This window comes from Apium graveolens, unplaced genomic scaffold (assembly GCF_009905375.1).
Source record: "Apium graveolens cultivar Ventura unplaced genomic scaffold, ASM990537v1 ctg7942, whole genome shotgun sequence".
Classification (NCBI taxonomy): domain Eukaryota; kingdom Viridiplantae; phylum Streptophyta; class Magnoliopsida; order Apiales; family Apiaceae; genus Apium; species Apium graveolens.
The window spans coordinates 13,875-85,963 of record NW_027420760.1 but is presented as its reverse complement, the minus strand read 5'-3'; the positions used below and the strand labels follow the sequence as shown (position 1 = coordinate 85,963).

The 72,089-nt window shown below is 36.0% G+C and overlaps 2 protein-coding genes and 2 pseudogenes across 2 annotated transcripts; all 4 read left to right on the top strand.

Moving 5' to 3' along the window:
- The first annotated feature begins 11,775 nt into the window (after positions 1–11,775).
- LOC141704533 (aquaporin NIP1-1-like) lies at positions 11,776–15,226 on the top strand. Its single transcript, XM_074507768.1, has 5 exons — positions 11,776–11,801; positions 12,560–12,784; positions 13,099–13,296; positions 14,236–14,297; positions 15,013–15,226. Exons 2-5 carry the CDS (start codon positions 12,572–12,574, stop codon positions 15,224–15,226), a joined length of 687 nt encoding a protein of 228 aa, XP_074363869.1. The 5' UTR covers positions 11,776–11,801; positions 12,560–12,571.
- A 14,778-nt stretch (positions 15,227–30,004) lies between these two features.
- LOC141704532 (aquaporin NIP1-1-like) lies at positions 30,005–33,492 on the top strand (annotated as a pseudogene).
- Positions 33,493–48,315: 14,823 nt separating this feature from the next.
- Positions 48,316–51,875, top strand: LOC141704531 (aquaporin NIP1-1-like; annotated as a pseudogene).
- Positions 51,876–66,303: 14,428 nt separating this feature from the next.
- LOC141704530 (aquaporin NIP1-1-like) lies at positions 66,304–70,208 on the top strand. Its single transcript, XM_074507767.1, has 5 exons — positions 66,304–66,646; positions 67,406–67,630; positions 67,945–68,142; positions 69,082–69,143; positions 69,865–70,208. Exons 1-5 carry the CDS (start codon positions 66,512–66,514, stop codon positions 70,076–70,078), a joined length of 834 nt encoding a protein of 277 aa, XP_074363868.1. The 5' UTR covers positions 66,304–66,511; the 3' UTR covers positions 70,079–70,208.
- Positions 70,209–72,089: the final 1,881 nt, after the last annotated feature.

Genomic DNA, 72,089 nt, shown 5'->3' with positions numbered 1-72,089 from the left:
TTCCTTGCACTTTATCTTCCGCACATATAAACTGCATAACCACTCGGTAAAGTTTTAAAAAGGGATAAAATATTTTTAAAATGCCACAACAATTTTTAAATTGGTAATTAAGCTATTCAACCCCCCCCCCCCTTTAAGCTTAAAATAGCCCTCATACGGGACCTTACATCAGCGATAACAAACATCATCCTTATAGACATTATTCTCATTACTGGAGAATATGTGTCAAAGTAGTCCAGACCTTTATGTTGCTTGTATCCTTTAATTACAAGTCTTGCCTTGTACTTATCGATAGTACCATCAGTTTTTCAACTTCTTCTTGAAAACCCACTTGTTGCCTAACAGTTTACAACCATTTGGAAAATCAACTAATTCCCAAGTATGATTCTGCAGAATTGAATCAACTTTATTTTTAATGGCCTCTTTCACCATGGGGCCATCGGGTGAGGTAACCGCTTCCTCATAGGATTTCGGGTCACCTTCCTCGAGCAAATATGTCATAAAGTCAGACCCATAAGATTTCTCCGTACATTGTCTTTTGCTCTTTCTCACTACCCCCACATTTTCATCCTCACTTTCTTCACTCTCATTATTGTTATCTATAGACTTATGAGCTCATTTAGACGTTGTAGGAGGTTCTTTTCCTGGATTGCAAGGAAATGTCGTCTAAAAAAATGAGGCATTCCTAGATTTTATAATCATATTCTTCTGAATGTCAGGAATCTTAGAATCATATACGAGAAATCGATATGCAGTTCTATGTGGTGGATATCCGATAAAGATACAATCCACAGTCTTTGGACCAATCTTCACCTTCTTAGGTGTAGGGACCAATACCTTTTCCAGGCACCCCCACACTTTCAGGTGTTGGTAACTGGTTTCTTTTTCTTCCACATTTCATAAGGACTTACATCCTTATTCTTGCGCATAGTAATATTTAAAATATTATTCACGCTTAAAATGGCTTCCCCCCACATCGACTGCGGAAGTCCAGGGCTTAGCAACATTGTATTCATCATTTTTTTGAGAGTGCGATTCTTCCTCTCAGCCACTCCATTTGGCTGAGGGGAGTATGGTACAGTGACCTCATGGATTATACCATGTTGTGAACAGAATTCCCCAAAGGGTTCAACATATTCACCTCCACGATCATTTCGTATCGTTTTGATTTTCTCAGTTTGTCGTGTCTTAACTTCTTCCTTATAGATTTTAAATTTATCTAAACTTGGTCTTTGCTTTTCAGCAAATATACATAGCAGTATTTTGTACAGTCATCTATGAATGTAATAAAATACTTGTTTCCTCCTCTAGTTGGAGCGAATTTTAAATCACATATATCGCTATGTATTAGGTCTAGCACTTTGGTGTTTCTTTCCACACGTTTAAATGACGATCTCGTTAATTTTGCCTCAACACAAGTCTGACACTTATATTTTGTATCAATTGTTAATTTTGGTATGTATTATTTTACACTTAACCTTCGTAAAGTGTCATAATTAACATGTTCTAATCTAGCATGCCATAAATTAGGAGACTCAAGCAAGTAAGCAGAAGAATTCTTCATTTCATTATCGTCCTTAATGGACATAACATTGAGCTTAAATAGCCCATCAGTTACATAGCCCTTGCCTACAAACATACCACTCTTAGATAAAACAACTTTATCTGACTCAATTACAAAATGAAAGCCATGATTATTCAACAAAGAACCAGACACAAGGTTTTTGCGAATATCAGGCACATACAGTACATTCTTCAAAGTCAGATTCTTCCCAGAGTTCATCTTTAGAATCATCGTGCCTTCACCTTCAACAGTAGAAGTCGCTGAATTCCCCATGCAAAGCTTCTCACCAGCATCGGAAGCCTTAAGGCTAGAGAAAATCGCCTTGTCTGAGCAAACATGCCTAATAGCACCAGTATTAATCCACCACTCACGCGGATTGGAGCCGACTAGGTTCACTTCAGAGACCGTAGCACAGAGGTCTATATCACCCATCTCCTTGGACATGTGATCGACCATGTTTGCTTCTTTCTTCTTGTTGGCCTTTTTGGGCCTCTTGCAATCAGAAGACCTATGACCCACTGTATCACAGTTGTAGCACTTCCCTTGGAATTTCGATTTCGAAATCCCTCCATTTGGTGCCAGTTTTTCCCTTTTACCAGAAGTGCCCTTCTTTTGCTTGGAGCTTTCAACATGCTCCACCATGTTTGCCTTCTCAGTAGCAACATTCATGCGTTAGGGTTAGTCGCCTGCTGGTGAACCCCATCAGATCCAGTGATCTGTGCGTTGGGATCAGCCGTCATATTTATCGTATTGTTCACAGTGTTATCGTTCATAGATCTGTTACTCTACAAAACAGGTAGAAACAGATGTATTAGTCACATATATTAAATACTAATAGCTTTAAGATTGTGATTCACAATCTGCGATAATACATACAAAACATACGAATAACAGAAAGAACAAAAATGATATAAATGGAGAAGTTCTCAAGTCCAGGGTATAACTGTCTCATTAAAGCTATTACGGCCCTCACTGTATGTGCGAGTCGTTAGCCTCCCAGGATAAAACGAGAAAACGACGTTGCTGCACGAACAGCGCCTTCGGCGAACAAGAACGGAGCAAGAAACTATCACCAGAATAGAGTATGGTTTTTGTTTAGGAGGCGACTGTGTGGTATATTTCGAATTAATGAATAAACCCCTAAACCTGATATGATAATATATGGGCTTGAGGGAAAATGTGTGAGGTACTTCACGTGTAAGTAAATAAACCGCGGTAATTAATAATCAAATCCACAATTGAATCAGATTATTATTATGCCAAATCAATTATAATAATTCGTAATAAAAAACGAATTAAGAATTTAAGAGCCCAATCCCAGTGTAAATTAAATTTAGCAAAACCAGTCCATCCGTAATTATTCGGGCCAATTTTTCAGCTACATTCGTGTCCGCACGCGCACACGCGGGTAACCTCGAGGGCTTCGCAAGCCTCTGATTGGCCCTCGAAAGCCCAAGATTTGCACCCCTGCGGGCAAGTAGGTGTTGGAGCAATACATAAGTAACACATTTGAACACTACATAAGTGTTTTACTATTTAAAGCTATGCATTCTCCTTTGCACATTCAATGTGGGACTTTCATTATTCTACACAAATTTCCACAGCTAAGAGACTAACTTTGAATGATCATATCGCATCCATCTCTTAGTCATTTTGAGTGATTCAAAGTGCCTCATAAAGCTCTCTTAGTCGCCCGCACGCGACATTCGTCCACTCATACTATGTCTCAAATTGACTTGACAATGTGGTACTACTACCCAGATTTCCAACAATAAAATCTTAAGTTCGTAGAGTAAGCTCCAATGATCTTATAATTTCTGCAAAAACAACTTTGGGGAAAAACTGTATATGGAATAGTTATCCTTTACAGCTTATTTTACATGTAAAATTTATGTTACTGCAAGTTGCATTTGCAATATCTGCAGTCACCAGGCGGGCCTGCCCTTGCATTTTCAGTGAATAAACTAGTCCAATTCATGCACTCACCTTGGTGAATAAACTAGCGTCTCTTGGTTACCTCAAAGCCCCCAGCATGTGTGGCTTGTACATTATCTCTAGACCTACGGCCTCAACTTTGTTATGGACAGAAACTTTACATCCAGCTATGTGCCTATTACGGATGCACTCAGATTAGTTGGTCTTTTCGCAAGCAACGAACAGTGGCACGCTCATCCACTGAAGCAGACTACAGAACTGTTTCCGCTGAGCAAAAAATGGTGTACTAATCTGCTTCAAGAGCTCCAGCTACCACTATGCTCAATTCCACGGATATGCTGTGAAAATGTAGGATCTACATATTGTTGGAAAAACTGATTATTATAGCAACGTAGAGGCAGTTATATATCATATTAAACAGCCAAGGCCAAGCAAGTTGAAACAAAACGTGAAGGTAAAATACATGCATGTCAGTGACTGTAAAAACTAGAGGAAGGAAAGAAGTTGTACCAGTAGCCATAGCTTGAGGCAAAAACATGTACAACAAGAAAATTACAAGAACAGCTGAGTCGTCAGGCTTTATACGAAGACCTGACTGCTCTTGAAGAGATAATTGCCCCCACCTGCTGCACTGGGAAATGCTTGCAACACCTCCTCCAGGATAAAACAGCTCAGAGCTTTGAATTACAGGCACCTTCGAAGCTCAACCACGACTAGCTCCTCACTCGCCGGAAAACCAACTGCTGACTGACTTGTGTTTGGGAGAGAGAGCAGAGAGCAGAGAGCAGAGAGGAGAAGAGAATGTAGGGGTGTGGTGTGTGAAACTCAGCAGCTTAGTCCTTTATTTATACTAGAGGCTAAGTGTAACTGACCACCCCAAATTTAATATATGAATTTAAACTGCACATTTAAAATAAATCGTAACAGCTGATTTATTATAATGTAACAGCTGATATATATTAATCCACACATTAAACCATCCGTTTATATATATATACTTTAATTTCTGAATATATATCATCAGTTACAAGTCTAGGTTCATTGTATCTGACTTAGCCCAATTATACAATCCGACCCAGTCCCAATTGAGCCCAACAGACACAACCCAGCCCAACTGATAAATAAATTCTAATTAAAATATTATATTAAATCGATACGAAATAAAATTCCTGCCCAGGTCGCCTCGCGTACGCGAGACGCCGAGACATTCGCCCAAATCGCCCTTCGACCCGTCCCGTGACGTGACGTGCCGAGCCGAGCGTGGCGGGGCGGGGCGGCGGCGGCGGCGCGCGCGTGGGCTCGTGAGAACACCACGCACCATAACACACCTTAGTAGTTATGCACTACCCATGTGTGTTATACTATATAAAGCCAACACCCCTTTTATTTCTTCTATGTGGGACAAACACATTCTCAAAACAAGCTTTTCCAAGCTACTAACTTCAACTTCATTTCTCTTATGGATTCATTAAGAAAATTCTTAAAACCCATACATGAAAGTTTAAGTCCCGATAGTCTAGAACCAACTTCCAATCATTAGATTATGGAATTAACAACAGAACATAATCAAATTATGAACTTAATAACTCCATTTTCTAACAATCCCCCACAAATCCATACAGAAATGCGTTCAGGTTCTCATCATGACTTGTTTTTCAGAGTCGGTACCCTTCCGGGTTTGAACCCTCCTAAGTTCTCCTACTTCAATGGCTACCGGATTCAGATGGAATATTGCACCTTGAATCTTAATCCGTTGGGTGTTACCACTTTCCATAGACAACACAAATCAACGGCTATGGAGCCAATCTAACGGCTTTGAGACATTATGGTCATGTCTCGATCCTGTTCGTCGAATGCTTCAAGGAATAACCTTTCCTCTAATTGCGACCACAACATTACATTCGCTTAGCTGGGCATCTCCAGAGATATACTGCTAATTATCTCGTCTAAACGACTTGATCCCATTCAGAGTTGTAACACTCTTACTTTCTTAGCAGTCACAGTACCTTCTAGGTTTACAGGGGATAGACTCAGATACATGAGTATCTCTATGTAGCAAAGGTACTACCAATTCACCCTTACAGCTTGTTATTACCACATTGAATACACTTCGAGGGATCTCCTCTCATGTGGTATTGGGTTCCCACTGTTGATGAATTATGATGGGTTGACAGTCCCATCCCCAACCTTGACTTAATGACTACTGCAGGTTCCAGTCCTTTAGGTCAACAGGATCACTATATTATTCTGAGTTCCTATGAACTCTATAGCTATAATCCTGTCAGACACTAACCCCCTTATAGACTTAAGTCTAACTTGAATGGTGTCTCTTTGTTTTAGCATTATGCTTTTTACTGCTAATCTTGTCAATAGTTGTTCGACTATCACAATGAATAGCAATCGCAGGAAGCGGTCTGCTTACTACAGGTAACGTGGACATAAGCCCATGTAGCCATTCAGCCTCCGTCCCAGTGGCATCAAGTGCACACAGCTCAGCCTCAAATGTCGACCGAGTCACAATAGTCTGTCTAGTCGACTTCCAGGATACTGCTCCACCCGCAAGGGTAAACACATATCCAGTCACTCCATTGGAACCAGACTTCTTAGCTATCCAACTTGCATCACTGTACCCTTCAAGTACACCAGGAAACCTCCTGTAGTGTAAACTAAGGTACATTGTGCCTTTCAGATATCTAAGTACTCTATCAAGAGCATCCCAATGAGTTCTGTTTGGACAGCTTGTATATCTAGCCAATTTAGACACAGAATATGAAATATCTGGTCTAGTACAGTTAGCAAGATATTGCAAGCTCCCAATAATCTGAGAATACCTTAACTGAGACACAGGCACTCCTGAAGTATTCTTGACAAGGGAAACTTTCGAATCATAAGGTGTACCTAGCGATTCTACACTGTGAATAACCATATTTCTCAAGTATAGATTTCTCTATATAATGAGATTGAGTCAAGGTTATCCTTCAGTGGACTGAATCAATTTGATTCCAAGAATCACACTTGCCTCACCCATATCTTCATTTCAAAATGCCTTTCAAGAATTCTTTAGTCTCGTTAATAATCTCAATATTGGTTCCAAACAATAAAATATCATCCCATATAGGCACAAGATAACACACTCATTACCTTTAACTTTAGTGTAGACACACTTATCACTTTCATTAATCTTATAACTGAAAGGCAATATAGTTTCATCAAACTTTTATGCCAATCTCTGGGAGCTGTTTCAAGCCATAGATGGACTTGATCAACTTACATACTTTCCTTCATTGCCTGATGCAACAAATCCATCAGGCTGATCCATATATATCTCTTCCTCAAGTTCACCATGAAGAAAAGCCGTCTTTACATCCATCTGATGGATGATAAGACCATGGACTGAAGCGCAATGCTATAAGCATTCGGATTGTTTACCATTCTTGGCAACCGAGAGTATGTATCAAAAATAAGTCAATTCCTTCCTTTTGCTTAAAACCCTTACTACCAGTCTAGCTTTGTACTTATCTATTGAGCCGTCAGGGTGCAACTTCCTTTTAAAGACCATTTGCACCCAATAGTAGAACACCCAGGAGGGAGATCAACCAACTCCCATGTTCCATTGGAACAATAGAGTCAATTTCACTCTTGACAGCGCCCTTCCAGTGCCTTGACTCAGAAGAAACCATAGCTTGCCGGAAAGTTAAAGGTTCGTCCTCGATATTGTAAGTGATGAAACACCTCCAAAATCCTTGACTACCTTTGCACGCTTACTTCTCCTTGGTTCTCTAGTTCCTTAGGACTAGAGCTACTACTAGGTTCCGCCCCACTTTGTTATCTTTTCCACATGATCAGGAATAGAACTTGATGTGTGAGTAGGATCTTCCCTCAGAAGTCGTTTCAGGTATTCCGTCTTCATAGGGTAGACATCCTCAAAGAACGTCGCATCTCGAAATTCAACTATCGTGTTTGCCACTATCACATCTATGTCAGATTTTAACACTAAAAATCTCATAGCTGTAGTGGTTTCAAGATAGCCCAGAAAGATACAGTCAACAGTTTTGGACCTAGTTTCTTTCTCTTGTGTTCAGAACAAGCACCTTAGCAAGGCACCCCACACACGAAGATACTTAGACTAGTCATCCTGCCTTTCCATAACTCCAAGGGTGTTTTATCCATGTGTTTCAGAGGGACTCATAGTCAAAATATGGCAAGCCGTATTTAGAGCCTCTCCCCACATGTAATTTAGCAACCCAGAGTGAATAAGCAGACTATTAATCATATCTTTAAATAGTTCTGTCTTTCGCTCAGCAACCCATTAGACTCAGGTGTGTATGGTGGAGTAACTTCATGAACTATACCATTGTTTGCACAAAATTCATTAAAAGCATTACTCGTATACTCACCACCTCTATCAGATCTCAATTTTTTAAGTAGCTTACTAGTTTGTTTTTCTACTTCAGTTTTATATATAATGAATTTACTAAGTGCTTCATCCTTATGTCTAAGTAAATAAACATAACAGTATCTACTACTATCATCTATAAAAGTAATGAAGTATCTAAACTGGTCCTTGGTCAACACACCACCAAAGTCACAAATATCAGTGGTACTAAATCTAACAAGTCTGAATCCCGAACCACGTTATGAAAAGGTTTCCTTCTGTTTGAGCAGACACACAACTTGACATTTAGAATTCTTTCTATGGTATGTTTTGGAATCACTCTAAGTTCATCATATTCTAAGAGCACCAAAGTTAAGTGACCTAGTCTAGCGTGCCATAAACTTGAGATTCAACACAATTCACAGAAGGAAGATAACATTATTTAATGTACCCAAAACGGGTTCAGCATAATTACAAATAAACCATTTGACAAGTAACCCTTGCCAAAATGTACCAGTGTGAATAAGAACTACTTTATTACATTTGAAGGAAATTTCAAAGCCATTGGAAACTAAACAGCTTCCACTTATTATATTTCTACGCATGTCGGGAACATAATGCACTCTAGTTAGGGATAGAATACGTCCAGAAGGGAACTTCAGGTCTACGTTCCTATTCCATGTACTTGAGCAGCACTAGCATTCCCCATCGTCACTGTCAAGCTATGACTCTGTTGAGAAGATACAAATAGACTAATATCAGCACAAATATGCACATTAGCTCCATTATCTATCAACCATTCATTGACAGATAGGTAGAAAATAATACAGGGTTGTAGGAAACATACCGGTCTGCGTTGGTTTCAGAAGCCGTGGCCTCACCAACAACCATGTTCACTACGGGCCCACTTGTAGTTGCAAGCACAGCATTCGCTTGTGCTACCACCTCAGCCTTCTTCGCCTTCTTTGTAGGGCAGTCCTTACTCCAGTGCCCAACCTGCCACAAGACCAACAGGTTTGGTTTGCCTTGGGTTTCTTGGCCTTGTCCTTGTCACTCTTAGGTTATTTAGCGCTAACTTTCTTAGCCACACCCTTCCGTTTCTGTCCTACAGTTGCTACATTTACCTTCGAGCTCCCGGCCTCAGTTGGCATCACATGTCCTTGTTTGGACTTGTGTTGTTCTTGAACCGAGATGTCCAGCATAAGGTTGGTCCAGGTGATCTCTCCTTTCTGTCTTTTCAGGGATAGAGAGAACTCCCTCCCAAGACTTCGGAAGCTTTTCAATCACACTCATAACCTTGAACTTTTCAGGGAGGTCCATTCCGGACTCCTTCAAAGCATGCACTATCATCTCGAATTCATGCACTTGCTCAGTCATGGACTTGTTGTCCACCAGCTTGAATTCAAGGAACTTAGCCACAGAATACTTCTCAAGACCCTGAGAGTCAGTATTATGTGTCTGGTCCAGCTTCTCCCATAAGAGTTTTGCAGAGTAGGCATCAGAAGAATACACATCAAACAATGTGTTAGTGAGAGCAGCCAGAATGGCCGCCCTGGCCACACCATCCTTCTCAGCCCACTTCGCAAAACCCTTAACAGTTTCAGCCTTCTCTTGATCCACCACTGGTTTCTCATACTCCACAACAGGCCATAGACCCTTTACAGTCAACCACAATTTCATTCTTTTCTGCCAGCGAGGAAAAGCCTACACCACCATTGAACTTCTCTGGCAAGCCAGTTAATTCAACGGCTTGTGGAAAACTGTAAGTGGTCCAATCAATGGCCACAACAGATGCACCAGAACCACTACCACCACCAACAACGGGAACCTCAGTTTCGCTCGACATTATGCTAAATATTATATAACAATTTATCTCTTCAAGAATGTTGGAAAACTGATTATTATAGCAACGTAGAGGCAGTTATATATCATATTAAACAAGCCAAGGCCAAGCAAGTTGAAACAAAACGTGAAGGTAAAATACATGCATGTCAGTGACTGTAAAACTAGAGGAAGGAAAGAAGTTGTACCAGTAGCCATAGCTTGAGGCAAAAACATGTACAACAAGAAAATTACAAGAACAGCTGAGTCGTCAGGCTTTATACGAAGACCTGACTGCTCTTGAAGAGATAATTGCCCCCACCTGCTGCACTGGGAATGCTTGCAACACCTCCTCCAGGATAAAACAGCTCAGAGCTTTGAATTACAGCACCTTCGAAGCTCAACCACGACTAGCTCCTCACTCGCCGGAAAACCAACTGCTGACTGACTTGTGTTTGGGAGAGAGAGCAGAGAGCAGAAGAGATGTAGGGTGTGGTGTGTGAAACTCAGCAGCTTAGTCCTTTATTTATACTAGAGGCTAAGTGTAACTGACCACCCCAAATTTAATATATGAATTTAAACTGCACATTTAAAATAAATCGTAACAGCTCCACACATTAAACCATCCGTTTTATATATATATACTTTAATTTCTGAATATATATCATCAGTTACAAGTTTAGGTTCATTGTATCTGACTTAGCCCAATTATACAATCCGACCCAGTCCAATTGAGCCCAACAGACACAACCCAGCCCAATAAATTCTAATTAAAATATTATATTAAATCGATACGAAATAAAATTCCCTGCCCAGGTCGCCTCGCGTACGCGAGACGCCGAGACATTCGCCCAAATCGCCCTTCGACCCGACCCGTGACGTGACGTGGCGGCGGCGGCGGCGCGCGCGGCTCGTGAGAACACCACGCACCATAACACACCTTAGTAGTTATGCACTACCCATGTGTGTTATACTATATAAAGCCAACACCCCTTTTATTTCTTTCTATGTGGGACAAACACATTCTCAAACAAGCTTTTCCAAGCTACTAACTTCAACTTCATTTCTCTTATGGATTTCATTAAGAAAATTCTTAAACCCATACATGAAAGTTTAAGTCCCGATATCTAGAACCAACTTCCAATCATTAGATTATGGAATTAACAACAAGAACATAATCAAATTATGAACTTAATAACTCCATTTTCTAACACATATCTATGAAATATCCAGTATTTCACAGTCGTATGAAGCACAGGAACCATGTATTTTCACTTTGTGTGTGACCAAGTTATAAAAAGGCATGGTAGACGTCACTCATGTTGGTTCTAGCCAAGCAGTTTGCCAATTCTCACACAAACCCATTTTCCAGGTCTTTATTTCAGTCTCAGATAAGCAAGCTCATCCTCATAGACACGACACCGATCTTGACTTCCAGAGTAAGGATGATAATTGATAAACTATAGTTACTTCAGTTACTACAATCAAACTAGAACTTGATGTAATTACAGTTACTTCTTGGATTATATTAGTTTACCATATTAAGTTCGACCAATCAAAGACTGTTTTGAATAATTGTATAAAAGATTGCCTACTTGTTATATTTCAACTGATAAATCTGTTCAAGTGATAAGTTAGAAGAATTTAACAAACCAGAAATAGTACTTCTAACTTATTATAGATTATAAGTAACCGACCGAAGATCTGAAAACATATATAATCCAACTACAAACACATTTTACATGTCATTTGCTTCCGCATATTACACACTTTGCACTAATACATACTCCATCTGCTATAAATATAACAATGACTTGATAATATTATTATGTGAAAAGTCTGCTTTGTCTTTTGCAGCAAGTCATTATTTGGTGGCTTGGTATTCAGTAATATTCCTGTGTAGTTGGTGCTTGGAACAAGATCTGTCTCTATAAATCTATAATTTCAAAGACAGTTACATATATTGCAGATATGGCTCAGGAGATGACAGACAGGAACGGGAACGATGGAGATATTGCTCTCTCTGTACTGAGGATAATATGCATGAACCCTCCGGTGACCACTTCCAGTGACGGCTGTTTTGTAACTCTTCCTTTTATACAAAAGGTAAGTAGGTAACAAATAATAACAAATACTACAATCTATAAGTGTTTGGCTAGATTGATAATTAAAGTTAAGTTTCTTTCCGGTTCTCTGTTTTGTTAAGTAGCTAGAGACTTAGGTTTTTAATTTCCCTTAACCTGGAAATAAAATCAAAAGAGTTTTTTTTTATATATAGATAGCAGGCACATGCCAGGAGTCCAATCCTTGACATCTTTATGAGAAACCAAGATCTCGACCACAGCACCACCCTCTCCAATCCTTGACATCTTTAAGAAAAACTAAGACCTCGATCACTGTATGAACCCTATGTTGGCAAAGAAGTTTCCTTGTCTTTTTTCTCGGAACGTTATAGTTTCAGAGAGTTGCTCAGATTTGTATCAATGAGCATGCTTATATAGAAGTCTTGAATTCGAAAATGGAACTCTTCTTTACAATCCCAAAAATGAAGTTTTAAGTGAAGGACAGTTTTGGTAGCATGAAATTTATTTAGTAACTATCAATCGGCACCATTCGGAATATTGTCCCATAAACAAGATCTTAAACTCATTGTATCATCTTTAATTTTGTAAACTAATAATGAGAACTATAAACAGGGAAACCACAACACAGAGCTATTTGCAGAAATATTAAGCAACTCTAACACAGCAACACTGTATCGAGTTTATGAATTACATTACATACTTCGATAAGTATGATTGAATCTATTATTAACCTTGTCATGAATATACTAGTCAATGAATTACTGAAATATTTACATGCAGCTAATTGCAGAGATGTTGGGCACATATTTTCTAATATTTGCGGGAGATTGCGCGGTGACGGTTAATTTGTCAAAGGACAAAGTGGTTACATTGCCGGGAGTTGCTATGGTATGGGGACTGGCTGTAATGGTGATGATTTACTCAATTGGACACATTTCTGGTGCTCATATTAACCCTGCTGTCACCATTGCATTCGCCTCTGTCAAGAGATTTCCGTGGAAACATGTAACTAACTATCTCCTGTGTTAACCCGTTAATGACCTAAATTTTGGTTTCTATTAACTTTATATATTCATTTTTATGATGATTTTAGCAAGTTTAAATATTTTTTATGACTAAATTTTGATACATTTACGAACACAACCTAGACTCATCTAAGAGCACGCCTTAAGATAGCCTCTCACATTTAAAAACAGACATCACGCCACAAACGATGAAATATAATAGCCTAACAGTACCTACACTCATCTAAGAGCATGCTTTGAGCTAAATTTTGTACAACATTTGCTAGCACGATCTTAAATTTTTTATAATGTTAGGTACCAGCTTATGTTGCAGCACAAATTATAGGGGCAACGTTAGCCAGCGAAACGATCAGGTTAATTTTTCAGGGTACTAAAGACATATCTCCGGGAACATTTCCGACAGGGACAAACCTGCAGTCTTTGGTGTTGGAGTTTATAATCACATTCTTCCTGATGTTTGTTATATCTGGTGTGGCCACCGATAACAGAGCTGTAAGTCTTCTTTCTTCACCTTGTTAATTAACCTGGTTAAAATGATATCCGAATTCCTAATACTCATTCGAGTTGAACAGATTTTTTAAATCCGCCTTCTATATACTTTGTCACGTTTAGGGAATTGTTTTTTCATGATGATTGGCTTCATTCAGTTTTAAATCGCTGTCGTCTATGTCAATGGCGTGTATTATTGAAGGAAATTTGCAACTTGAATAGATTAATAGTATAACAAAAAAAAATTCTCAACTATGCCTTGATAATTTTATTTTAAGCAATAAGCATCGAACAAATGCATGGGACCCTAATTTCTATCAACACTCTAGCCGAAAAAATCTAGTAGTTGAATTCTTTTTTCCTTGCGGAGATCAAGAGTTCGAGTAAATAAAGTGTTAGTAGAGTGATTGAGGAATAATGGACCAAAATGTCGCTTTTGAGTGCTAAATGGTCCAAAATGTCACTTTTGAAAATAATGGCCCAAAATGTTATTTCATAACGATACTTCGTCTTCCGTTTTGTATTTTTAATGTAAAACGGTACTTAGTGTGCCGTTTTGGTACTTTAATATTTTTTTTTAATTTTTTTATAATGTGCAAAACGGTGGTTGAAGTAGCGTTTTGGCTCAAAACGGTACATCATATAGCGTTTTGTACCAAAACAGAACTTTATCTACCGTTTTACGCATAAAAAAAATTCAAAATGCCAAAACGTCACACGAAGTTCCGTTTTAGGTGTTTTGCATAAACGGTACACAGTGTACCGTTTTGAAGTGACATTTATGGTTATTTTTAACCCCCAAAGTGATATTTAGAACCAACACCCGTGATTGACCTCTCAGATATACGGAAAATTAACCGAGTCCTAGATTTTTTGGAGACGTACGGAATAGATCCGATATCTGAATTTTAAGGCCTTGATTTTTGTTAAACGTTAATGCAGATTGGCGAACTTGCAGGGCTTGCAATTGGAGCTATTGTGTTACTTAATGTGATTATTGCAGGGTACGTATAATGTACAACATTATTTTTCTCTCCCCAATTTTTATTTCAAATATAATCAATACTCGCTCTATCTTATTGTTTCTTATATTTTTTGATTTATTATTCAACTTTTTACATTTCTATAAACAATAAAAACTTCAATGGATCATTATAGGACTTCAAGAAATAGGTGAAAAAGTAGTATCATCGTAATATACTGTTTGACAAATATGATAAGTCGACTGAATAACTTATAAGTCCGCAACAACTTATCGACGAACGTTTGTCGACTCAATTTATAAGTTGAATTTATAATTTATAAGATATTAAGTTGAATGTTAGTAACGACGTACTTTTCTCAACTTATTTTTAATTTTTCGTTTTTTTATTAATTTTAGTTTTAAAAATATTTTTTAATATTAATCTAACTTTAAATATAAGAATTAAGATATTATATTTAAAATATTATTTATTTTAGTCGATTTAAGTAAAAAATTGAATTATAAGTAAAATTATCTAAACACTTATATAAATAAGCATTCATCAATTTATCACTTATAAATCATTTATTTAGTTTAAGTTTAAATCATAATTTATTTATTTTAAGATTTATGAAAGGGGTACCCTATGGTTGAAGTATCTATCCTAAACCTTTTTTTTCTGTTATTCTGATTCTCTGAACTTTTCTTGGAGTCGTTTTTATGATGGCTCATTTGTGAAATGGGTTGTTTGACAGACCAATAACAGGGGCATCAATGAATCCAGCAAGAAGTTTGGGCCCAGTTTTGGTGACGAGCCGCTACGACGGGATTTGGATATATCTGTTGGGTCCAATAGCTGGGGCAATATCTGGTGCCTGGATTTACAATATTATGAGATTCACAAACAAGCCACTTCGTGAAATTACCAAAAATGCCTCCTTTCTTACTAGAATTTCGCCCAGGAAATAATTCATATATTTTTGTGCTCAATATTAACAGTGATGTAAAAACTAGCTAAATAGTGTTATATCGAACCTCTGTAAAATTAAATAGAGCAGAAAGATAGATAAAGAGAGTGATTAGGGAGAAAAAAGAAGCTGCTTGGTACATTTTCATTTTTAACAAATGAGGTTATTTATAGCCAATACAAGCAACATGTTCATTAAATGCAATGTGAAATATCTACTCCTATGAATCTAGCATTACTATTTAACTTTTGACTACATGACAATCAACTTATAACACTCCCCTCTGATTGTCATGATAGTATGGATCATAAATTGCCTCGTTAAAATCTTGTCAAAGAAAAACCCAGTGGGATAAAAACTTTGGCGAAAAAAAAGTACAATCTCCCCTTGGAAAAACTAATCATTCTCCGAAGTTTTGTTTTAAAAAATTTTTGAATCGTCGCATTCCAATGTTATGTCGTAACTTCCCAAATGTTGAATTCGGTAATGATTTCGTGAATAAATCCGCAAGGTTGTCACATGATCGAATTTGTTGTATATCAATTTCTCCATTCTTTTGAAGTTCGTGAGTGTAAAAGAATTTTGGTGAAATGTGTTTCGTCCTGTCTCCTTTGATATATCCTTCCTTAAGTTGATCAATGCACGCAGTGTTGTCCTCAAACATGACAGTAGGACTTCTTGTGATGTCCGGTAATCCACATGATTCTTGAATATTCTTGATGATAGACCGCAATCAAACACATTCTCTACTGCCTTTAGGAATTGCAATAAGTTCCGAGTGATTTGTTGAGGTTGCCATTGTAGTTTGTTTCGTGGATTTTCAGGAAATGGCTGCACCGCAACATGTAAATACATATCCAGTTTGTGATTTGCCAAAATGAGGATCTGATAAATATTCAACGTCTGCATATCCGATCAACTGAGATGTTGAGTTTTTCAAGAAATATAACCCAACATCAATTGTTCCACGAAGATAATGAAAATATGTTTGATCCCATTCCAATATCTGTCCATCGAAGCAGAGCTAAATCTAGCCAATAAGTTCACAGCAAAAGCAATATCTGGCCTTGCATTATTTGCAAGATACATAAGTGCACCAATTACACATAGATATGGAATTTCAGGACCAAAAACCTCTTCATCATCTTCTCGTGGTCGAAATGGATCTTTATCAGGCTCTAAAGATCTAACCACCATTGGAGTAGTCAATGGATAAGATTTATCCATGTAAAATCTGTTCAAAACCTTTTCTGTATATGTGGATTGGTGGAGGAAAATTCCTGTTGACAAGTGCTCGACTTGTATCCCAAGACAATATTTTGTCCTTCCAAAATCTTTCATTTCAAACTCTGTCTTTAGGTATATGACAGCATCATTAACCTCCGTAGCTATTCCTATAAGATTTAAATCATCCACATATACAGCAATAATTACAAAACCAGATTGTGATTTTTTGATAAAAACACATGGAGAAATTTGGTTATTAATATACCCATCTTTTTTAAATAACGACGTAGTCTGTTATACCACATACGACTAGATTGTTTCAGTCCATACAATGATCGTTGAAGTTTAATGGAGTATATATGACGAGGTTTCTTGAACTCATCCATTTTTAACCCTTCTGGGATTTTCATAAAAATTTCACTATCAAGTGAACCATACAGGTATGCAGTAACGACGTCCATAAGACGTGTTTCCAATTTTTCTTTAGATGCCATACCTAGTATAAAACGAAAAGTAATTCCATCCATCACCAACGAGTATGTCTCTTGATAATCAATGTCAGGCCTTTGAGAAAATCCCTGTGCTACAAGTCAGGCTTTATATCTCATAATTTCATTGTTTTCATTTCATTTTCTTATTAATACCCATTTATTCCCAACAGGGTTCACACCAATTGGTGTTTGGACAACAGGTCGAAATACTTCTCTTTTACGCAATAAATTTAATTCTGTTTGGATTGCGTCTTTCCATTTTGGCCAGTCTTTTCTTCGACGACATTCATCCACACTTTGTGGTTTAGGATCAGAATTTATGTCTACATTCAATGCTGTAGAATACACAAATACATCATCGATTATGGCTTACTTCGATCCCATAATTTCATATCATGCACATAATTTATTGAAATTTCATGATTGTTTAATCCCGTATCTTCAGGGACTGGAATCTCTTCAGGATATAATACCACTTCAGGGGTATTTGCTTCTTCTGGAGCATGTGCCACTTCCGGGGCAATTTTCTTTATTTTCTTTTTCGTGGTGCAACATCTTTTACACTGACCGTCTACCACGCTTCAGGCGTGGCTTTGATTCTATAACCAATTCTTTTGTATCTGATTTTTGAATTGGTATATCTATTCTAGCTGGAGTATTTACTGCAGGTATATGAGATTTAGTTATATTTCTAGAATCGTTAAATGCGTCAGACATTTGGATTACGATATTTTGCATATAAATAATTGTTTTAACTTCAAGTTCGCATTGACCGGTACGTGATCTAGAAAATATAATCCTGAAGCATTCCATGTTATGTCAGGATTAACTTTATTTAATTGTTTATCTCCCAATAAGGGAGGAAACATAGACTTGTCAAAATGACAATCTGCATATCTTGCGGTATATAAGTCTCCGGTTAGAGGCTCCAGATATTTAATTATTGATGTGGAATCAAAACCAATGTAGATACCTACTCTCTTTGAGCTCCCATCTTCGATCTTTGTGGTGGAGCAATCGATACATATACAGCACTTCCGAAAATTTTGAAGTGAGAAATATTAGGAACTTGACCAAGTACCAGTTGTAGCGGAGAATGTTGGTTGTAGGAAGTTGGTCTAATCCTAATAATATTAGGAAAAAAAAGAAAAAAAAACCAAGTACCATCAAAAAAAAATAAAAACATGAAGTATTGCGTGACCCCAAATAGATGTAGGTAATTTTGTTTCAACAACAATGGTCTTGCAGTAAGTTGGAGTCTTTGATAATGGACTCGGCTAACCCATTTTGTGTATGTACATGAGGAAGTGGGTGTTCAACTGAGATTCCTATAGACATGCAATAGTCGAAAAAAGTTACAAATGTGAATTCTCCGACATTATCTAAATGAATTGACTTAATGCAATGATCTAGGAATTGAGCTCGTAATTTGATTATTTGGGCAAGTAATTTTGCAAAAGTATCATTATGAGTTGAGAGAAGACAAACATGAGACCATCTAGTTGAGGCATCGATTCATGTATCTTGTATATCCTACACCTATAAATAACCATATAAGTGGAACTTGTAAACTTACTTGGAAATAATATATTCTCTCATCTTCTCTTTCTCTTCTTCTCTTGGTTTATCTATTACTATATTTATAATAAAAAAATAATTCTACACTTATTTTTTTATTTAATTAAAATATTACATTTTTATTGAGAAAACCGTTAAGTAACGAGTGGTTCTAAATGTGATCCACAATCTGCGATTAATACATACAAAATATACGAATAACAGAAAGAACAAAAAGGATATAAAAGGAGAAGTTCTCAAGTCCAACGTATAACTGTCTCCTTATAACTATTACGGCCCTCACCGTATGTGCGAGTCGTTAGCCTCCCAGGATAAAATGAGAAAACAGCGTTGCTGCACGAACAGCGCCTTCGGCGAACAAGAACGGAGCAAGAAACTATCACCAGAAGAGAGTATGATTTTTGTTTAGGAGGCGGCTGTGTGGTATATTTCGAATAAATGAATAAACCCTAAACCTGATATGATAATATATAGGCTCGAGGGAAAACGTGTGAGCTACTTCACGCGTAATTAAATAAACCGCGTTAATTAATAATCAAATCCGTAATTGAATTAGATTATTATTATTATGCCAAATCAATTATAATAATTCTTATTAAAAACGAATTAAGAATTTAAGAGCCCAAACCCAGTGGAAATTAAATTTAGCAAAACTAGTCCGTCCGTAATTATTCGGGCCAATTTTCTGCTACATTCGTGTCCGCACGTCGCACACGCGGGCAACCTTGAAGGCTTCGCAAGCCTCGGATTGCCCCTCGAAAGCCCAAGATTTGCACCCCCCGCGCGCACGTAGGTGTTGAAACAATACATAAGTAACACATTTGAACACTACATAAGTGTTTTATATACAGTTATGCATTCTCCTTAGCAAAATCAATGTGGGACTTTCATTATTCTACACAAATTTCCACAACTAAGAGACTAAGTGCATGTTTGGCGTTCCGTTTTTGTAACTTATATGCTGAAAATCTCATTCTGTATTTCATGCGACAGTTTGGGAACTTCGTTTATCGTGACATTTTAACACTTATATGACCATTATTCGAAAGTAGGGAAGTGCTAAAATTCCACTTCTCATTTTCCCGTTAGCGTCGATTTCCTCCTTTATTTTCTTCTTCACCCTACTATTGCATTGATTAAACTATTTTTCTTTATTCCAAAATTTATGATTAAAAGTTCCATTTTATTTAAATTGAATTTGAAGAAGTTTTAGTATTATTCTAATTTATGCCCCTTATCAATGTTATGTTATGCAAAACGGAATGATATTGCCGCACATATTAAGTTAATATTTTATAATTTTTTTATTTTGGGAAATACTAAAACCCCCAAATATTGTTACATTTTTTCCCAAATACTTTATAAATGGTAATTTTCATCGTAATATTATGTGACTCCGCGTGCATTCATACGCGCCCAATTGTTAAATCTTGACACATGTCATGCGACGTAATTTTACAATTTAAATTTTGGGTTACATAGCATTACTCTATCATTTTTAGTAATTTGAATTTCAATATTTATAGTTTATTTTTTTTCATTAATTATATATTCTTATATTAAATTATTATATTAAATTTATTTATTTTTAAAAAATTATGACTTATAAGTTATGATTTACCAAACACATTAGTAACTTATAAGTAACTTATACATAAAATTATCCAAACACTTAACTAACTTATAATTTACTATGTTCATATCACTTATATTGCACTTTTTAACTTTAAGTTATAAGTTACATTTTTTAAGGAACCCCAAACGGGCCCTAACTTTGGATGATCATATCTCATCCATCTCTCAGTCATTTTGAGTGATTCAAAGTGCCTCAGAAAGCTCTCCTGGGGGAGAACACATTCCAAATGTCACTTGTCGTGCGTACGTGACATTCGTCCACTCAAACTATGGATCAAATTGACTTGACAATGTGGGACTACAACCCACATTTTCCAACAATCCCCCACATGGATGAGATTGACATTCAGTAGCACCACCCAAATAGACAGACGAGTTTGACTTGGTGATAGTTTCTGATCGATATAGTATAACTACGATAGGTAGTAATGCTCCTTGAACCTTCGCTCGAATAAGCATACCGACTTTACTGGTAGACAGTAGAAGTGCTTGTCCTTGAACTGTTCGACCGTTTGTGTAAATGATGATATACTTATCACTATCTCCTTTCTGACTCGTTCAGTTCTCCTTTGAAGCGGCCCCACTTCTCTCCCATATAAGTGATCTTTATCTTATAAAGTAACCCGCATTTACTCAGCGTTCACTCCTGAACTCCATGTATTCGCCAAAAGATCATTAAAAGCTCAAAGGACTAACCTCGTACCATACGGGTCTCACTGTTTCCTCATCATAGGAACAGGCCATGGGTTTCCCCCAAAATGATTTGGGCATCATGATTTAGTTGGCCCATTGAACCAAGTTATTGGAATCTCCAGTCAGCATTGGTTGGGTGTCCACCATGACGCCGTTAAGCAACAGGCTTAAGGTTTATCCCTCTCGATGATTTCTCAACCACTTCTCTTGATAACCCTTTGGTTAGCGGATCCGCGATATTATCCTTTGACGATATATACTCAATAGTGATAATTCCGGTTGAGATCAATTATCTAATGGAACTATGTCGTCATCGTATATGATGAGACTTTCCATTATACATCGTGCTCTGTGCTCTACCAATAGCGGATTGACTGTCACAGTGTATCCCTATTGTAGTCACAAGCTTTGGCCATCTTGGAATATCCTTTAAAAATTGGCGTAGATATTCACCCACTTAGGCACATTTATCTAGTGCCACGAACTCAGCTTCCATCGTGGAATGACTTATCACAGTTTTCTTTGAGGATTTCCATGAGATTGTCGTGCCAGCTAGTGTAAACACATAGTCACTCGTAGACTTTAGAGCCTTCTTACTAGATATCCAATTCGCGTCAGTATATCCCTCTAATACTGCTGGATATCTGCCATATTGCAGTCCATAGTCTCGAGTTTCTCTCAAGTACCTCAGTATCCTTATGATCGCTTTCCAGTGATCAGTTCCCAGATAACTCGTAAACCTACTCAACTTGCTGATTGAGTATGGAATGTCTGATCTTGTACAACTGATTAAGTACATCAGACTTCCAATTATCCTCGAGTATTCCAACTGGGAAACCGCAACACCTTTGTTCTTGGATAAATGTAAAGTCATATCCACATGTGTCCTAGCTTTCTCAAAGTCAACTTTAAGAAACTTCTCAAGGATTTTGTCAACATAATGAGGTTGACTCAATGCGAGTCCTTCTGATGTTCTAGAAATTTGGATTTTTAGAATCACATTTGCTAGTCCCATGTCTTTCATGTCAAATTTTGCCTTTAGCATGTCTTTTGTAGATTTGATCACTTTATCATTGCTTCCGATAATAAGTAGATCGTCTACATACAATATCATCATGACATAACTATTGTCATTGTCCTTGATATAACTACTTTCATTATCTTTGTAATATGCACAACTATCACATTCATTGATCTTGAAGCTGTTGGCCAGCACGACCTCATCAAATTTCTCATGCCATTTCATAGGCGCTTGTTTTAAGCCATACAGTGACTTCACTAATCTATAGACTTTCCTTTCTTGACCAGGGACAACGAATCCTTCAGGTTGTTTCATATAGATTTCCTCATCTATATCTCCATTTAGGAAAGCTGTTTTCACATCCATTTGATTGTTCTACTAAATTTCGCATGACAGCTGAAAGGATTATTTATCGATATTATATTATTTTGGTGTATTGTACGATTAGACATAAATTAAGAACACCGTAGATCCTCTCCATTAGGACATGAATTTAATTGATCCAAATCAGAGTCAAAAAGTCAAACTAGCAAAATCATGTCTTTTAAACAGATAAAAGAGATATTCCATTATTGCAAAATATCAAAACTGTATCTTTATGGAATATATATCTAAGGCAATATGATCAAAAAAGAAACATCAAGATATGATATTTCTTAGATCTGTGTTGCAACAGGAATATAGCAACAAGCTCGAATAAGGAATATTGCAGAAATATTCTTTAGAGGTCCCGTGCTATATCAAAAATATTTAACTCTTCACTCCAAAATATCTCTACATAAATTCAAAGATTATTAATATTCAAGGTTGGAATATTAATATCCAGTTCTGCAACTCATTTATAAATACTTACAGTAATTTTTTCTCGTTTCGTAAAATCAGCATTTCACGGAGAAAATTATTCAAAAATACTCAAACACATTTCCTATCATCCAAATATATTTTATAGTATTAAAAATATATTTTAAGTATTTATACAAGTCAAAATTTTGGTCAAAAGATCCATCTCCTTTATTTCAAGACCAACGATATGTTTTATTCGGAAAGAAAGGCTGACAGAACGAGTTTCATTTTTAGATAAATACTTCCACATGCTAGAATTACTTGAAATTTAGTATGGATCATTTAAATGGTATTTTATAAGTATGGTAAAAATTTTGTAGCATTCATAGAAATGTTGTCTGGGCACAAAAAATCGAGGCAGTTGGTCCCACAGTTGACCACGTGTTGACCTAGTTACCATTGACGAAAATTTATCAAAATTTGCAGGACATCATTTTATAATATTTAGGTAATTATCATATTTTTTATGATATTTATTTAAGATTTTTGGGATGTCTAGTAATTAATGGTGCTTAATCCTTAATTAAAGTATTAAAGAATGATTAAAGAAAAGGAAAATATATATTTAATATATATATATATATATATATATATCATATCAGCTGATATTTAAATGAATACTAGCTTGTTCTTCCTTCCCACTTGCAAAGAATCACAACCTACTTGCCATGTCATCAATCCATGTGATACACTCCATCCACCATTCATTCCTTCTCAAATCTCAACCATTCAATCCACCCAACTTCTCCTATAAATAAACCCCCACCCTAACCCATTTTCTTCAAGCTAAAGAGCCACAAAGTTGCTGGAATTTTTTCAAGAAGTGCTTCTCTTCATCCACTACCACTTTCCGACCTCCCGAAGGGCTGCCCAAGTTCGACCAAAGTGCCAAAATCTGGCGGAACCTCCGGCGAATTTTTCCGGCGAACTTTTCCGACCATTTTTCAAAAGTGGTTAGTTTTAGCTTCTTATATGAGTTCTTTGTATTTAAGCTTTGTACTTAACTTCTCCACTTCATCTTAAGCTCTAATACAATTCTCTTATAAAAGAAGTTCTCGGGGAGAACTTAGATTCGAACTCGGAATTCGAATAAGTACTTGAACTTCATAAAAATCATTCCAACGAGAAGATCTAAAAAGAAAAGTACTTTATCTCCAAGGGGAGATTATATTTGACACATGTACGAGTTAGCCAATTATTTCTTGCACTTTAATTGGATCTTGGCTAACACTCATTCGTGCTCATAAAATAATTACGAAGTTTAAGTGTAATCCCTTCTAGCATCTTTAGTGCTCTCCGGGGATTATTACTTGTCTCATATAAACATTTCGTAATTTGTCAAATCTTAAAACGGAACGTACGAGTTAGACAATTACTTAACGCTCTTTAATTGGATCTTGTCTAACTAATAATGTACATATAAAATATTACGAAGTAAAAGTGTAATCCCTTCTAACATCTTTAGTGTTCCGGGGGATTATAGCTTGTCTCATATAAACTACTTCGTAATCATCCGTTATTTAAAGACGAATCAAATCCACGAGTTAGCCAATTATTTTCACGCTCTTTAATTGGATCTTGGCTAACACATATCGTGTATATAAACAATTACGAGACATATCGTATAATCCCCTTCTAACATCTTTCAGTGTTTTGTGGGGTTATTATTCGATATATATAAACTACTCGTAATTATTCGTCTAAACTTCAAAAGCACGATCTTACACCAATTACTTGCACTTCTATTATTTGGATCTTGGCTAAAAATCATAAAACTTATACAAGTACTTGAAGTTAAAAGTATACTTTGACCACATAAGTGTCAAAATATAAGTATACTAAAATCCTTAAGCCTACGAGCGTAGATGATAAGTTACAATTCCGAGATTGTAACTAAAGTATTCTTCGATTTATAAATACATAATCGAAAGAAGAAGAATACTAAAGAAGTCATAAGCCATAAGTGCTTAACATAAAAAGGGACTTCTCATATTATTCCACAACTTTATCAAACTATAAAGGAGTAATTGTAAATATACTTGACCATCTTGTATTATTCTTAAGTCAAGTATTGTTATTTAGTTTTAATATTCTTATTGGAATATTATACTACTTGTGGGGTAGTACAGTAAAATACTAGTTCAAACCATCTTTTCAATACTTGGTTTGTTTTATGAATTGTCTTATTAGTTTTGTAGTGAGGTGAAGTGACGTGAGGTGATTCTCGTTCTAAGACCCAAGTCCTAGACGTACTCACGGGGAGTTAGTAGTCTTCGCACCGTGAAGAAGAGGAAAGACCCAAGACCGGATCACTAAGATCCAAGACCGACAAAAGCTACGGAAGCCAAGTCCACACAAATGCTCTACAACAACTTTGAAGAAATAGCGGGGAGTTATTGTCTAAGATAAGTTGTGTAGGTATTACATTTATTTTGAGGTGGTGACCCTGTGTTACGCACCAAGATAAATACTTGTAAAGGGTGTAAAGGCTTCTCCGCCTACTAAAGGAGCGAGTTTATTATAAGGGAAAATCCCGAGTCCGGGAGAGGAGCTCGGGGACTGGAGTAGGGGTGAGCGAATCTATTATAGGTTGCGCCATCGCGAACCAGGATAAATCACCGTGTGGTATTTTATTTCCTTGCACTTTATCTTCCGCACATATAAACTGCATAAACACTCGTAAAGTTTTAAAAAGGGATAAAATATTTTTAAAAAGCCACAACAATTTTTAAATTGGTAATTAAGCTATTCAACCCCCCCCTTTAAGCTTAAAATAGCCCTCATACGGGACCTTACATCAGCGAAACATCATCCTTATAGACATTATTCTCATTACTGGAGAATATGTGTCAAAGTAGTCCAGACCTTTATGTTGCTTGTATCCTTTAATTACAAGTCTTGCCTTGTACTTGTCGATAGTACCATCAGTTTTTAACTTCTTCTTGAAAACCCACTTGTTGCCTAACAGTTTACAACCGTTTGGAAAATCAACTAATTCCCAAGTATGATTCTGCAGAATTGAATCAACTTTATTTTTAATGGCCTCTTTCACATGGGGCCATCGGGAGGTAACCGCTTCCTCATAGGATTTCGGGTCACCTTCCTCGAGCAAATATGTCATAAAGTCAGACCCATAAGATTTCTCCGTACGTTGTCTTTTGCTCTTTCTCACTACCCCCACATTTTCATCCTCACTTTCTTCACTCTCATTATTGTTATCTATAGACTTATGAGCTCATTTAGACGTTGTAGGAGGTTCTTTTCCTGGATTGCAAGGAAATGTCGTCTAAAAAATGAGGCATTCCTAGATTTTAATCATATTCTTCTGAGTCAGGAATCTTAGAATCATATACGAGAAATCGATATGCAGTTCTATGTGGTGGATATCCGATAAAGATACAATCCACAGTCTTTGGACCAATCTTCACCTTCTTAGGTGTAGGGACCAATACCTTTTCCAGGCACCCCCACACTTTCAGGTGTTGGTAACTTGGTTTCTTTTTCTTCCACATTTCATAAGGACTTACATCCTTATTCTTGCGCATAGTAATATTTAAAATATTATTCACGCTTAAAATGGCTTCCCCACACGACTGCGGAAGTCCAGGGCTTAGCAACATTGCATTCATCATTTTTTTGAGAGTGCGATTCTTCCTCTCAGCCACTCCATTTGGCTGAGGGGAGTATGGTACAGTGACCTCATGGATTATACCATGTTGTGAACAGAATTCCCCAAAGGGTTCAACATATTCACCTCCACGATCATTTCGTATCGTTTTGATTTTCTCAGTTTGTCGTGTCTTAACTTCTTCCTTATAGATTTTAAATTTATCTATAGCTTGTCTTTGCTTTTCAGCAAATATACATAGCAGTATTTTGTACAGTCATCTATGAATGTAATAAAATACTTGTTTCCTCCTCTAGTTGGAGCGAATTTTAAATCACATATATCGCTATGTATTAGGTCTAGCACTTTGGTGTTTCTTTCCACACGTTTAAATGACGATCTCGTTAATTTTGCCTCAACACAAGTCTGACACTTATATTTTGTATCAATTGTTAATTTTGGTATGTATTATTTTACACTTAACCTTCGTAAAGTGTCATAATTAACATGTTCTAATCTAGCATGCCATAAATTAGGAGACTCAAGCAAGTAAGCAGAAGAATTCTTCATTTCATTATCGTCCTTAATGGACATAACATTGAGCTTAAATAGCCCATCAGTTACATAGCCCTTGCCTACAAACATACCACTCTTAGATAAAACAACTTTATCTGACTCAATTACAAAATGAAAGCCATGATTATTCAACAAAGAACCAGACACAAGGTTTTTGCGAATATCAGGCACATACAGTACATTCTTCAAAGTCAGATTCTTCCCAGAGTTCATCTTTAGAATCATCGTGCCTTCACCTTCAACAGTAGAAGTCGCTGAATTCCCCATGCAAAGCTTCTCACCAGCATCGGAAGCCTTAAGGCTAGAGAAAATCGCCTTGTCTGAGCAAACATGCCTAATAGCACCAGTATTAATCCACCACTCACGCGGATTGGAGCCGACTAGGTTCACTTCAGAGACCGTAGCACAGAGGTCTATATCACCCATCTCCTTGGACATGTGATCGACCATGTTTGCTTCTTTCTTCTTGTTGGCCTTTTTGGGCCTCTTGCAATCAGAAGACCTATGACCCACTGTATCACAGTTGTAGCACTTCCCTTGGAATTTCGATTTCGAAATCCCTCCATTGGGTGCCAGTTTTTCCCTTTTACCAGAAGTGGCCTTCTTTTGCTTGGAGCTTTCAACATGCTCCACCATGTTTGCCTTCTCAGTAGCAACATTCATGCGTTAGGGTTAGTCGCCTGCTGGTGAACCCCATCAGATCCAGTGATCTGTGCGTTGGGATCAGCCGTCATATTCATCGTATTGTTCACAGTGTTATCGTTCATAGATCTGTTACTCTACAAAACAGGTAGAAACAGATGTATTAGTCACATATATTAAATACTAATAGCTTTAAGATTGTGATTCACAATCTGCGATTAATACATACAAAACATACGAATAACAGAAAGAACAAAAATGATATAAATGGAGAAGTTCTCGAGTCCAGGGTATAACTGTCTCATTAAAGCTATTACGGCCCTCACTGTATGTGCGAGTCGTTAGCCTCCCAGGATAAAACGAGAAAACGACGTTGCTGCACGAACAGCGCCTTCGGCGAACAAGAACGGAGCAAGAAACTATCACCAGAATAGAGTATGGTTTTTGTTTAGGAGGCGACTGTGTGGTATATTTCGAATTAATGAATAAACCCTAAACCTGATATGATAATATATGGGCTTGAGGGAAAATGTGTGAGGTACTTCACGTGTAAGTAAATAAACCGCGGTAATTAATAATCAAATCCACAATTGAATCAGATTATTATTATGCCAAATCAATTATAATAATTCGTAATAAAAACGAATTAAGAATTTAAGAGCCCAATCCCAGTGTAAATTAAATTTAGCAAAACCAGTCCATCCGTAATTATTCGGGCCAATTTTTCAGCTACATTCGTGTCCGCACGCGCACACGCGGTAACCTCGAGGGCTTCGCAAGCCTCTGATTGGCCCTCGAAGCCCAAGATTTGCACCCCTGCGGGCAAGTAGGTGTTGGAGCAATACATAAGTAACACATTTGAACACTACATAAGTGTTTTACTATTTAAAGCTATGCATTCTCCTTTGCACATTCAATGTGGGACTTTCATTATTCTACACAAATTTCCACAGCTAAGAGACTAACTTTGAATGATCATATCGCATCCATCTCTTAGTCATTTTGAGTGATTCAAAGTGCCTCATAAAGCTCTCTTAGTCGCCCGCACGCGACATTCGTCCACTCATACTATGTCTCAAATTGACTTGACAATGTGGTACTACTACCCAGATTTTCCAACAATAAAATCTTAAGTTCGTAGAGTAAGCTCCAATGATCTTATAATTTCTGCAAAAACAACTTTGGGGAAAAACTGTATATGGAATAGTTATCCTTTACAGCTTATTTTACATGTAAAATTTATGTTACTGCAAGTTGCATTTGCAATATCTGCAGTCACCAGGCGGGCCTGCCCTTGCATTTTCAGTGAATAAACTAGTCCAATTCATGCACTCACCTTGGTGAATAAACTAGCGTCTCTTGGTTACCTCAAAGCCCCCAGCATGTGTGGCTTGTACATTATCTCTAGACCTACGGCCTCAACTTTGTTATGGACAGAAACTTTACATCCAGCTATGTTGCCTATTACGGATGCACTCAGATTAGTTGGTCTTTTCGCAAGCAACGAACAGTGGCACGCTCATCCACTGAAGCAGACTACAGAACTGTTTCCGCTGAGCAAAAAATGGTGTACTAATCTGCTTCAAGAGCTCCAGCTACCACTATGCTCAATTCCACGGATATGCTGTGAAAATGTAGGATCTACATATCTATGTAAATATCCAGTATTTCACAGTCGTATGAAGCACAGAACCATGTATTTTCACTTTGTGTGTGACCAAGTTTATAAAAAGGCATGGTAGACGTCACTCATGTTGGTTCTAGCCAGCAGTTTGCCAATTCTCACACAAACCCATTTTCCAGGTCTTTATTTCAGTCTCAGATAAGCAAGCTCATCCTCATAGACACGACACCGATCTTGACTTCCAGAGTAAGGATGATAATTGATAAACTATAGTTACTTCAGTTACTACAATCAAACTAGAACTTGATGTAATTACAGTTACTTCTTGGATTAATATTAGTTTACCATATTAAGTTCGACCAATCAAAGACTGTTTTGAATAATTGTATAAAAGATTGCCTACTTGTTATATTTCAACTGATAAATCTGTTCAAGTGATAAGTTAGAAGAATTTAACAAACCAGAAATAGTACTTCTAACTTATTATAGATTATAAGTAACCGACCGAAGATCTGAAAACATATATAATCCAACTACAAACACATTTTACATGTCATTTGCTTCCGCATATTACACACTTTGCACTAATACATACTCCATCTGCTATAAATATAACAATGACTTGATAATATTATTATGTGAAAAGTCTGCTTTGTCTTTTGCAGCAAGTCATTATTTGGTGGCTTGGTATTCAGTAATATTCCCTGTGTAGTTGGTGCTGGAACAAGATCTGTCTCTATAAATCTATAATTTCAAAGACAGTTACATATATTGCAGATATGGCTCAGGAGATGACAGACAGGAACGGGAACGATGGAGATATTGCTCTCTGTACTTGAGGATAATATGCATGAACCCTCCGGTGACCACTCCAGTGACGGCTGTTTTGTAACTCTTCCTTTTATACAAAAGGTAAGTAGGTAACAAATAATAACAAATACTACAATCTATAAGTGTTTGGCTAGATTGATAATTAAAGTTAAGTTTCTTTCCGGTTCTCTGTTTTGTTAAGTAGCTAGAGACTTAGGTTTTTAATTTCCCTTAACCTGGAAATAAAATCAAAAGAGTTTTTTTTATATATAGATAGCAGGCACATGCCAGGAGTCCAATCCTTGACATCTTTATGAGAAACCAAGATCTCGACCACAGCACCAACCCTCTCCAATCCTTGACATCTTAAGAAAAACTAAGACCTCGATCACTGTATGAACCCTATGTTGGCAAAGAAGTTTCCTTGTCTTTTTTCTCGGAACGTTATAGTTTCAGAGAGTTGCTCAGATTTGTATCAATGAGCATGCTTATATAGAAGTCTTGAATTCGAAAATGGAACTCTTCTTTACAATCCCAAAAATGAAGTTTTAAGTGAAGGACAGTTTTGGTAGCATGAAATTTATTTAGTAACTATCAATCGGCACCATTCGGAATATTGTCCCATAAACAAGATCTTAAACTCATTGTATCATCTTTAATTTTGTAAACTAATAATGAGAACTATAAACAGGGAAACCACAACACAGAGCTATTTGCAGAAATATTAAGCAACTCTAACACAGCAACACTGTATCGAGTTTATGAATTACATTACATACTTCGATAAGTATGATTGAATCTATTATTAACCTTGTCATGAATATACTAGTCAATGAATTACTGAAATATTTACATGCAGCTAATTGCAGAGATGTTGGGCACATATTTTCTAATATTTGCGGGAGATTGCGCGGTGACGGTTAATTTGTCAAAGGACAAAGTGGTTACATTGCCGGGAGTTGCTATGGTATGGGGACTGGCTGTAATGGTGATGATTTACTCAATTGGACACATTTCTGGTGCTCATATTAACCCTGCTGTCACCATTGCATTCGCCTCTGTCAAGAGATTTCCGTGGAAACATGTAACTAACTATCTCCTGTGTTAACCCGTTAATGACCTAAATTTTGGTTTCTATTAACTTTATATATTCATTTTTATGATGATTTTAGCAAGTTTAAATATTTTTTATGACTAAATTTTGATACATTTACGAACACAACCTAGACTCATCTAAGAGCACGCCTTAAGATAGCCTCTCACATTTAAAAACAGACATCACGCCACAAACGATGAAATATAATAGCCTAACAGTACCTACACTCATCTAAGAGCATGCTTTGAGCTAAATTTTGTACAACATTTGCTAGCACGATCTTAAATTTTTTATAATGTTAGGTACCAGCTTATGTTGCAGCACAAATTATAGGGGCAACGTTAGCCAGCGAAACGATCAGGTTAATTTTTCAGGGTACTAAAGACATATCTCCGGGAACATTTCCGACAGGGACAAACCTGCAGTCTTTGGTGTTGGAGTTTATAATCACATTCTTCCTGATGTTTGTTATATCTGGTGTGGCCACCGATAACAGAGCTGTAAGTCTTCTTTCTTCACCTTGTTAATTAACCTGGTTAAAATGATATCCGAATTCCTAATACTCATTCGAGTTGAACAGATTTTTTAAATCCGCCTTCTATATACTTTGTCACGTTTAGGGAATTGTTTTTTCATGATGATTGGCTTCATTCAGTTTTAAATCGCTGTCGTCTATGTCAATGGCGTGTATTATTGAAGGAAATTTGCAACTTGAATAGATTAATAGTATAACAAAAAAAAATTCTCAACTATGCCTTGATAATTTTATTTTAAGCAATAAGCATCGAACAAATGCATGGGACCCTAATTTCTATCAACACTCTAGCCGAAAAAATCTAGTAGTTGAATTCTTTTTTCCTTGCGGAGATCAAGAGTTCGAGTAAATAAAGTGTTAGTAGAGTGATTGAGGAATAATGGACCAAAATGTCGCTTTTGAGTGCTAAATGGTCCAAAATGTCACTTTTGAAAATAATGGCCCAAAATGTTATTTCATAACGATACTTCGTCTTCCGTTTTGTATTTTTAATGTAAAACGGTACTTAGTGTGCCGTTTTGGTACTTTAATATTTTTTTTTAATTTTTTATAATGTGCAAAACGGTGGTTGAAGTAGCGTTTTGGCTCAAAACGGTACATCATATAGCGTTTTGTACCAAAACAGAACTTTATCTACCGTTTTACGCATAAAAAAAATTCAAAATGCCAAAACGTCACACGAAGTTCCGTTTTAGGTGTTTTGCATAAACGGTACACAGTGTACCGTTTTGAAGTGACATTTATGGTTATTTTTAACCCCCAAAGTGATATTTAGAACCAACACCCGTGATTGACCTCTCAGATATACGGAAAATTAACCGAGTCCTAGATTTTTTGGAGACGTACGGAATAGATCCGATATCTGAATTTTAAGGCCTTGATTTTTGTTAAACGTTAATGCAGATTGGCGAACTTGCAGGGCTTGCAATTGGAGCTATTGTGTTACTTAATGTGATTATTGCAGGGTACGTATAATGTACAACATTATTTTTCTCTCCCCAATTTTTATTTCAAATATAATCAATACTCGCTCTATCTTATTGTTTCTTATATTTTTTTGATTTATTATTCAACTTTTTACATTTCTATAAACAATAAAAACTTCAATGGATCATTATAGGACTTCAAGAAATAGGTGAAAAAGTAGTATCATCGTAATATACTGTTTGACAAATATGATAAGCTCGACTGAATAACTTATAAGTCCGCAACAACTTATGCGACGAACGTTTGTCGACTCAATTTATAAGTTGAATGTATAATTTATAAGATATTAAGTTGAATGTTAGTAACGACCGTACTTTCTCAACTTATTTTTAATTTTTCGTTTTTTATTAATTTTAGTTTTAAAAATATTTTTTAATATTAATCTAACTTTAAAATATAAGAATTAAGATATTATATTTAAAATATTATTTATTTAGTCGATTAAGTAAAAAAATTGAATTATAAGTAAAATGTATCTAAACACTTATATAACTTATAAGCATTCATCAATTTATCACTTATAAATCATTTATTTAGTTATAAGTTTAAATCATAATTTATTTATTTTAAGATTTATGAAAGGGGTACCCCTATGGTTGAAGATTCTATCCTAAACCTTTTTTTTCTGTTATGCTGATTCTCTGAACTTTTCTTGGAGTCATTTTTATGATGGCTCATTTGTGAAATGGGTTGTTTGACAGACCAATAACAGGGGCATCAATGGATCCAGCAAGAAGTTTTGGGCCCAGTTTTGTGACGGAGCCGCTACGACGGATTTGGATATATCTGTTGGGTTCCAAATAGCTGGGGGGCAATATCTGGTGCCATGGATTTACAATATTATGAGATTCAGCAACAAGCCACTTCGTGAAATTACCAAGAAATGCCTCCTTTCTTACTGAGAATTTCGCCCAGGAAAATAATTCATCTAATATTTTTGTGCTCAAATATTAACAGTGATGTAAAAACTAGCTATATAGTGTATATCGAACCTCTGTAAAATTAAATAGAGCAGAAAGATAGATAAAAGAGAGTGATTAGGGAGAAAAAAAGAAGCTGCGTGGGTACATTTTCATTTTTACAAAATGAGGTTTATTTATAGCCAATACAACAACATGTTCATTAAATGCAATGTGGAAAAATACTACTCCTATGAATCTAGCATTACTATTTACTTTTGACTACATGACAAATCACTTTAACACATCCGCCTCTGATTGTCATGATAGTATGGATCATCAATTGCCTCGTTAAAATCTTGTCAAAGAAAAACCCAGTGGGATAAAACTTTGGCGAAGGAAAAAAAGTTACAAATCTCCCCTTGGAAAAACTAATCATTCTCCGAAGTTTTGTTTTAAAAATTTTTGAATCGTCGCATTCCAATGTTTATGTCGTAAACTTCCCAAATGTTGAAATTCGGTAATGATTTCGTGAATAAATCGCAAGGTTGTCACATGATCGAATTTGTTGTATATCAATTTCTCCATTCTTTTGAAGTTCTGGAGTGTAAAAGAATTTTGGTGAAATGTGTTTCGTCCTGTCTCCTTTGATATATCCTTCCTTAAGTTGATCAATGCACGCAGTGTGTCCTCAACATGACAGTAGGACTTCTTGTGATGTCCGTAATCCACATGATTCTTGAATATTCTTGATGATAGACCGCAATCAAACACATTCTCTACTGCCTTAGCGAATTACAATAGAGTTCCGAGTGATGTGTTGAGGTTGCCATTGTAGTTTGTTTCGTGGATTTTCAGGAAATGGCTGCACCGCAAACATGTAAATACATATCCAGTTTGTGATTTGCCAAAATGAGGATCTGATAAATATTCAACGTCTGCATATCCGATCAACTGAGATGTTGAGTTTTTCAAGAAATATAAACCCAACATCAATTGTTCCACGAAGATAATGAATATATGTTTGATCCCATTTCCAATATCTGTCCATCGAAGCAGAGCTAATTAGCCAATAAGTTCACAAGCAAAGCAATATCTGGCCTTGTATTATTTGCAAGATACATAAGTGCACCAATTACACATAGATATGGAATTTCAGGACCAAAAACCTCTTCATCATCTTCTCGTGGTCGAAATGGATCTTTATCAGGCTCTAAAGATCTAAACCCCATTGGAGTAGTCAATGGATAAGATTTATCCATGTAAAATCTGTTCAAAACCTTTTCTGTATATGTGGATTGGTGGAGGAAAATTCCTGTTGACAAGTGCTCGACTTGTATCCCAAGACAATATTTTGTCCTTCCAAAATCTTTCATTTCAAACTCTGTCTTTAGGTATATGACAACATCATTAACCTCCGTAGCTATTCCTATAAGATTTTAATCATCCACATATACAGCAATAATTACAAAACCAGATTGTGATTTTTTTGATAAAAACACATGGAGAAATTTGGTTATTAATATACCCATCTTTTTTAAATAACGACGTAGTCTGTTATACCACATACGACTAGATTGTTTCAGTCCATACAATGATCGTTGAAGTTTAATGGAGTATATATGACGAGGTTTCTTGAACTCATCCATTTTTAACCCTTCTGGGATTTTCATAAAAATTTCACTATCAAGTGGAACCATACAGGTATGCAGTAACGACGTCCCTAAGACGTGTTTCCAATTTTTTCTTTAGATGCCATACCTAGTATAAAACGAAAAGTAATTCCATCCATCACCAACGAGTATGTCTCTTGATAATCAATGTCAGGCCTTTGAGAAAATCCCTGTGCTACAAGTCAGGCTTTATCTCTCATAATTTCATTGTTTTCATTTCATTTTCTTATTAATACCCATTTATTCCCAACAGGGTTCACACCAATTGGTGTTTGGACAACAGGTCGAAATACTTCTCTTTTACGCAATAAATTTAATTCTGTTTGGATTGCGTCTTTCCATTTTGGCCAGTCTTTTCTTCGACGACATTCATCCACACTTTGTGGTTTAGGATCAGAATTTATGTCTACATTCATGCTGTAGAATACACAAATACATCATCGATTATGGCTTACTTCGATCCCATAATTTCATATCATGCACATAATTTATTGAAATTTCATGATTGTTTAATCCCGTATCTTCAGGGACTGGAATCTCTTCAGGATATAATACCACTTCAGGGTATTTGCTTCTTCTGGGAGCATGGCCACTTCCGGGGCAATTTTCTTTATTTTTCTTTTTCGTGGTGCAAACATCTTTTACACTGACCGGTCTACCACGCTTCAGGCGTGGCTTTGATTCTATAACCAATTCTTTTGTATCTGATTTTTGAATTGGTATATCTATTCTAGCTGGAGTATTTACTGCAGGTATATGAGATTTAGTTATATTTCTAGAATCGTTAAATGCGTCAGACATTTGGATTGCGATATTTTGCATATAAATAATTGTTTTAACTTCAAGTTCGCATTGACCGGTACGTGATCTAGAAAATATAATCCTGAAGCATTCCATGTTATGTCAGGATTAACTTTATTTAATTGTTTATCTCCCAATAAGGGAGGAAAACATAGACTTGTCAAAATGACAATCTGCATATCTTGCGGTATATAAGTCTCCGGTTAGAGGCTCCAGATATTTAATTATTGATGTGGAATCAAAACCAATGTAGATACCTACTCTTCTTTGAGCTCCCATCTTCGATCTTTGTGGTGGAGCAATCGATACATATACAGCACTTCCGAAAATTTTGAAGTGAGAAATATTAGGAACTTGACCAAGTACCAGTTGTAGCGGAGAATGTTGGTTGTAGGAAGTTGGTCTAATCCTAATAATATTTAGCAGCATGAAGTATTGCGTGACCCCAAATAGATGTAGGTAATTTTGTTTCAACAACAATGGTCTTGCAGTAAGTTGGAGTCTTTGATAATGGACTCGGCTAACCCATTTTGTGTATGTACATGAGGAAGTGGGTGTTCAACTGAGATTCCTATAGACATGCACTAGTCGAAAAAAGTTACAAATGTGAATTCTCCGACATTATCTAATGAATTGACTTAATGCAATGATCTAGGAATTGAGCTCGTAATTGATTATTTGGGCAAGTAATTTTGCAAAAGTATCATTATGAGGTTGAGAGAAGACAAACATGAGACCATCTAGTTGAGGCATCGATTCATGTATCTTGTATATCCTACCACCTATAAATAACCATATAAGTGGAACTTGTAAACTTACTTGGAAATAATATATTCTCTCATCTTCTCTCTTTCTCTTCTTCTCTTGGTTTATCTATTACTATATTTATAAATAAAAAATATTCTACACTTATTTTTTTATTTAATTAAAATATTACATTTTTTATTGAGAAAACCGTTAAGTAACGAGTGGTTCTAAATGTGATCCACAATCTGCGATTAATACATACAAAATATACGAATAACAGAAAGAACAAAAAGGATATAAAAGGAGAAGTTCTCAAGTCCAACGTATAACTGTCTCCTTATAACTATTACCGGCCCTCACCGTATGTGCGAGTCGTTAGCCTCCCAGGATAAAATGAGAAACAGCGTTGCTGCACGAACAGCGCCTTCGGCGAACAAGACGGAGCAAGAAACTATCACCAGAAGAGAGTATGATTTTTGTTTAGGAGGCGGCTGTGTGGTATATTTCGAATAAATGAATAAACCCTAAACCTGATATGATAATCTATAGGCTCGAGGGAAAACGTGTGAGCTACTTCACGCGTAATTAAATAAACCGCGTTAATTAATAATCAAATCCGTAATTGAATTAGATTATTATTATTATGCCAAACTCAATTATAATAATTCTTATTAAAAACGAATTAAGAATTTAGAGCCCAAACCCAGGGAAATTAAATTTAGCAAAACTAGTCCGTCCGTAATTATTCGGGCCAATTTCTGCTACATTCGTGTCCGCACCGTCGCACACGCGGGCAACCTTGAAGGCTTCGCAAGCCTCGGATTGCCCCTCGAAAGCCCAAGATTTGCACCCCCCGCGCGCACGTAGGTGTTGAAACAATACATAAGTACACCATTTGAACACTACATAAGTGTTTTTATATACAGTTATGCATTCCCTTAGCAAAATCAATGTGGGACTTTCATTATTCTACACAAATTTCCACAACTAAGAGACTAAGTGCATGTTGGCGTTCGTTTTGTAACTTATATGCTGAAAATCTCATTCTGTATTTCATGCGACAGTTTGGGAACTTCGTTTATCGTGACATTTTAACACTTATATGACCATTATTCGAAAGTAGGGAAGTGCTAAAATTCCACTTCTCATTTTCCCGTTAGCGTCGATTTCCTCCTTTATTTTCTTCTTCACCCTACTATTGCATTGATTAAACTATTTTTCTTTATTCCAAAATTTATGATTAAAAGTTCCATTTTATTTAAATTGAATTTGAAGAAGTTTTAGTATTATTCTAATTTATGCCCCTTATCAATGTTATGTTATGCAAAACGGAATGATATTGCCGCACATATTAAGTTAATATTTTATAATTTTTTTTATTTTGGGAAATACTAAAACCCCCAAATATTGTTACATTTTTTCCCAAATACTTTATAAATGGTAATTTTCATCGTAATATTATGTGACTCCGCGTGCATTCATACGCGCCCAATTGTTAAATCTTGACACATGTCATGCGACGTAATTTTACAATTTAAATTTTGGGTTACATAGCATTACTCTATCATTTTTAGTAATTTGAATTTCAATATTTATAGTTTATTTTTTTTCATTAATTATATATTCTTATATTAAATTATTATATTAAATTTATTTATTTTTAAAAAATTATGACTTATAAGTTATGATTTACCAAACACATTAGTAACTTATAAGTAACTTATACATAAAATTATCCAAACACTTAACTAACTTATAATTTACTATGTTCATATCACTTATATTGCACTTTTTAACTTTAAGTTATAAGTTACATTTTTTAAGGAACCCCAAACGGGCCCTAACTTTGGATGATCATATCTCATCCATCTCTCAGTCATTTTGAGTGATTCAAAGTGCCTCAGAAAGCTCTCCTGGGGGAGAACACATTCCAAATGTCACTTGTCGTGCGTACGTGACATTCGTCCACTCAAACTATGGATCAAATTGACTTGACAATGTGGGACTACAACCCACATTTTCCAACAATCCCCCACATGGATGAGATTGACATTTCAGTAGCACACACCAAATAGACAGACGCGGAGTTTGACTTGGTGATAGTTTCTTGATCAGATATAACATACGATAGGTAGATAATGCTCCTTGAACCTTCGCTCGAATAAGCATACCGACTTTACTGGTAGACAGTAGAAGTGCTTGTCCTTGAACTGTTCGACGTTTGTGTAAACGATGATATACTTATCACTATATCCTTTCTGACTCGTTCAGTTCTCCTTTGAAGCGGCCCCACTTCTCTCCCATATAAGTGATCTTTATCTTATAAAGTAACCCGCATTTACTCAGCGTTCACTCCTGAACTCCATGTATTCGCCAAAAGATCATTAAAAGCTCAAAGGACTAACCTCGTACCATACGGGTCTCACTGTTTCCTCATCATAGGAACAGGCCATGGGTTTCCCCCAAAATGATTTGGGCATCATGATTTAGTTGGCCCATTGAACCAAGTTATTGGAATCTCCAGTCAGCATTGGTTGGGTGTCCACCATGACGCCGTTAAGCAACAGGCTTAAGGTTTATCCCTCTCGATGATTTCTCAACCACTTCTCTTGATAACCCTTTGGTTAGCGGATCCGCGATATTATCCTTTGACGATATATACTCAATAGTGATAATTCCGGTTGAGATCAATTATCTAATGAACTATGTCGTCATCGTATATGATGAGACTTTCCATTATACATCGTGCTCTGTGCTCTACCAATAGCGGATTGACTGTCACAGTGTATCCCTATTGTAGTCACAAGCTTTGGCCATCTTGGAATATCCTTTAAAAATTGGCGTAGATATTCACCCACTTAGGCACATTTATCTAGTGCCACGAACTCAGCTTCCATCGTGGAATGACTTATCACAGTTTTCTTTGAGGATTTCCATGAGATTGTCGCCAGCTAGTGTAAACACATAGCACTCGTAGACTTTAGAGCCTTCTTACTAGATATCCAATTCGCGTCAGTATATCCCTCTAATACTGCTGGATATCTGCCATATGCAGTCCATAGTCTCGAGTTTCTCTCAAGTACCTCAGTATCCTTATGATCGCTTTCCAGTGATCAGTTCCCAGATAACTCGTAAACCTACTCAACTTGCTGATTGAGTATGGAATGTCTGATCTTGTACAACTGATTAAGTACATCAGACTTCCAATTATCCTCGAGTATTCCAACTGGGAAACCGCAACACCTTTGTTCTTGGATAAATGTAAAGTCATATCCACATGTGTCCTAGCTTTCTCAAAGTCAACTTTAAGAAACTTCTCAAGGATTTTGTCAACATAATGAGGTTGACTCAATGCGAGTCCTTCTGATGTTCTAGAAATTTGGATTTTTAGAATCACATTTGCTAGTCCCATGTCTTTCATGTCAAATTTGCCTTTAGCATGTCTTTTGTAGATTTGATCACTTTATCATTGCTTCCGATAATAAGTAGATCGTCTACATACAATATCATCATGACATAACTATTGTCATTGTCCTTGATATAACTACTTTCATTATCTTTGTAATATGCACAACTATCACATTCATTGATCTTGAAGCTGTTGGCCAGCACGACCTCATCAAATTTCTCATGCCATTTCATAGGCGCTTGTTTTAAGCCATACAGTGACTTCACTAATCTATAGACTTTCCTTTCTTGACCAGGGACAACGAATCCTTCAGGTTGTTTCATATAGATTTCCTCATCTATATCTCCATTTAGGAAAGCTGTTTTCACATCCATTTGATGTTCTACTAATTTCGCATTGCAGCTGAAAGGATATTTTCGATATATTATTTATTTTGGTGTATTTGTACGATTAGACATAAAATTAAGAACACGTAGATCCTCTCCATTAGGACATGAATTTAATTGATCCAAATCAGAGTCAAAAAGTCAAACTAGCAAAATCATGTCTTTTAAACAGATAAAAGAGATATTCCATTATTGCAAAATATCAAAACTGTATCTTTATGGAATATATATCTAAGGCAATATGATCAAAAAAGAAACATCAAGATATGATATTTCTTAGATCTGTGTTGCAACAGGAATATAGCAACAAGCTCGAATAAGGAATATTGCAGAAATATCTTTAGAGGTCCCGTGCTATATCAAAAATATTTAACTCTTCACTCCAAATATATCTCTACATAATTCAAAGATTATTAATATTCAAGGTTGGAATATTATCCAGTTCTGCAACTCATTTATAATACTTACAGTAATTTTTCTCGTTTCGTAAAATCAGCATTTCACGGAGAAAATTATTCAAAAATACTCAAACACATTTCCTATCATCCAAATATATTTTATATATTAGAAAATATATTTTAAGTATTTATACAAGTCAAAATTTTGGTCAAAAGATCCATCTCCTTTATTTCAAGACCAACGATATTTTTATTCGGAAGAAAGGCTGACAGAACAGTTTCATTTTTAGATAAAATACTTCCACATGCTAGAATTACTTGAAATTTAGTATGGATCATTTAAATGGTATTTTATAAGTATGGTAAAAATTTTGTAGCATTCAGAGAATTTTTGTCTGGGCACAAAATCGAGGCAGTTGGTCCCACAGTTGACCACGTTTGACCTAGTTACCATTGACTAAAATTTATCAAAATTTGCAGGACATCATTTTATAATATTTAGGTAATTATCATATTTTTTATGATATTTATTTAAGATTTTTGGTGGTCATAATTAATGGTGCTTAATCCTTAATTAAAGTAATTAAAGAATGATTAAAAGAAAAGGAAAATATATATTTATATATATATATTATATATATATATATATCAGCTGATATTTAAATGAATACTAGCTTGTTCTTCCTTCCCACTTGCAAAAGAATCACAACCTACTTGCCATGTCATCAATCCATGTGATACCCTCCATCCACCATCATTCCTTCAAATCTCAACCATTCAATCCCCCAACTTCTCCTATAAATAAACCCCCACCCTAACCCATTTCTTCAAGCTAAAGAGCCAAAGTTGCTGGAATTTTTTCAAAGAAGTGCTTCTCTTCATCCACTACCTCTACCACTTTCCGACCTCCCGAAGGGCTGCCCAAGTTCGACCAAAGTGCCAAAATCTGGCGGAACCTCCGGCGAATTTTTTCCCGGCGAACTTTTCCGACCGTTTTTCAAAAGTGGTTAGTTTTAGCTTCTTATTAGTTCTTTGTATTTAAGCTTTGTACTTAACTTCTCCACTTCATCTTAAGCTCTAATACAAGTTCTCTTTAAAAGTTCGGGGAGACTTAGATTCGACTCGGAATTCGAATAAGTACTTGAACTTCATAAAAATCATTCCAACGAGAAGATCTAAAAAGAAAATACTTTATCTCCAAGGGGAGATTATATTTGACACATGTACGAGTTAGCCCTTATTTCTTGCACTTTGGATTGGATCTTGGCTAACACTCATTCGTGCTCATAAAATAATTACGAAGTTTAAGTGTAATCCCTTCTAGAATCTTTAGTGCTCTCCGGGGGATTATTACTTGTCTCATATAAACATTTCGTAATTTGTCAAATCTTAAAACGGAACGTACGAGTTAGACAATTACTTAACGCTCTTTAATTGGATCTTGTCTAACTATAATGTACATATAAAATATTACGAAGTAAAAGTGTAATCCCTTTTAACATCTTTAGTGTTCCGGGGGATTATAGCTTGTCTAATATAAACTACTTCGTATCATCCGTTATTTAAAGACGAATCAAATCCACGAGTTAGCCAATTATTTTCACGCTCTTTAATTGGATCTTGGCTAACACATATCGTGTATATAAACAATTACGAGACATATCGTATAATCCCCTTCTAACATCTTTCAGTGTTTGTGGGGTTATTATTCGTATATAATAAACTACTCGTAATTATTCGTCTAAACTTCAAAAGCACGATCTTACACCAATTACTTGCACTTCTATTATTTGGATCTTGGCTAAAAATCATAAAACTTATACAAGTACTTGAAGTTAAAAGTATACTTTGACCACATAAGTGTCAAAATATAAGTATACTAAAATCCTTAAGCCTACGAGCGTAGATGATAAGTTACAATTCCGAGATTGTAACTAAAGTATTCTTCATTTATAAATACATAATCGAAAGAAGAAGAATACTAAAGAAGTCATAAGCCATAAGTGCTTAACATAAAAAGGGACTTCTCATATTATTCCACAACTTTATCAAAACTATAAAGGAGTAATTGTAAATATACTTGACCATCTTGTATTATTCTTAAGTCAAGTATTGTTATTTAGTTTTAATATTCTTATTGGAATATTATACTACTTGTGGGGTAGTACAGTAAAATACTAGTTCAAACCATCTTTTCAATACTTGGTTTGTTTTATGAATTGTCTTATTAGTTTTGTAGTGAGGTGAAGTGACGTGAGGTGATTCTCGTTCTAAGACCCAAGTCCTAGACGTACTCACGGGGAGTTAGTAGTCTTCGCACCGTGAAGAAGAGGAAAGACCCAAGACCGGATCACTAAGATCCAAGACCGACAAAAGCTAAGGAAGCCAAGTCCACACAAATGCTCTACAACAATTTTGAAGAAATAGCGGGGAGTTATTGTCTAAGATAAGTTGTGTAGGTATTACATTTATTTTGAGGTGGTGACCCTTGTGTTACGCACCAAGATAAATACTTGTAAAGGGTGTAAGGCTTCTCCGCCTACTAAAGGAGCGAGTTTATTATAAGGGAAAATCCCGAGTCCGGGAGGAGCTCGGGGACTGGAGTAGGGGTGAGCGAATCTATTAGAGGTTGCGCCATCGCGAACCAGGATAAAATCACCGTGTGGTATTTTATTTCCTTGCACTTTATCTTCCGCACATATAAACTGCATAACACTCGGTAAAGTTTTAAAAAGGGATAAAATATTTTTAAAAAGCCACAACAATTTTTAAATTGGTAATTAAGCTATTCAACCCCCCCCTTTAAGCTTAAAATAGCCCTCATACGGGACCTTACATCAGCGATAACAACATCATCCTTATAGACATTATTCTCATTACTGGAGAATAGTGTCAAAGTAGTCCAGACCTTTATGTTGCTTGTATCCTTTAATTACAAGTCTTGCCTTGTACTTATCGATAGTACCATCAGTTTTTAACTTCTTCTTGAAAACCCACTTGTTGCCTAACAGTTTACAACCGTTTGGAAAATCAACTAATTCCCAAGTATGATTCTGCAGAATTGAATCAACTTTATTTTTAATGGCCTCTTTCACCATGGGGCCATCGGGTGAGGTAACCGCTTCCTCATAGGATTTCGGGTCACCTTCCTCGAGCAATATGTCATAAAGTCAGACCCATAAGATTTCTCCGTACGTTGTCTTTTGCTCTTTCTCACTACCCCCACATTTTCATCCTCACTTTCTTCACTCTCATTATTGTTATCTATAGACTTATGAGCTCATTTAGACGTTGTAGGAGGTTCTTTTCCTGGATTGCAAGGAAATGTCGTCTAAAAAATGAGGCATTCCTAGATTTTATAATCATATTCTTCTGAATGTCAGGAATCTTAGAATCATATACGAGAAATCGATATGCAGTTCTATGTGGTGGATATCCGATAAAGATACAATCCACAGTCTTTGGACCAATCTTCACCTTCTTAGGTGTAGGGACCAATACCTTTTCCAGGCACCCCCACACTTTCAGGTGTTGGTAACTTGGTTTCTTTTTCTTCCACATTTCATAAGGACTTACATCCTTATTCTTGCGCATAGTATATTTAAAATATTATTCACGCTTAAAATGGCTTCCCCCACACATCGACTGCGGAAGTCCAGGGCTTAGCAACATTGCATTCATCATTTTTTTGAGAGTGCGATTCTTCCTCTCAGCCACTCCATTTGGCTGAGGGGAGTATGGTACAGTGACCTCATGGATTATACCATGTTGTGAACAGAATTCCCCAAAGGGTTCAACATATTCACCTCCACGATCATTTCGTATCGTTTTGATTTTCTCAGTTTGTCGTGTCTTAACTTCTTCCTTATAGATTTTAAATTTATCTATAGCTTCGTCTTTGCTTTTCAGCAAATATACATAGCAGTATTTTGTACAGTCATCTATGAATGTAATAAAATACTTGTTTCCTCCTCTAGTTGGAGCGAATTTTAAATCACATATATCGCTATGTATTAGGTCTAGCACTTTGGTGTTTCTTTCCACACGTTTAAATGACGATCTCGTTAATTTTGCCTCAACACAAGTCTGACACTTATATTTTGTATCAATTGTTAATTTTGGTATGTATTATTTTACACTTAACCTTCGTAAAGTGTCATAATTAACATGTTCTAATCTAGCATGCCATAAATTAGGAGACTCAAGCAAGTAAGCAGAAGAATTCTTCATTTCATTATCGTCCTTAATGGACATAACATTGAGCTTAAATAGCCCATCAGTTACATAGCCCTTGCCTACAAACATACCACTCTTAGATAAAACAACTTTATCTGACTCAATTACAAAATGAAAGCCATGATTATTCAACAAAGAACCAGACACAAGGTTTTTGCGAATATCAGGCACATACAGTACATTCTTCAAAGTCAGATTCTTCCCAGAGTTCATCTTTAGAATCATCGTGCCTTCACCTTCAACAGTAGAAGTCGCTGAATTCCCCATGCAAAGCTTCTCACCAGCATCGGAAGCCTTAAGGCTAGAGAAAATCGCCTTGTCTGAGCAAACATGCCTAATAGCACCAGTATTAATCCACCACTCACGCGGATTGGAGCCGACTAGGTTCACTTCAGAGACCGTAGCACAGAGGTCTATATCACCCATCTCCTTGGACATGTGATCGACCATGTTTGCTTCTTTCTTCTTGTTGGCCTTTTTGGGCCTCTTGCAATCAGAAGACCTATGACCCACTGTATCACAGTTGTAGCACTTCCCTTGGAATTTCGATTTCGAAATCCCTCCATTGGGTGCCAGTTTTTCCCTTTTACCAGAAGTGGCCTTCTTTTGCTTGGAGCTTTCAACATGCTCCACCATGTTTGCCTTCTCAGTAGCAACATTCATGCGTTAGGGTTAGTCGCCTGCTGGTGAACCCCATCAGATCCAGTGATCTGTGCGTTGGGATCAGCCGTCATATTCATCGTATTGTTCACAGTGTTATCGTTCATAGATCTGTTACTCTACAAAACAGGTAGAAACAGATGTATTAGTCACATATATTAAATACTAATAGCTTTAAGATTGTGATTCACAATCTGCGATTAATACATACAAAACATACGAATAACAGAAAGAACAAAAATGATATAAATGGAGAAGTTCTCGAGTCCAGGGTATAACTGTCTCATTAAAGCTATTACGGCCCTCACTGTATGTGCGAGTCGTTAGCCTCCCAGGATAAAACGAGAAAACGACGTTGCTGCACGAACAGCGCCTTCGGCGAACAAGAACGGAGCAAGAAACTATCACCAGAATAGAGTATGGTTTTTGTTTAGGAGGCGACTGTGTGGTATATTTCGAATTAATGAATAAACCCTAAACCTGATATGATAATATATGGGCTTGAGGGAAAATGTGTGAGGTACTTCACGTGTAAGTAAATAAACCGCGGTAATTAATAATCAAATCCACAATTGAATCAGATTATTATTATGCCAAATCAATTATAATAATTCGTAATAAAAAACGAATTAAGAATTTAAGAGCCCAATCCCAGTGTAAATTAAATTTAGCAAAACCAGTCCATCCGTAATTATTCGGGCCAATTTTTCAGCTACATTCGTGTCCGCACGCGCACACGCGGGTAACCTCGAGGGCTTCGCAAGCCTCTGATTGGCCCTCGAAAGCCCAAGATTTGCACCCCTGCGGGCAAGTAGGTGTTGGAGCAATACATAAGTAACACATTTGAACACTACATAAGTGTTTTACTATTTAAAGCTATGCATTCTCCTTTGCACATTCAATGTGGACTTTCATTATTCTACACAAATTTCCACAGCTAAGAGACTAACTTTGAATGATCATATCGCATCCATCTCTTAGTCATTTTGAGTGATTCAAAGTGCCTCATAAAGCTCTCTTAGTCGCCCGCACGCGACATTCGTCCACCTCATACTATGTCTCAAATTGACTTGACAATGTGGTACTACTACCAGCAGATTTTCCAACAATAAAATCTTAAGTTCGTAGAGTAAGCTCCACATGATCTTATAATTTCTGCAAAAACAACTTTGGGGAAAAACTGTATATGGAATAGTTATCCGTTACAGCTTATTTTACATGTAAAATTTATGTACTGCAAGTTGCATTTGCAATATCTGCAGTCACCAGGCGGGCCTGCCCTTGCATTTTCAGTGAATAAACTAGTCCAATTCATGCACTCACCTTGGTGAATAAACTAGCGTCTCTTGGTTACCTCAAAGCCCCCAGCATGTGTGGCTTGTACATTATCTCTAGACCTACGGCCTCAACTTTGTTATGGACAGAAACTTTACATCCAGCTATGTTGCCTATTATCGGATGGCACTCAGATTAGTTGGTCTTTTCGCAAGCAACGAACAGTGGCACGCTCATCCACTGAAGCAGACTACAGAACTGTTTCCGCTGAGCAAAAAAATGGTGTACTAATCTGCTTCAAGAGCTCCAGCTACCACTATGCTCAATTCCACGGAATATGCTGTAGAAAATGTAGGATCTAACATATCTATGTAAAATATCCAGTATTTCACAGTCGTATGAAGCACAGAACCATGTATTTTCACTTTGATGTGTGACCAAGTTTATAAAAAGGGCATTGGTAGAACGTCACTCATGTTGGTTCTAGCCAGCAGTTTGCCAATTCTCACACAAACCCATTTTCCAGGTCTTTATTTCAGTCTCAGATAAGCAAGCTCATCCTCATAGACACGACACCGATCTTGACTTCCAGAGTAAGGATGATAATTGATAAACTATAGTTACTTCAGTTACTACAATCAAACTAGAAACTTGATGTAATTACAAGTTACTTCTTGGATTAATATTAGTTTACCATATTAAGTTCGACCAATCAAAGACTGTTTGAATAATTGTATAAAAGATGCCTACTTGTTATAATTTCAACTGATAAATCTGTTCAAGTGATAAGTTAGAAGAATTTAACAAACCAGAAATAGTACTTCTAACTTATTAGAGATTATCAGTAACCGACCGAAGATCTGAAAAACATATATAATCCAACTACAACACATTTTACATGTCATTTGCTTCCGCATATTACCACTTTGCACTAATACCATACGCCATCTGCTATAAATAAACAGATGACTTGATAATATTATTATGTGAAAAGTCTGCTTGTCTTTTGCAGCAAGTCTTATTTGGTGGCTTGGTATTCAGTAATATTCCCTGTGGAGTTGGTGCTGGAACAAGATCTGTCTCTATAAATCTATAATTTCAAAGACAGTTACATATAGTGCAGATATGCTCGGAGATGACAGACAGGAACGGGAACGATGGAGATATTGCCTCTCCATCTGTACTTGAGGATATATGCATGAACCCATCCGTGACCACTCAGTGACGGCTGTTTGTAAACTCTTTCTTTTATACAAAAGGTAAGTAGGGTAACAAATAATAACAAATACTACAATCTATAAGTGTTTGGCTACGATTGCAATAATTAAGTTAAGTTTCTTTCCGGTTTCTCTGTTTTGTTAAGTAGCTAGAGACTTAGGTTTTTAATTTCCCTTACCTGGAAATAAAATCAAAAGAGTTTTTTTTTATATATAGATAGCAGGCACATGCCAGGCAGTCCAATCCTGACATCTTTATGAGAAACCCAGATCTCGACCACAGCACCAACCCCTCTCCAATCCTTGACATCTTTAAGAAAAACTAAGACACGACGATCACTGTATGAAACCCTATGTTGGCAAAGAAGTTTCCTTGTCTTTTTTCTCGGAACGTTATAGTTCAGAGAGTTGCTCAGATTTGTATCATGAGCTGCTTATATAGAAGTCTTGAATGCGAAAATGGAACTCTTCTTTACAATCCCAAAAATGAAGTTTTAAGTGAAGGGACAGTTTTGGTAGCATGAAATTTATTAGTAACTATCAATCGGCACCATTCGGAATATTGTCCCATAAACAAGATCTTAAACTCATTGTATCATCTTTAATTTTGTAAACTAATAATGAGAACTATAAACAGGGAAACCACAACACAGAGCTATTTGCAGAAATATTAAGCAACTCTAACACAGCAACACTGTATCGAGTTTATGAATTACATTACATACTTCGATAAGTATGATTGAATCTATTATTAACCTTGTCATGAATATACTAGTCAATGAATTACTGAAATATTTACATGCAGCTAATTGCAGAGATGTTGGGCACATATTTTCTAATATTTGCGGGAGATTGCGCGGTGACGGTTAATTTGTCAAGGACAAAGTGGTTACATTGCCGGGAGTTGCTATGGTATGGGGACTGGCTGTAATGGTGATGATTTACTCAATTGGACACATTTCTGGTGCTCATATTAACCCTGCTGTCACCATTGCATTCGCCTCTGTCAAGAGATTTCCGTGGAAACATGTAACTAACTATCTCCTGTGTTAACCCGTTAATGACCTAAATTTTGGTTTCTATTAACTTTATATATTCATTTTTATGATGATTTTAGCAAGTTTAAATATTTTTTATGACTAAATTTTGATACATTTACGAACACAACCTAGACTCATCTAAGAGCACGCCTTAAGATAGCCTCTCACATTTAAAAACAGACATCACGCCACAAACGATGAAATATAATAGCCTAACAGTACCTACACTCATCTAAGAGCATGCTTTGAGCTAAATTTTGTACAACATTTGCTAGCACGATCTTAAATTTTTTATAATGTTAGGTACCAGCTTATGTTGCAGCACAAATTATAGGGGCAACGTTAGCCAGCGAAACGATCAGGTTAATTTTTCAGGGTACTAAAGACATATCTCCGGGAACATTTCCGACAGGGACAAACCTGCAGTCTTTGGTGTTGGAGTTTATAATCACATTCTTCCTGATGTTTGTTATATCTGGTGTGGCCACCGATAACAGAGCTGTAAGTCTTCTTTCTTCACCTTGTTAATTAACCTGGTTAAAATGATATCCGAATTCCTAATACTCATTCGAGTTGAACAGATTTTTTAAATCCGCCTTCTATATACTTTGTCACGTTTAGGGAATTGTTTTTTCATGATGATTGGCTTCATTCAGTTTTAAATCGCTGTCGTCTATGTCAATGGCGTGTATTATTGAAGGAAATTTGCAACTTGAATAGATTAATAGTATAACAAAAAAAAATTCTCAACTATGCCTTGATAATTTTATTTTAAGCAATAAGCATCGAACAAATGCATGGGACCCTAATTTCTATCAACACTCTAGCCGAAAAAAATCTAGTAGTTGAATTCTTTTTTCCTTGCGGAGATCAAGAGTTCGAGTAAATAAAGTGTTAGTAGAGTGATTGAGGAATAATGGACCAAAATGTCGCTTTTGAGTGCTAAATGGTCCAAAATGTCACTTTTGAAAATAATGGCCCAAAATGTTATTTCATAACGATACTTCGTCTTCCGTTTTGTATTTTTAATGTAAAACGGTACTTAGTGTGCCGTTTGGTACTTTAATATTTTTTTTTAATTTTTTTATAATGTGCAAAACGGTGGTTGAAGTAGCGTTTTGGCTCAAAACGGTACATCATATAGCGTTTTGGTACCAAAAACAGAACATGTATCTACCGTTTTACACGCATAAAAAAAATTCAAAATGCCAAACGTCACACGAAGTTCCGTTTTAGGTGTTTGGCATAAACGGTACACAGTGTACCGTTTTGAAGTGACATTTATGGTTATTTTTAACCCCCAAAGTGATATTTAGAACCAACACCCGTGATGGACCTCTCAGATATACGGAAAATTAACCGAGTCCTAGATTTTTTGGAGACGTACGGAATAGATCCGATATCTGAATTTTAAGGCCTTGATTTTTGTTAAACGTTAATGCAAGATTGGCGAACTTGCAGGGCTTGCAATTGGAGCTATTGTGGTTACTTAATGTGATTATTGCAGGGTACGTATAATGTACAACATTATTTTTCTCCTCCCCAATTTTTATTTCAAATATAATCAATACCTCGCTCTAATCTTATTGTTTCTTATATTTTTTTGATTTATTATTCAACTTTTTACATTTCTAATAAACAATAAAAACTTCAATGGATCATTATAGGACTTCAAGAAATAGGTGAAAAAGTAGTATCATCGTAATATACTGTTTGACAAATATGATAAGTCGACTGAATAACTTATAAGTCCGCAACAACTTATCGACCGAACGTTTGTCGACTCAATTTATAAGTTGAATTTATAATTTATAAGATATTAAGTTGAATGTTAGTAACGACGTACTTTTCTCAACTATTTTTAATTTTTCGTTTTTTTTATTAATTTTAGTTTTAAAAATATTTTTTAATATTAATCTAACTTTAAATATAAGAATTAAGATATTATATTTAAAATATTATTTTTTTAGTCGATTTAAGTAAAAAAATTGAATTATAAGTAAAATTATCTAAACACTTATATAACTTATAAAGCATTCATCAATTTATCACTTATAATCATTTAATTTAGTTTAAGTTTTAAATGCATAATTTATTTATTTTAAGATTTATGAAAGGGGTACCCTATGGTTGAAGTATCTATCCTAAACCTTTTTTTTTTCTGTTTCTGATTCTCTGAAACTTTTCTTGGAGTCGTTTTTATGATGGCTCATTTGTGAAATGGGTTGTTTGACAGACCAATAACAGGGGCATCTAATGAATCCAGCAAGAAGTTTGGGCCCAGTTTTGGTGACGAGGCCGATACGACGGGATTTGGATATATCTGTTGGGTCCCAATAGCTGGGGCAATATCTGGTGCCTGGATTTACAATATTATGAGATTCACACAACAAGCCACTTCGTGAAATTACCAAAAATGCCTCCTTTCTTACTAGAATTTCGCCCAGGAAAATAATTCATCTACTATTTTTGTGCTCAATATTAACAGTGATGCAAAAACTAGCTATAATATTGTTCATATCGAACCTCTGTAAAATTAAATAGAGCAGAAAGATAGATAAAGAGAGTGATTAGGGAGAAAAAAGAAGCTGCTTGGTACATTTTCATTTTTAACAAATGAGGTTATTTATAGCCAATACAAGCAACCATGTTCATTAAATGCCAATGTGAAATATCTACTCCTATGAATCTAGCATTACTATTTAACTTTTGACTACATGACAATCAACTTATAACACTCCCCTCTGATTGTCATGATAGTAGGATCATAAATTTGCCTCGTTAAAAATCTTGTCAAAGAAAAACCCCAGTGGGATAAAAACTTTGGCCGAAGGAAAAAAAGTACAATCTCCCCTTGGAAAAAACTAATCATTCTCCGAAGTTTTGTTTTAAAAAATTTTTGAATCGTCGCATTCCAATGTTATGTCGTAACTTCCCAAATGTTGAATTCGGTAATGATTTCGTGAATAAATCCGCAAGGTTGTCACATGATCGCAATTTGTTGTATATCAATTTCTCCATTCTTTTGAAGTTCGTGAGTGTAAAAGAATTTTGGTGAAATGTGTTTCGTCCTGTCTCCTTTGATATATCCTTCCTTAAGTTGATCAATGCACGCAGTGTTGTCCTCAAACTGACAGTAGGACTTCTGTGTGATGTCCGGTAATCCACATGATTCTTGAATATGCTTGATGATAGACCGCAATCAACACATTCCTACTTGCCTTTAGGAATTGCAATAAGTGTCCGAGTGCATTTTGTTGAGGTTGCCATGTAGTTTGTTGTCGTGGATTTTCAGGAAATGGCTGCACCGCAACATGTAAAATACAATATCCAGTTTGTGATTTGCCAAAATGAGGATCTGATAAATATTCAACGTCTGCATATCCAGATCAACTGAGATGTTGAGTTTTTCAAGAATATAACCCAACATCAATTGTTCCACGAAGATAATGAATATATGTTGTGATCCCATTCCAATATCTGTCCATCGAAGCAGAGCTAATCTAGCCAATAAGTTCACAGCAAAAGCAATATCTGGCCTTGCTATGTTGCAAGATACATAAGTGCACCAATTACACATAGATATGGAATTTCAGGACCAAAAACCTCTTCATCATCTTCTCGTGGTCGAAATGGATCTTTATCAGGCTCTAAAGATCTAACCACCATTGGAGTAGTCAATGGATAAGATTTATCCATGTCAAAATCTGTTCAAAAAAACCTTTTCTGTATAATGTGGATTGGTGGAGGAAAATTCCTCGTTGACAGTGCTCGACTTGTATCCCAAGACAATATTTGTCCTTCCAAAATCTTTCATTTCAAACTCTGTCTTTAGGTATATGACAGCATCATTAACCTCCGTAGCTATTCCTATAAGATTTAAATCATCCACATATACAGCAATAATTACAAAACCAGATTGTGATTTTTTGATAAAAACACATGGAGAAATTTGGTTATTAATATACCCATCTTTTTTAAATAACGACGTAGTCTGTTATACCACATACGACTAGATTGTTTCAGTCCATACAATGATCGTTGAAGTTTAATGGAGTATATATGACGAGGTTTCTTGAACTCATCCATTTTTAACCCTTCTGGGATTTCATAAAAATTTCACTATCAAGTGAACCATACAGGTATGCAGTAACGACGTCCATAAGACGTGTTTCCAATTTTTCTTTAGATGCCATACCTAGTATAAAACGAAAAGTAATTCCATCCATCACCAACGAGTATGTCTCTTGATAATCAATGTCAGGCCTTTGAGAAAATCCCTGTGCTACAAGTCAGGCTTTATATCTCATAATTTCATTGTTTTCATTTCATTTTCTTATTAATACCCATTTATTCCCAACAGGGTTCACACCAATTGGTGTTTGGACAACAGGTCGAAATACTTCTCTTTTACGCAATAAATTTAATTCTGTTTGGATTGCGTCTTTCCATTTTGGCCAGTCTTTTCTTCGACGACATTCATCCACACTTTGTGGTTAGGATCAGAATTTATGTCTACATTCAATGCTGTAGAATACACAAATACATCATCGATTATGGCTTACTTCGATCCCATAATTTCATATCATGCACATAATTTATTGAAATTTCATGATTGTTTAATCCCGTATCTTCAGGGACTGGAAATCTCTTCAGGATATATACCACTTCAGGGGTATTTGCTTCTTCTGGAGCATGTGCCACTTCCGGGGCAATTTTCTTTATTTTTCTTTTTCGTGGTGCAACATCTTTTACACTGACCGGTCTACCACGCTTCAGGCGTGGCTTTGATTCTATAACCATTCTTTTGTATCTGATTTTTGAATTGGTATATCTATTCTAGCTGGAGTATTTACTGCAGGTATATGAGATTTAGTTATATTTCTAGAATCGTTAAATGCGTCAGACATTTGGATTACGATATTTTGCATATAAATAATTGTTTAACTTCAAGTTCGCATTGACCGGTACGTGATCTAGAAAATATAATCCTGAAGCATTCCATGTTATGTCAGGATTAACTTTATTTAATTGTTTATCTCCCAATAAGGGAGGAAACATAGACTTGTCAAAATGACAATCTGCATATCTTGCGGTATATAAGTCTCCGGTTAGAGGCTCCAGATATTTAATTATTGATGTGGAATCAAAACCAATGTAGATACCTACTCTTCTTTGAGCTCCCATCTTCGATCTTTGTGGTGGAGCAATCGATACATATACAGCACTTCCGAAAATTTTGAAGTGAGAAATATTAGGAACTTGACCAAGTACCAGTTGTAGCGGAGAATGTTGGTTGTAGGAAGTTGGTCTAATCCTAATAATATTAGCAGCATGAAGTATTGCGTGACCCCAAATAGATGTAGGTAATTTTGTTTCAACAACAATGGTCTTGCAGTAAGTTGGAGTCTTTGATAATGGACTCGGCTAACCCATTTTGTGTATGTACATGAGGAAGTGGGTGTTCAACTGAGATTCCTATAGACATGCAATAGTCGAAAAAAGTTACAAATGTGAATTCTCCGACATTATCTAAATGAATTGACTTAATGCAATGATCTAGGAATTGAGCTCGTAATTTGATTATTTGGGCAAGTAATTTGCAAAAGTATCATTATGAGTTGAGAGAAGACAAACATGAGACCATCTAGTTGAGGCATCGATTCATGTATCTTGTATATCCTACACCTATAAATAACCATATAAGTGGAACTTGTAAACTTACTTGGAAATAATATATTCTCTCATCTTCTCTCTTTCTCTTCTTCTCTTGGTTTATCTATTACTATATTTATAATAAAAAAATAATTCTACACTTATTTTTTTATTTAATTAAAATATTACATTTTTATTGAGAAAACCGTTAAGTAACGAGTGGTTCTAAATGTGATCCACAATCTGCGATTAATACATACAAAATATACGAATAACAGAAAGAACAAAAAGGATATAAAAGGAGAAGTTCTCAAGTCCAACGTATAACTGTCTCCTTATAACTATTACGGCCCTCACCGTATGTGCGAGTCGTTAGCCTCCCAGGATAAAATGAGAAAACAGCGTTGCTGCACGAACAGCGCCTTCGGCGAACAAGAACGAGCAAGAACTATCACCAGAAGAGAGTATGATTTTTGTTTAGGAGGCGGCTGTGTGGTATATTTCGAATAAATGAATAAACCCTAAACCTGATATGATAATATATAGGCTCGAGGGAAACGTGTGAGCTACTTCACACGTAATTAAATAAACCGCGTTAATTAATATCAAATCCGTAATTGAATTAGATTATTATTATTATGCCAAATCAATTATAATATTCTTATTAAAACGAATTAAGAATTTAAGAGCCCAAAACCCAGTGGAAATTAAATTAGCAAAACTAGTCCGTCCGTAATTATTCGGGCCAATTTTCTGCTACATTCGTGTCCGCACGTCGCACACGCGGGCAACCTTGAAGGCTTCGCAAGCCTCGGATTGCCCCTCGAAAGCCCAAGATTTGCACCCCCCGCGCGCACGTAGGTGTTGAAACAATACATAAGTAACACATTTGAACACTACATAAGTGTTTTTATATACAGTTAGGCATTCTCCTTAGCAAAATCAATGTGGGACTTTCATTATTCCTACACAAATTTCCACAACTAAGAGACTAAGTGCATGTTTGGCGTTCCGTTTTTGTAACTTATATGCTGAAAATCTCATTCTGTATTTCATGCGACAGTTTGGGAACTTCGTTTATCGTGACATTTTAACACTTATATGACCATTATTCGAAAGTAGGGAAGTGCTAAAATTCCACTTCTCATTTTCCCGTTAGCGTCGATTTCCTCCTTTATTTTCTTCTTCACCCTACTATTGCATTGATTAAACTATTTTTCTTTATTCCAAAATTTATGATTAAAAGTTCCATTTTATTTAAATTGAATTTGAAGAAGTTTTAGTATTATTCTAATTTATGCCCCTTATCAATGTTATGTTATGCAAAACGGAATGATATTGCCGCACATATAAGTTAATATTTTATAATTTTTTTTATTTTGGGAAATACTAAAAACCCCAAATATTGTTACATTTTTTCCCAAATACTTTATAAATGGTAATTTTCATCGTAATATTATGTGACTCCGCGTGCATTCATACGCGCCCAATTGTTAAATCTTGACACATGTCATGCGACGTAATTTTACAATTTAAATTTTGGGTTACATAGCATTACTCTATCATTTTTAGTAATTTGAATTTCAATATTTATAGTTTATTTTTTTCATTAATTATATATCTTATATTAAATTATTATATTAATTTATTTATTTTTAAAAAATTATGACTTATAAGTTATGATTACCAAACACATTAGTAACTTATAAGTAACTTATACATAAAATTATCCAAACACTTAACTAACTTATAATTTACTATGTTCATATCACTTATATTGCACTTTTTAACTTTAAGTTATAAGTTACATTTTTTTAAGGAACCCCAAACGGGCCCTAACTTTGGATGATCATATCTCATCCATCTCTCAGTCATTTTGAGTGATTCAAAGTGCCTCAGAAAGCTCTCCTGGGGGAGAACACATTCCAAATGTCACTTGTCGTGCGTACGTGACATTCGTCCACTCAAACTATGGATCAAATTGACTTGACAATGTGGGACTACAACCCACATTTTCCAACAATCCCCCACATGGATGAGATTGACATTTCAGTAGCACACACCAAATAGACAGACGCGGAGTTTGACTTGGTGATAGTTTCTTGATCAGATATAACATACGATAGGTAGATATGCTCCTTGAACCTTCGCTCGAATAAGCATACCGACTTTACTGGTAGACAGTAGAAGTGCTTGTCCTTGAACTGTTCGACCGTTTGTGTAAATGATGATATACTTATCACTATATCCTTTCTGACTCGTTCAGTTCTCCTTTGAAGCGGCCCCACTTCTCTCCCATATAAGTGATCTTTATCTTAGTAAAGTAACCCGCATTTACTCAGCGTTCACTCCTGAACTCCATGTATTCGCCAAAAGATCATTAAAAGCTCAAAGGACTAACCTCGTACCATACGGGTCTCACTGTTTCCTCATCATAGGAACAGGCCATGGGTTTCCCCCAAAATGATTTGGGCATCATGATTTAGTTGGCCCATTGAACCAAGTTATTGGAATCTCCAGTCAGCATTGGTTGGGTGTCCACCATGACGCCGTTAAGCAACAGGCTTAAGGTTTATCCCTCTCGATGATTTCTCAACCACTTCTCTTGATAACCCTTTGGTTAGCGGATCCGCGATATTATCCTTTGACGATATATACTCAATAGTGATAATTCCGGTTGAGATCAATTATCTAATGGAAACTATGTCGTCATCGTATATGATGAGACTTTCCATTATACATCGTGCTCTGTGCTCTACCAATAGCGGATTGACTGTCACAGTGTATCCCTATTGTAGTCACAAGCTTTGGCCATCTTGGAATATCCTTTAAAATTGGCGTAGATATTCACCCACTTAGGCACATTTATCTAGTGCCACGAACTCAGCTTCCATCGTGGAATGACTTATCACAGTTTTCTTTGAGGATTTCCATGAGATTGTCGTGCCAGCTAGTGTAAACACATAGTCACTCGTAGACTTTAGAGCCTTCTTACTAGATATCCAATTCGCGTCAGTATATCCCTCTAATACTGCTGGATATCTGCCATATTGCAGTCCATAGTCTCGAGTTTCTCTCAAGTACCTCAGTATCCTTATGATCGCTTTCCAGTGATCAGTTCCCAGATAACTCGTAAACCTACTCAACTTGCTGATTGAGTATGGAATGTCTGATCTTGTACAACTGATTAAGTACATCAGACTTCCAATTATCCTCGAGTATTCCAACTGGGAAACCGCAACACCTTTGTTCTTGGATAATGTAAAGTCATATCCACATGTGTCCTAGCTTTCTCAAAGTCAACTTTAAGAAACTTCTCAAGGATTTTGTCAACATAATGAGGTTGACTCAATGCGAGTCCTTCTGATGTTCTAGAAATTTGGATTTTTAGAATCACATTTGCTAGTCCCATGTCTTTCATGTCAAATTTTGCCTTTAGCATGTCTTTTGTAGATTTGATCACTTTATCATTGCTTCCGATAATAAGTAGATCGTCTACATACAATATCATCATGACATAACTATTGTCATTGTCCTTGATATAACTACTTTCATTATCTTTGTAATATGCACAACTATCACATTCATTGATCTTGAAGCTGTTGGCCAGCACGACCTCATCAAATTTCTCATGCCATTTCATAGGCGCTTGTTTTAAGCCATACAGTGACTTCACTAATCTATAGACTTTCCTTTCTTGACCAGGGACAACGAATCCTTCAGGTTGTTTCATATAGATTTCCTCATCTATATCTCCATTTAGGAAAGCTGTTTTCACATCCATTTGATGTTCTACTAAATTTCGCATTGCAGCTGAAAGGATATTTTCGATATATTATTTATTTTGGTGTATTTGTACGATTAGACATAAAATTAAGAACACGTAGATCCTCTCCATTAGGACATGAATTTAATTGATCCAAATCAGAGTCAAAAAGTCAAACTAGCAAAATCATGTCTTTTAAACAGATAAAAGAGATATTCCATTATTGCAAAATATCAAAACTGTATCTTTATGGAATATATATCTAAGGCAATATGATCAAAAAAGAAACATCAAGATATGATATTTCTTAGATCTGTGTTGCAACAGGAATATAGCAACAAGCTCGAATAAGGAATATTGCAGAAATATTCTTTAGAGGTCCCGTGCTATATCAAAAATATTTAACTCTTCACTCCAAAATATATCTCTACATAAATTCAAAGATTATTAATATTCAAGGTTGGAATATTAATATCCAGTTCTGCAACTCATTTATAAATACTTACAGTAATTTTTTCTCGTTTCGTAAAATCAGCATTTCACGGAGAAAATTATTCAAAAATACTCAAACACATTTCCTATCATCCAAATATATTTTATATATTAGAAAATATATTTTAAGTATTTATACAAGTCAAAATTTTGGTCAAAAGATCCATCTCCTTTATTTCAAGACCAACGATATTTTTATTCGGAAGAAAGGCTGGCAGAACAGTTTCATTTTTAGATAAAATACTTCCACATGCTAGAATTACTTGAAATTTAGTATGGATCATTTAAATGGTATTTTATAAGTATGGTAAAAATTTTGTAGCATTCAGAGAATTTTTGTCTGGGCACAAAAATCGAGGCAGTTGGTCCCACAGTTGACCACGTTTGACCTAGTTACCATTGACTAAAATTTATCAAAATTTGCAGGACATCATTTTATAATATTTAGGTAATTATCATATTTTTTATGATATTTATTTAAGATTTTTTGGTATGGTCATAATTAATGGTGCTTAATCCTTAATTAAAGTAATTAAAGAATGATTAAAAGAAAAGGAAAATATATATTTAATATATATATATATATATATATATATATATATCAGCTGATATTTAAATGAATACTAGCTTGTTCTTCCTTCCCACTTGCAAAGAATCACAACCTACTTGCCATGTCATCAATCCATGTGATACACTCCATCCACCATTCATTCCTTCTCAAATCTCAACCATTCAATCCACCCAACTTCTCCTATAAATAAACCCCCACCCTAACCCATTTTCTTCAAGCTAAAGAGCCACAAAGTTGCTGGAATTTTTTCAAGAAGTGCTTCTCTTCATCCACTACCACTTTCCGACCTCCCGAAGGGCTGCCCAAGTTCGACCAAAGTGCCAAAATCTGGCGGAACCTCCGGCGAATTTTTCCGGCGAACTTTTCCGACCATTTTTCAAAAGTGGTTAGTTTTAGCTTCTTATATGAGTTCTTTGTATTAAGCTTTGTACTTAACTTCTCCACTTCATCTTAAGCTCTAATAGCTCTAATACAAGTTCTCTTATAAAAGAAGTTCTCGGGGAGAACTTAGATTCGAACTCGGAATTCGAATAAGTACTTGAACTTCATAAAAATCATTCCAACGAGAAGATCTAAAAAGAAAAGTACTTTATCTCCAAGGGGAGATTATATTTGACACATGTACGAGTTAGCCAATTATTTCTTGCACTTTAATTGGATCTTGGCTAACACTCATTCGTGCTCATAAAATAATTACGAAGTTTAAGTGTAATCCCTTCTAGCATCTTTAGTGCTCTCCGGGGGATTATTACTTGTCTCATATAAACATTTCGTAATTTGTCAAATCTTAAAACGGAACGTACGAGTTAGACAATTACTTAACGCTCTTTAATTGGATCTTGTCTAACTAATAATGTACATATAAAATATTACGAAGTAAAAGTGTAATCCCTTCTAACATCTTTAGTGTTCCGGGGGATTATAGCTTGTCTCATATAAACTACTTCGTAATCATCCGTTATTTAAAGACGAATCAAATCCACGAGTTAGCCAATTATTTTCACGCTCTTTAATTGGATCTTGGCTAACACATATCGTGTATATAAACAATTACGAGACATATCGTATAATCCCCTTCTAACATCTTTCAGTGTTTTGTGGGGTTATTATTCGATATATATAAACTACTCGTAATTATTCGTCTAAACTTCAAAAGCACGATCTTACACCAATTACTTGCACTTCTATTATTTGGATCTTGGCTAAAAATCATAAAACTTATACAAGTACTTGAAGTTAAAAGTATACTTTGACCACATAAGTGTCAAAATATAAGTATACTAAAATCCTTAAGCCTACGAGCGTAGATGATAAGTTACAATTCCGAGATTGTAACTAAAGTATTCTTCGATTTATAAATACATAATCGAAAGAAGAAGAATACTAAAGAAGTCATAAGCCATAAGTGCTTAACATAAAAAGGGACTTCTCATATTATTCCACAACTTTATCAAAACTATAAAGGAGTAATTGTAAATATACTTGACCATCTTGTATTATTCTTAAGTCAAGTATTGTTATTTAGTTTTAATATTCTTATTGGAATATTATACTACTTGTGGGGTAGTACAGTAAAATACTAGTTCAAACCATCTTTTCAATACTTGGTTTGTTTTATGAATTGTCTTATTAGTTTTGTAGTGAGGTGAAGTGACGTGAGGTGATTCTCGTTCTAAGACCCAAGTCCTAGACGTACTCACGGGGAGTTAGTAGTCTTCGCACCGTGAAGAAGAGGAAAGACCCAAGACCGGATCACTAAGATCCAAGACCGACAAAAGCTACGGAAGCCAAGTCCACACAAATGCTCTACAACAACTTTGAAGAAATAGCGGGGAGTTATTGTCTAAGATAAGTTGTGTAGGTATTACATTTATTTTGAGGTGGTGACCCATGTGTTACGCACCAAGATAAATACTTGTAAAGGGTGTAAAGGCTTCTCCGCCTACTAAAGGAGCGAGTTTATTATAAGGGAAAATCCCGAGTCCGGGAGAGGAGCTCGGGGACTGGAGTAGGGGTGAGCGAATCTATTAGAGGTTGCGCCATCGCGAACCAGGATAAAATCACCGTGTGGTATTTTATTTCCTTGCACTTTATCTTCCGCACATATAAACTGCATAAACACTCGGTAAAGTTTTAAAAAGGGATAAAATATTTTTAAAAAGCCACAACAATTTTTAAATTGGTAATTAAGCTATTCAACCCCCCCCCCTTTAAGCTTAAAATAGCCCTCATACGGGACCTTACATCAGCGATAACAAACATCATCCTTATAGACATTATTCTCATTACTGGAGAATATGTGTCAAAGTAGTCCAGACCTTTATGTTGCTTGTATCCTTTAATTACAAGTCTTGCCTTGTACTTGTCGATAGTACCATCAGTTTTTAACTTCTTCTTGAAAACCCACTTGTTGCCTAACAGTTTACAACCGTTTGGAAAATCAACTAATTCCCAAGTATGATTCTGCAGAATTGAATCAACTTTATTTTTAATGGCCTCTTTCAACATGGGGCCATCGGGTGAGGTAACCGCTTCCTCATAGGATTTCGGGTCACCTTCCTCGAGCAAATATGTCATAAAGTCAGACCCATAAGATTTCTCCGTACGTTGTCTTTTGCTCTTTCTCACTACCCCCACATTTTCATCCTCACTTTCTTCACTCTCATTATTGTTATCTATAGACTTATGAGCTCATTTAGACGTTGTAGGAGGTTCTTTTCCTGGATTGCAAGGAAATGTCGTCTAAAAAAATGAGGCATTCCTAGATTTTATAATCATATTCTTCTGAATGTCAGGAATCTTAGAATCATATACGAGAAATCGATATGCAGTTCTATGTGGTGGATATCCGATAAAGATACAATCCACAGTCTTTGGACCAATCTTCACCTTCTTAGGTGTAGGGACCAATACCTTTTCCAGGCACCCCCACACTTTCAGGTGTTGGTAACTTGGTTTCTTTTTCTTCCACATTTCATAAGGACTTACATCCTTATTCTTGCGCATAGTAATATTTAAAATATTATTCACGCTTAAAATGGCTTCCCCACACATCGACTGCGGAAGTCCAGGTCTTAGCAACATTGCATTCATCATTTTTTTGAGAGTGCGATTCTTCCTCTCAGCCACTCCATTTGGCTGAGGGGAGTATGGTACAGTGACCTCATGGATTATACCATGTTGTGAACAGAATTCCCCAAAGGGTTCAACATATTCACCTCCACGATCATTTCGTATCGTTTTGATTTTCTCAGTTTGTCGTGTCTTAACTTCTTCCTTATAGATTTTAAATTTATCTATAGCTTCGTCTTTGCTTTTCAGCAAATATACATAGCAGTATTTTGTACAGTCATCTATGAATGTAATAAAATACTTGTTTCCTCCTCTAGTTGGAGCGAATTTTAAATCACATATATCGCTATGTATTAGGTCTAGCACTTTGGTGTTTCTTTCCACACGTTTAAATGACGATCTCGTTAATTTTGCCTCAACACAAGTCTGACACTTATATTTTGTATCAATTGTTAATTTTGGTATGTATTATTTTACACTTAACCTTCGTAAAGTGTCATAATTAACATGTTCTAATCTAGCATGCCATAAATTAGGAGACTCAAGCAAGTAAGCAGAAGAATTCTTCATTTCATTATCGTCCTTAATGGACATAACATTGAGCTTAAATAGCCCATCAGTTACATAGCCCTTGCCTACAAACATACCACTCTTAGATAAAACAACTTTATCTGACTCAATTACAAAATGAAAGCCATGATTATTCAACAAAGAACCAGACACAAGGTTTTTGCGAATATCAGGCACATACAGTACATTCTTCAAAGTCAGATTCTTCCCAGAGTTCATCTTTAGAATCATCGTGCCTTCACCTTCAACAGTAGAAGTCGCTGAATTCCCCATGCAAAGCTTCTCACCAGCATCGGAAGCCTTAAGGCTAGAGAAAATCGCCTTGTCTGAGCAAACATGCCTAATAGCACCAGTATTAATCCACCACTCACGCGGATTGGAGCCGACTAGGTTCACTTCAGAGACCGTAGCACAGAGGTCTATATCACCCATCTCCTTGGACATGTGATCGACCATGTTTGCTTCTTTCTTCTTGTTGGCCTTTTTGGGCCTCTTGCAATCAGAAGACCTATGACCCACTGTATCACAGTTGTAGCACTTCCCTTGGAATTTCGATTTCGAAATCCCTCCATTGGGTGCCAGTTTTTCCCTTTTACCAGAAGTGGCCTTCTTTTGCTTGGAGCTTTCAACATGCTCCACCATGTTTGCCTTCTCAGTAGCAACATTCATGCGTTAGGGTTAGTCGCCTGCTGGTGAACCCCATCAGATCCAGTGATCTGTGCGTTGGGATCAGCCGTCATATTCATCGTATTGTTCACAGTGTTATCGTTCATAGATCTGTTACTCTACAAAACAGGTAGAAACAGATGTATTAGTCACATATATTAAATACTAATAGCTTTAAGATTGTGATTCACAATCTGCGATTAATACATACAAAACATACGAATAACAGAAAGAACAAAAATGATATAAATGGAGAAGTTCTCGAGTCCAGGGTATAACTGTCTCATTAAAGCTATTACGGCCCTCACTGTATGTGCGAGTCGTTAGCCTCCCAGGATAAAACGAGAAAACGACGTTGCTGCACGAACAGCGCCTTCGGCGAACAAGAACGGAGCAAGAAACTATCACCAGAATAGAGTATGGTTTTTGTTTAGGAGGCGACTGTGTGGTATATTTCGAATTAATGAATAAACCCTAAACCTGATATGATAATATATGGGCTTGAGGGAAAATGTGTGAGGTACTTCACGTGTAAGTAAATAAACCGCGGTAATTAATAATCAAATCCACAATTGAATCAGATTATTATTATGCCAAATCAATTATAATAATTCGTAATAAAAAATGAATTAAGAATTTAAGAGCCCAATCCCAGTGGAAATTAAATTTAGCAAAACCAGTCCATCCGTAATTATTCGGGCCAATTTTTCAGCTACATTCGTGTCCGCACGCGCACACGCGGGTAACCTCGAGGGCTTCGCAAGCCTCTGATTGGCCCTCGAAAGCCCAAGATTTGCACCCCTGCGGGCAAGTAGGTGTTGGAGCAATACATAAGTAACACATTTGAACACTACATAAGTGTTTTACTATTTAAAGCTATGCATTCTCCTTTGCACATTCAATGTGGGACTTTCATTATTCTACACAAATTTCCACAGCTAAGAGACTAACTTTGAATGATCATATCGCATCCATCTCTTAGTCATTTTGAGTGATTCAAAGTGCCTCATAAAGCTCTCTTAGTCGCCCGCACGCGACATTCGTCCACTCATACTATGTCTCAAATTGACTTGACAATGTGGTACTACTACCCAGATTTTCCAACAATAAAATCTTAAGTTCGTAGAGTAAGCTCCAATGATCTTATAATTTCTGCAAAAACAACTTTGGGGAAAAACTGTATATGGAATAGTTATCCTTTACAGCTTATTTTACATGTAAAATTTATGTTACTGCAAGTTGCATTTGCAATATCTGCAGTCACCAGGCGGGCCTGCCCTTGCATTTTCAGTGAATAAACTAGTCCAATTCATGCACTCACCTTGGTGAATAAACTAGCGTCTCTTGGTTACCTCAAAGCCCCCAGCATGTGTGGCTTGTACATTATCTCTAGACCTACGGCCTCAACTTTGTTATGGACAGAAACTTTACATCCAGCTATGTTGCCTATTACGGATGCACTCAGATTAGTTGGTCTTTTCGCAAGCAACGAACAGTGGCACGCTCATCCACTGAAGCAGACTACAGAACTGTTTCCGCTGAGCAAAAAATGGTGTACTAATCTGCTTCAAGAGCTCCAGCTACCACTATGCTCAATTCCACGGATATGCTGTGAAAATGTAGGATCTACATATCTATGTAAATATCCAGTATTTCACAGTCGTATGAAGCACAGAACCATGTATTTTCACTTTGTGTGTGACCAAGTTTATAAAAAGGCATGGTAGACGTCACTCATGTTGGTTCTAGCCAGCAGTTTGCCAATTCTCACACAAACCCATTTTCCAGGTCTTTATTTCAGTCTCAGATAAGCAAGCTCATCCTCATAGACACGACACCGATCTTGACTTCCAGAGTAAGGATGATAATTGATAAACTATAGTTACTTCAGTTACTACAATCAAACTAGAACTTGATGTAATTACAGTTACTTCTTGGATTAATATTAGTTTACCATATTAAGTTCGACCAATCAAAGACTGTTTTGAATAATTGTATAAAAGATTGCCTACTTGTTATATTTCAACTGATAAATCTGTTCAAGTGATAAGTTAGAAGAATTTAACAAACCAGAAATAGTACTTCTAACTTATTATAGATTATAAGTAACCAACCGAAGATCTGAAAACATATATAATCCAACTACAAACACATTTTACATGTCATTTGCTTCCGCATATTACACACTTTGCACTAATACATACTCCATCTGCTATAAATATAACAATGACTTGATAATATTATTATGTGAAAAGTCTGCTTTGTCTTTTGCAGCAAGTCATTATTTGGTGGCTTGGTATTCAGTAATATTCCCTGTGTAGTTGGTGCTGGAACAAGATCTGTCTCTATAAATCTATAATTTCAAAGACAGTTACATATATTGCAGATATGGCTCAGGAGATGACAGACAGGAACGGGAACGATGGAGATATTGCTCTCTCTGTACTTGAGGATAATATGCATGAACCCTCCGGTGACCACTCCAGTGACGGCTGTTTTGTAACTCTTCCTTTTATACAAAAGGTAAGTAGGTAACAAATAATAACAAATACTACAATCTATAAGTGTTTGGCTAGATTGATAATTAAAGTTAAGTTTCTTTCCGGTTCTCTGTTTTGTTAAGTAGCTAGAGACTTAGGTTTTTAATTTCCCTTAACCTGGAAATAAAATCAAAAGAGTTTTTTTTTATATATAGATAGCAGGCACATGCCAGGAGTCCAATCCTTGACATCTTTATGAGAAACCAAGATCTCGACCACAGCACCAACCCTCTCCAATCCTTGACATCTTTAAGAAAAACTAAGACCTCGATCACTGTATGAACCCTATGTTGGCAAAGAAGTTTCCTTGTCTTTTTTCTCGGAACGTTATAGTTTCAGAGAGTTGCTCAGATTTGTATCAATGAGCATGCTTATATAGAAGTCTTGAATTCGAAAATGGAACTCTTCTTTACAATCCCAAAAATGAAGTTTTAAGTGAAGGACAGTTTTGGTAGCATGAAATTTATTTAGTAACTATCAATCGGCACCATTCGGAATATTGTCCCATAAACAAGATCTTAAACTCATTGTATCATCTTTAATTTTGTAAACTAATAATGAGAACTATAAACAGGGAAACCACAACACAGAGCTATTTGCAGAAATATTAAGCAACTCTAACACAGCAACACTGTATCGAGTTTATGAATTACATTACATACTTCGATAAGTATGATTGAATCTATTATTAACCTTGTCATGAATATACTAGTCAATGAATTACTGAAATATTTACATGCAGCTAATTGCAGAGATGTTGGGCACATATTTTCTAATATTTGCGGGAGATTGCGCGGTGACGGTTAATTTGTCAAAGGACAAAGTGGTTACATTGCCGGGAGTTGCTATGGTATGGGGACTGGCTGTAATGGTGATGATTTACTCAATTGGACACATTTCTGGTGCTCATATTAATCCTGCTGTCACCATTGCATTCGCCTCTGTCAAGAGATTTCCGTGGAAACATGTAACTAACTATCTCCTGTGTTAACCCGTTAATGACCTAAATTTTGGTTTCTATTAACTTTATATATTCATTTTTATGATGATTTTAGCAAGTTTAAATATTTTTTATGACTAAATTTTGATACATTTACGAACACAACCTAGACTCATCTAAGAGCACGCCTTAAGATAGCCTCTCACATTTAAAAACAGACATCACGCCACAAACGATGAAATATAATAGCCTAACAGTACCTACACTCATCTAAGAGCATGCTTTGAGCTAAATTTTGTACAACATTTGCTAGCACGATCTTAAATTTTTTATAATGTTAGGTACCAGCTTATGTTGCAGCACAAATTATAGGGGCAACGTTAGCCAGCGAAACGATCAGGTTAATTTTTCAGGGTACTAAAGACATATCTCCGGGAACATTTCCGACAGGGACAAACCTGCAGTCTTTGGTGTTGGAGTTTATAATCACATTCTTCCTGATGTTTGTTATATCTGGTGTGGCCACCGATAACAGAGCTGTAAGTCTTCTTTCTTCACCTTGTTAATTAACCTGGTTAAAATGATATCCGAATTCCTAATACTCATTCGAGTTGAACAGATTTTTTAAATCCGCCTTCTATATACTTTGTCACGTTTAGGGAATTGTTTTTTCATGATGATTGGCTTCATTCAGTTTTAAATCGCTGTCGTCTATGTCAATGGCGTGTATTATTGAAGGAAATTTGCAACTTGAATAGATTAATAGTATAACAAAAAAAAATTCTCAACTATGCCTTGATAATTTTATTTTAAGCAATAAGCATCGAACAAATGCATGGGACCCTAATTTCTATCAACACTCTAGCCGAAAAAATCTAGTAGTTGAATTCTTTTTTCCTTGCGGAGATCAAGAGTTCGAGTAAATAAAGTGTTAGTAGAGTGATTGAGGAATAATGGACCAAAATGTCGCTTTTGAGTGCTAAATGGTCCAAAATGTCACTTTTGAAAATAATGGCCCAAAATGTTATTTCATAACGATACTTCGTCTTCCGTTTTGTATTTTTAATGTAAAACGGTACTTAGTGTGCCGTTTTGGTACTTTAATATTTTTTTTTAATTTTTTTATAATGTGCAAAACGGTGGTTGAAGTAGCGTTTTGGCTCAAAACGGTACATCATATAGCGTTTTGTACCAAAACAGAACTTTATCTACCGTTTTACGCATAAAAAAAATTCAAAATGCCAAAACGTCACACGAAGTTCCGTTTTAGGTGTTTTGCATAAACGGTACACAGTGTACCGTTTTGAAGTGACATTTATGGTTATTTTTAACCCCCAAAGTGATATTTAGAACCAACACCCGTGATTGACCTCTCAGATATACGGAAAATTAACCGAGTCCTAGATTTTTTGGAGACGTACGGAATAGATCCGATATCTGAATTTTAAGGCCTTGATTTTTGTTAAACGTTAATGCAGATTGGCGAACTTGCAGGGCTTGCAATTGGAGCTATTGTGTTACTTAATGTGATTATTGCAGGGTACGTATAATGTACAACATTATTTTTCTCTCCCCAATTTTTATTTCAAATATAATCAATACTCGCTCTATCTTATTGTTTCTTATATTTTTTTGATTTATTATTCAACTTTTTACATTTCTATAAACAATAAAAACTTCAATGGATCATTATAGGACTTCAAGAAATAGGTGAAAAAGTAGTATCATCGTAATATACTGTTTGACAAATATGATAAGTCGACTGAATAACTTATAAGTCCGCAACAACTTATCGACGAACGTTTGTCGACTCAATTTATAAGTTGAATTTATAATTTATAAGATATTAAGTTGAATGTTAGTAACGACGTACTTTTCTCAACTTATTTTTAATTTTTCGTTTTTTTATTAATTTTAGTTTTAAAAATATTTTTTAATATTAATCTAACTTTAAATATAAGAATTAAGATATTATATTTAAAATATTATTTATTTTAGTCGATTTAAGTAAAAAAATTGAATTATAAGTAAAATTATCTAAACACTTATATAACTTATAAGCATTCATCAATTTATCACTTATAAATCATTTATTTAGTTTAAGTTTAAATCATAATTTATTTATTTTAAGATTTATGAAAGGGGTACCCTATGGTTGAAGTATCTATCCTAAACCTTTTTTTTTCTGTTATTCTGATTCTCTGAACTTTTCTTGGAGTCGTTTTTATGATGGCTCATTTGTGAAATGGGTTGTTTGACAGACCAATAACAGGGGCATCAATGAATCCAGCAAGAAGTTTGGGCCCAGTTTTGGTGACGAGCCGCTACGACGGGATTTGGATATATCTGTTGGGTCCAATAGCTGGGGCAATATCTGGTGCCTGGATTTACAATATTATGAGATTCACAAACAAGCCACTTCGTGAAATTACCAAAAATGCCTCCTTTCTTACTAGAATTTCGCCCAGGAAATAATTCATCTAATATTTTTGTGCTCAATATTAACAGTGATGTAAAAACTAGCTATAATAGTGTTATATCGAACCTCTGTAAAATTAAATAGAGCAGAAAGATAGATAAAGAGAGTGATTAGGGAGAAAAAAGAAGCTGCTTGGTACATTTTCATTTTTAACAAATGAGGTTATTTATAGCCAATACAAGCAACATGTTCATTAAATGCAATGTGAAATATCTACTCCTATGAATCTAGCATTACTATTTAACTTTTGACTACATGACAATCAACTTATAACACTCCCCTCTGATTGTCATGATAGTATGGATCATAAATTGCCTCGTTAAAATCTTGTCAAAGAAAAACCCAGTGGGATAAAAACTTTGGCGAAGGAAAAAAAGTACAATCTCCCCTTGGAAAAACTAATCATTCTCCGAAGTTTTGTTTTAAAAAATTTTTGAATCGTCGCATTCCAATGTTATGTCGTAACTTCCCAAATGTTGAATTCGGTAATGATTTCGTGAATAAATCCGCAAGGTTGTCACATGATCGAATTTGTTGTATATCAATTTCTCCATTCTTTTGAAGTTCGTGAGTGTAAAAGAATTTTGGTGAAATGTGTTTCGTCCTGTCTCCTTTGATATATCCTTCCTTAAGTTGATCAATGCACGCAGTGTTGTCCTCAAACATGACAGTAGGACTTCTTGTGATGTCCGGTAATCCACATGATTCTTGAATATTCTTGATGATAGACCGCAATCAAACACATTCTCTACTGCCTTTAGGAATTGCAATAAGTTCCGAGTGATTTGTTGAGGTTGCCATTGTAGTTTGTTTCGTGGATTTTCAGGAAATGGCTGCACCGCAACATGTAAATACATATCCAGTTTGTGATTTGCCAAAATGAGGATCTGATAAATATTCAACGTCTGCATATCCGATCAACTGAGATGTTGAGTTTTTCAAGAAATATAACCCAACATCAATTGTTCCACGAAGATAATGAAATATATGTTTGATCCCATTCCAATATCTGTCCATCGAAGCAGAGCTAAATCTAGCCAATAAGTTCACAGCAAAAGCAATATCTGGCCTTGCATTATTTGCAAGATACATAAGTGCACCAATTACACATAGATATGGAATTTCAGGACCAAAAACCTCTTCATCATCTTCTCGTGGTCGAAATGGATCTTTATCAGGCTCTAAAGATCTAACCACCATTGGAGTAGTCAATGGATAAGATTTATCCATGTAAAATCTGTTCAAAACCTTTTCTGTATATGTGGATTGGTGGAGGAAAATTCCTGTTGACAAGTGCTCGACTTGTATCCCAAGACAATATTTTGTCCTTCCAAAATCTTTCATTTCAAACTCTGTCTTTAGGTATATGACAGCATCATTAACCTCCGTAGCTATTCCTATAAGATTTAAATCATCCACATATACAGCAATAATTACAAAACCAGATTGTGATTTTTTGATAAAAACACATGGAGAAATTTGGTTATTAATATACCCATCTTTTTTAAATAACGACGTAGTCTGTTATACCACATACGACTAGATTGTTTCAGTCCATACAATGATCGTTGAAGTTTAATGGAGTATATATGACGAGGTTTCTTGAACTCATCCATTTTTAACCCTTCTGGGATTTTCATAAAAATTTCACTATCAAGTGAACCATACAGGTATGCAGTAACGACGTCCATAAGACGTGTTTCCAATTTTTCTTTAGATGCCATACCTAGTATAAAACGAAAAGTAATTCCATCCATCACCAACGAGTATGTCTCTTGATAATCAATGTCAGGCCTTTGAGAAAATCCCTGTGCTACAAGTCAGGCTTTATATCTCATAATTTCATTGTTTTCATTTCATTTTCTTATTAATACCCATTTATTCCCAACAGGGTTCACACCAATTGGTGTTTGGACAACAGGTCGAAATACTTCTCTTTTACGCAATAAATTTAATTCTGTTTGGATTGCGTCTTTCCATTTTGGCCAGTCTTTTCTTCGACGACAT

Bases quoted from the DNA above. Each gene is read 5' to 3' on its own strand.
- LOC141704533 (XM_074507768.1), top strand. From the start codon at position 12,572: ATGTTGGGCACATATTTTCTAATATTTGCGGGAGATTGCGCGGTGACG. The intron at 12,785-13,098 runs GTAACTAACTAT...TTATAATGTTAG, and splicing joins AGAGATTTCCGTGGAAACAT to GTACCAGCTTATGTTGCAGC. The intron at 14,298-15,012 runs GTACGTATAATG...GTTGTTTGACAG, and splicing joins CTTAATGTGATTATTGCAGG to ACCAATAACAGGGGCATCAA.
- LOC141704530 (XM_074507767.1), top strand. From the start codon at position 66,512: ATGGCTCAGGAGATGACAGACAGGAACGGGAACGATGGAGATATTGCT. The intron at 67,631-67,944 runs GTAACTAACTAT...TTATAATGTTAG, and splicing joins AGAGATTTCCGTGGAAACAT to GTACCAGCTTATGTTGCAGC. The intron at 69,144-69,864 runs GTACGTATAATG...GTTGTTTGACAG, and splicing joins CTTAATGTGATTATTGCAGG to ACCAATAACAGGGGCATCAA.